Genomic DNA, 72,089 nt, shown 5'->3' with positions numbered 1-72,089 from the left:
ATTATCATAATTGATGATTATGGAGTAGAAAGGTATAACAATGTCTTTAAAAGAAATATGATACTCAGAGCAATGTCATTTGCAATTTTTATTTCAATCAAGAATATTCCTTCAGAAAACCAATTTGGAGCAATTGTAGATAAAGATTTGCATGAATATATTTATTCTGAAAGAGACGCTTTAGATTGTCATCACTATCACAACAAAGATAAACATGATATTAGTACCATTACTATGGCATTATTTGATAAGTACCAACTATTGGACCAGGATGAGAGTATTGTGATTGTAACTTACCGTAGAATTTCTAAGAATATAATTAGAGAGGTGAAAACAAAGGAGTTTCTTATTTTAACTAAAGAAGAAAGAAATAAACAAGTTGATGAAAAAATTAGATTAGAAAACAGAGAGCTTTATGAAGAATTGAAGAGAAATATTTCTAGAAAATATGATGAAATATCTTGGAGCTACCATGAAATTAGAATTAACAAAGCTAACAAGCCAAGACATATTTATTATATCAATATCAATGAATTCTCAGAATTTTATTTCAATGAAGCAATGAATATTATTGTATTTGCTGATGAGAATATAGATCATAAACATGAATTTTCAGCTTGGATAACAAGACTTAATTTAAAATTTTCAGATTATGAGACAAGGATAGATGATTGGAGTAAGAGAAAGAGAAATAGATGTGAAGCACGCAGCAGAGATGCATTCTGGAAAGCACAACCAAAGTTTGCAATAATTGTTCATGATGGGAAAATAGATGCATTTAGTCAACCTAAAGAAGCTCTCAATCTAATTGAGAATGATAACCTACATGAATTCATAACTAAAGAGGTGGAATAATCTTCTAAATCAGTAAGAAATCACAAAAAAGTGTATTATTCTTTAAGATATAATATATTCCAGAAACATTTGTGTATATTTAATTTTTTTAATGATAATCTATTATGTAAATGATTATGAAAGACAGAGAAAAATATGATTTAAAAAAAGTTTTTTTCTCTATGTTGATTATTTATACTACTCTATGATTTATTTTGTTTGCAAGTGGTTGTGATTTATAAAGATTTTATGGATTATATTTCTACTAATTGTTTTCATTTCTTTTGTAAACAGAATGGCTTAAAACATTAATTATAACATTAAATTTATATTTTATGGGTTAGAAGTTGCATGATTTAAATAAAAGGTTGTGTGGTATCGCCCCTTACTTTCCCAGCTATGAAGTAGCTTCGCTTCCAGCTCTAAGCCCCGAAAGTTGAATTCCCCTTGAAAGATGGGCGAAGCCATGTAATATGATTGAGTATAGATTAATTACAAATTGTGTTGGAAATGTTGAAACCGGTTTGTGGCAATTTCCCTCTCCCCCTTTATGGCCTGAAAATGGGGAACACTTTCGCTTTCATGAAAAATCTTAAAAATGGTTTCAATAAGTGGGCTCGTATTAACCCCTTAGCTGACAATAACGTGTACAGTCTTAAATAATTTACTTTAAAAATGTTTTTTTTTTATATTCATTTAGGGTTTATGGTTTTTAGTGTCGTTTTTTTATGATTGTAATAAGTTTTTTTTGTATTCATGTGATATTAATGAAATTTTATACAGAGACTACCAACTACTTTAACTAGCTATGTTTAAAATTTCATGGATCTACGTTGCAAGGCTACAAAGTTAACAACACTCAAAGACAATCAACATTTTTTATTTAATAGTATAAAAAAGACTTTTTTAAACGTAGTACCTATGGACAAAGATTGCATAATTAAAGGGATATAAACGTAAAAATCGATCATGAAGCATGAAAAAACGGCAATTCTCATTTGTCTAAGGAATCTACACAAAAAAATTCAGACTCCTATCTTTATTTTAAGTGTTTTTTTTTGCACGAAAAGTTAACGTCAATTTTGTGAAGAAAAAAAAAATTAATCCGAAATTTAAACGTAAAACTTACGGACAAAGATTACATAATTATAGGGGTTTAATCGTAAAAATCGGACACAAAGCATGATAGAACTGCAATTTTTATTTCTCTAATGAATCTACACAAAAAATTTCAGACTCCTATCTTTATTTTTAGTGGTTTATTTTTGCACGAAAAGTTAATGTTAATTTTGTTACATGAAAAAAATAATTGATCCGAAATTTAAACCTAGTAATTGAAAACTAGCATAAATCCTGCCATGTGGGTCTGCCCCCAACCCCTTACCCCTTACCAATAAATGAGGTCCATATTAGCAACCTAACTATACAACATGTTCTACCTTGTAAATATATCCATGAATGAGGGATCTTTTTTTTCAGTATGGCTTTGCTACTGATAAATATCCGCTAGATTAGAATCAGTTCTCAGCCATACTGAAATGCATCATATTACAGGCAATTTTCTTTCAATTAATAAACCTATAATAAATAAGGCAAATAATATTAATTCAGGACTAATTGGTACCCAAACTTTTATAACCATTAGTAAACATTGGACTGTAAATTATATTTGGTACCCAAAGTTTTATAACTATTTGTAAACATTGGACTGTAAATTACACTTGGTACCCAAAGTTTCATAACCTTTAGTAAACATTGGACTGTAAATTACATTTGTTACCCAAAGTTTTATAAACCTATATGGCTATATCCCCTAGATTAGAATTGGTTCTCAGCCATACTTAAATGCATCATATTACAGACAATTTGGCACAAATATTGTAAGTAATTTAATGGCTTTAGAATAACGTTTTTTTGAATCATTTTTTACGTCACGTTTACGTTACAAACCGTCCAATTTAACGATACTTTTTAACAAATATTGTTAGTAATTTAATGGCTTTAGAATAACGTTTTTCACTCCGTTTTTAATTTTTTAACTCATGTATTTTTATTTTAATATCTGCGGACAGCTGTCTATAATACAATGCGATAAATAAATATTTCAAACCAATTTATATCCGCTGGATAAGAACATGTTCTAAGCCATACTGAAAAAGTCATGTATAGCATTGTATTACAGACATTTTCCCACGATTACTAAAATAAAAATCCTAAAGAATAATGTCAGTTTTTTTTAGCACAGGCCTCCGGCCATTTGGGGCCCACAAAACTGGTTTTGATCTTAAAATTTTCCATTTTAATATCCGTGGACAGTTGTCTATAATACAATGCAATAAATAACTATTCCAGTATGACGTCCAAACCAATTTTTATGAACTGGATAAGAACCGGTTCCAAGCCATACTGAAACAGTCATGTATAGCATTGTATTACAGACATTTTCCCACGATTACTAAAATAAAAATCATAAAGAATAATGTCAATTTTTTTAGCACAGGCCTTTATCCCTTCAGGGCCCACAAAACTGGTTTTAATCTTATAATTTTCCATTTTAATGTACACAGACAGCTGTCTATAATACAATGCAATAAATAACTATTCCAGTATGTCTTCAAACCGATTTATATCTGATGGATTAGAACTGGCTCTAAGCAATACTGAAAAATTATGTTTAGCTTAGTATTACAGTCAAATTTCCACGATTATTAAAATAAAAATCATAAAATTAATGTTATTTTTTTTAGCACGGGCCTTAGGCACCTCAGGGCCCACAAAACTGGTTTTATTTGTATATTTTTATTATTAATAACTGTGGAAAGCTGTCTATAATCGCCCATCTCAGAAAACGCCTATCTCAAAAAACGCCCATCTCAGAAAACGCCTTTTTCATAAAATGCCCACTACATTTTAAAAAAATAAAGCGTAATCATAACTAGTATTCAATAGAATAATAAAATACTTATCATTCATGATCTATTATTTAAAACACAAATAAACAGTTACCAAATCGACCAGTCAATAAACTATGTACAAAGATGGATAAAATGGTAAACTAAAGAAATGCTGCTTTATTAAGAGAATAGGGAAGGTTTAAATAAATGGAAAATGGGGGATGGGAGAAAATTGTTGGATGGAGAACTCATTAGAGGAAAGGATTTAATTATTGAAGCTTATTGAAAGTACATAATTTTTTAATCTGATAAAAATAAGAAGGAATATATGGATAAGACATTAAAATAACCTCACCATATTTTTCCCCCAAAATTCATCTACTATGGAAAGTAAAATCTAAAAAAATGTTAAATTGCTTTATAATTTTTTGTTTTGAGAAACAGTTATATAATTCTGATAATTTTAAAGCATATTATACTAAATAAATATTTTGAATATTATTTGTGTATGTTAATAATTATACAACATGAATTTAAAATTTATTTTAAGCATAATAAAAACTAGAACAAAATTCCACAACATCTTATGAATATATCTTAACAAATTTACTAGGATTAGTCATATTCACAATATTTCAACCTGATATTCTGTTAATTTAAGATATAAGGTCAAATGATAACGAAAATAAATAAGAAGTATGTTTTATAGAGCTAATAGTTGTTCTATAATACGATGCGATAAATATCTATTCCGGTATGGCTTCCAAACTGATTTATATCCGCTGGATTAGAACCGGCTCTAAGCAATACTGAAAAATCATGTTTAGCTTCGTTTTACAGTCAAATTTCCACATTTATTAAAATAGAAATCATAAAATAATGTTTAATTTTTTAGCATGGATCTTAGGCACCTCAGGGCCCACAAAACTGGTTTTATTTGTATATTTTTTTATTCTAAATAACTGCGGAAAGAGCGAATAATGAGATTTTCCTTTTATTATTGTTATTATCATAAACCGGTTATTTTACTTAAAACACAATTTGTAATTAATCTATACTCAATCGTGTAATATAACCCCCCCCCCTTTCTATCTTTATTATGGTTATACAGTTGTGCGTTTTGCATATTTGACATAATTAATTTACCACTGAAATCTTGTCTATAGATAGATTCTTTATATTGGTCTTTAGCATAGGATACTGAGACCTATGTGAAGCTTTCATAACAAGGGAGATTGATCTATAAGTCTTTACAGAATTTTTATGTTAAACAAGATTTTTTTTAAATTCTTTGAATTTATTCTATTGCCTAGCACTGATCTCAGAGTAAATACAAATAGATATTATTATTATTATAGTAAAGAATAAAATCATGCTTTATAAACTTGTTTTTCTAAAGTATGTTATTTTTTTAGATTAATAGATCAAGACAATTTTACAGGAAATATATTACAAAATAGAATTAAAAATTGGTAAATGGCACTGTGTCTGTTAGCACACCCTTAGTACTGGAATTTGATAGGTTTAATAAAAAACCGTTAAAATAAATTTCTAAAAATACACAGGAATTGAACACGCAAAAATGTACAAAAAAGATGAAATAACTTCTCCAGTATTTAGAGAATCACACAATTATCAAAGGGTAAAGTAGTAAGTTTTTTTTTTGTTTGTAATTTTTTTTGTGATTTCTCTTTGGAGGGTGGTGGTACCGGATCAGTAATATTTGACATAAAATCACCTCACATAAATTCATTTCACATAAAATATTTCACATAAAGTATCATTTGACATAAACTCATTTGACATAAAGGTACATTTGACATAAAAACGTTTCACATAAACTCATTTGACATAAAGGTACATTTGGCATAAAGGTATACTTGACATAAAGGTACATTTCACATAAAGGTACACTTGAAATAAAGGTACACTTGACATAAAGGTACATTTGACATAAAGGTACATTTCATGGCAACCGGTGAACAGAATCTCAGTTCTGCACCACAAGCTTCGCACTACTGAAGTTCCCATGTCTATACAGTCATATTTATATGAAAATATTTTTAGAAGATTTTTAAATTTTTTTTTGAAGATTTTTAAATTTTTTTGGAAGATTTTAGAAACTTTTATTTATTATTAAAAGAAAGCAAAATTACCTTGGGGAATATCTTCAAAAAAAATTCAAAAATCTTCTATAAATATTTTCATATAAATATGACTGTATAGATATGGGACCTTCAGTCGTGCGAGGCTTGTGGTGCAGAACTGAGATTCTATTCACCGGTTGCCATGCTCGGGGAAAAAAATGACAACCTCGGGTACACTTTGAAATGTATCTTTATGTGAAACGTTTTATGCCAAGTGTACCTTAATGTCAAATGTACCTTTATGTCAAGTGTACCTTTATGTCAAACGTACCTTTATGTCAAATGTACCTTTATGTCAAATGTACCTTTATATCATATGTACCTTTATGTGAAACTTTTTTATGTGAAGTGTACCTTTATGGCAAATGTTTTTATGTCAAATGTACCTTCATGTGAAGTGATTTTATGTCAAATGTTTTATGTCAAATGAATTTATGTCAAATGATATTATGTCAAATATTACTGATCCTAATTTTACTACAAATGTCGTTGTCCAGGTTCAATCTTTCAATAATCCTTATAATAAAGTAACAGGATGTGTGTTTGTCTGTACCAAAGGAACTCGCTAACCGCTAAACCGATCGGGTTCTCCTTGACAGGGTAGCTTCTTTATAGGTCCCGGGAAGGTTTATAACTATTTTGGGGGAGGGTACCACCGGTTAGCGGTTAGCGAGTTCCTTTGGTACAGACAAACACACATCCTGTTACTTTATTATAAGGATTATTGAAAGATTGAACCTGGACAACGACATTTGTAGTAAAATTATAATTGAAATTAATATTAGATTAGGTTTTAGAATACTTTTTTTTGTAGCGAAGCTACTTTATAATTTGAACTGTCCTTCTGTATGTTTGAAGGTGGAAGCTTGATTTTTTTAGCTCTTTTTCAAAATAGATGCCTGATGTTTTCAGGGATTATTTAAGTTTATATTCTTCATATTTTCATTAAGATACGTCAATTGCTAGATTGATTCCTTTTCTAATAAGTTCTAATAATTTTCTTGACTCCCATTCAAAATAGACTGCTGAAATTTTCAGGGATTAAATAAGTTCAAGTTTCATTGAGATTTACTTAAGTTTTCAAGGTTTTTTTCTACTCCTAGTCAATTAAGTGGTGGAAATTGTCAGGGATTAAATATTCACATTTTTACATATTTTCACAAAGTTTCATTAATATAATTTAGATTTTTACTTTTTATATTATAAAAGGTTTCGTGATTTATTTTAGTTTGATGTTTATTTTTTATGACACTGCTCTATAGTTCATCTTTTCTGGATGTCCCTCTATAATTTTTTATCTTTACTACTTATGGTTGTTGTCATCCTTGTTAAAAGCGGAGCTCTTCTATAATTAGGGTTGGTCAGTCCGTCAGTGCGTAACGGTGAGCTCTTTTCGTTAATTTAGGCATGTTAGAATTGTCCCACAGATTTCAAACTTTGCATGGGGATTCCTGCAGTGTTAAGGTAGGATTTAGAAAGCTTAGCAACTCAATAATCGTTACCAGAATGTCCGTATGTTCATTTTTACCTTTTTTGACAGAAAATGTTTATGTGATATAATTATTCGATTGATCTGATTTTTGGCATACTGATTTCTAGGATAACAAAGTACATTGTTGTATGCGGAGCATCTCTATAATCAAGTCCTAAATATGTAGGTATGTCCTTAACATTATCCTGTATTTAAGCAGTTTTTCAACAAGTTTACCTAAAATTTTGTTACAACTTTTATACTTTTATATTCTGACTATTCAGTTCTGAAACTCTACAAGTGTTAATGTTCGTTTGTCTTACCATTTCCGAGCTTCGCTTTTATGGATGTTGTCATCCTTGTTTATTCGGAAATTTCATTGGTAAAATCAAGACAATCAAATAATAACATACAAGGGATATAGTCCCATTCGTGGCAACGCTCTTTAAGGGGCGATTCGTCGTATTTTTAAAGTACCTTTTCTCATATTCTATTTCTAGCCCCTGCGGGGGGCTCTAACCCTGCAGGGCCAATTGCCTATCCCTCCAGGGCAATCACCTAACACAATATAACCTAACCTATCAAAAGATATAATAAAAATATGAAGAATCGCTCCTTAAGGGGAGTTGCCACGTAAGGGACTATACCCCATATATGTTATTGTACAGGGATGATAACATTAATAAAATCAAATTATTAGTACAAACAATGGTCTTTTTATAATGAGGCTTTGCTCATAATATTATACCTAGTTGTTGTAGAAATTATTATTTAAAGATCAGGTATATGGGATGATTAGATTAAGCAAACTATCTAATCTATTAAACATTAATTTTGTTTTTAAATTGTGAAAAAAGCTGTAAATAATTTCTGCAATACTTATATTTAAAACTGAAGTTTTTCTATAATTAGTGTTGGTCCGACCGTTTTTTTACTAATTGAGATATAAGTACATAAAAAGTAAAATTTTGGTAGACATAGTATGAATATATGATTAAAAGCTGTATTTACTTTTTACGTTTTTGAGACGTCCTTTCATGCATAAATACTTAGATAGTTCTTTAGAAGGATTCTTGTATTAATATGGCATAATCTTGAAGAAAAAACGCGTAAAATATGTCATTTTCTCGCATTTCTCTTCACTGCGAGATAATTATGCACTATTGATATATGGCTATTCCAAATTATGTGTAGGCCTTCTTATGCCGCTTAAAACAGTGTGTAGGCATGATCTGTACGTTCAGCCGTTTGGCAGCTAGCAGCCTTAAAAATTCATAAATTTATGCAAATATTTGTTACCAGGAATATTTTACCGTTAACTGCAGTTGATCCGATTAAAATTATTTGAAAAAATTTAGTTAATCTTTTGTAACATTATATTAATGCTTAAAACTAGACATTTTAAAATGGATTTTAGTCTTTCTTATTCCTAATTGTTCAAGGAATAATCATGCAAGGTTTAAATCAATCGGACATTTCTCAAAAAGGCCTCATTTTAAGATTTTCGTTCTTCCACTAAATTTATATGTTAATTGGGACATTTTAAAAACAGTTGGCCTTATGCCTGGGAAATTTTTTTTCTCTTACTGTCGCTTCGAGTGAACTTTGTGGAATAAAAAAAGCTATTAGTATGTACTCATTACAGGCAGGGAGGGGACATTGGACTATTAATTACACTAGTACCCTATGTTTTACATTGATATTTTCTAATTCATTCGCTTTTACTAAATTTTGATGGATTGGTTGATTTAGTTAAGTGACCAAACTTTTCAACTAATATCTTTTTAATTTAGAGAAAGGATTATTCTAATTGTCATCATTGGGGATGCACATCAATCTATTTTTCATTGTCTTATCCCTGAAGATCCCTGATTATTCACTGATTGCTTTTTTTGTGCACGTATTAGTTATCATTTCTACCACCAATGAAATTGCCACGCTGTTTTTGTGTTAAAATTTTTTATGATTCCATTTGCTAATAATAAAGCCAGTTGTGGCATCTAATCGTTCTTGGGTTGCATCTGTCTTTCCGTTTGTCCGTTAGTCTGTCTGTTCATCTGTCTGTCCGTTCGTCTGTCTGTTCATTTGTTTGTTGTCCGTTAGTGTGCCTGTCTGACTGTTCGTTTGTTTGTCTGTCCGTATGTCAGTCTATCAGTCTATCGGTCTGTCTGTCTGTCCACATGTCATTCTATTTGTGTGTCTGTCCGTCTATCCGTCTGTCTTCCCGTCTGTCAGATATGTGGTGTAATAACAGATGAAGTGAAACAATAAAATGTTATATTTCTTTTCAGTACTTTATTTTTCTTACTATCGGCTTCGCCCATAGCCTCTAGGGGCTTAGACCAAAGAGGTAATTTAAAAAAATTATATACTTCTGGTGCACAAGCACCAGCTGCAACCAAAAGAAATTGAGGTTGATTTATTTTGGGTTTTTTTGAGAGGGGGGAGGTGTCCTACCTCCCAAAAAAACAGCTTAAAACCACCACAGGACCAGTATATATATTCTCTGAAGAGTAGAATCCAATCGGTTCAGTGGTTACCGAGATCTTCAGGGACGGGCGGACGGACAGACAATTGAATAGGTGATGGGTTCGAATCTCTCCCCCAACACAGCGTCATAGCTGAAGACCCTAATAACGTTACTAGTGGCTGATAAGGGGGAATAACTTGGCCCAACCTAAAACTGTGCAACACATTTCATGAACAATTAGAACTTATTTGTAATTTATACTTGTACCCAAAGTTTTATAATCACATTTTCTATGAAGTTTTGGGTACTTTTTATAATCTTGATTGGATGGTTCAAACTAGAAATGTCTAAACTTCTGTACAAAAACTTTTCATCGTTACAAGATGTAATTTTGATAATCATAATTGTTAGTGAACAGAAATTTATCCTCAATTATCCTATCCCTAAAAATGCCTGCCTTTTTTACTGCCTAAATATGTTAAATCAACATGTTTGAAGTGGACGAACGGACATTCCGGTAACGATTACAGAGTTGCTTGCTAAGCTTTCTAAATCGTACCTAACTATTACATTAATCACCATGCAAGTTTGAAATCGATAGGACAATTCTAACATGCCTAAATTATCGAAAAATGTTATCTGTTCTAGACGGTAGACGTAAGTACCGACCCTAATTATAGAAAAGCTTTGGTTTTAAAAATATAGGATATGTATTACAAGGAGAGTAAGCTTTATTGAAAAACACTTCGTGTAATAAAACAAGGATGACAACATCCATACAAGTGAAGCACTGAAACGGTAGGATATACGGACATTAACACTTGTATAGTGTCTGAACCGAATAATCAGAATATAAAAGTATAAGAGTCGAAGCAAAATTGTAAGTAAATTGGTTGAAAAACTGCTTGATATGGGATAATGTTTATGGACATTCTTACATTTTTAGGACTTGATTATAGAGTTGCTTCGCTTATAATATTGTTCTTTGTTGTCCCAGGAATCAATATACCAAAAATCAGAACGAACGGATAATTAGATCACATAAAAATTTGTTGTTAAAAAAGTTTTAAAAAATCAAAATGTTTAAAATGGACGTACGGACATTCTGGTAGTGATTATAGAGTTGCTTCGCTTTCTAAATCGTACCTAACTACTAAAGGAATCACCATGCAAAGTTTGGAATCGATAGGACAATTCTAACATGCCTAAATTAACAAAAAAGCTATCCGTTACGGACGTACGGACGGAACGATCCTAAATATAGAAAAGCTTCGCTTTTAAAAATGAGCTTATACGTAAAGTACCATCTTGAGCACTTATAAATCTTCCCTCCTTAATTTTAAATTCACTAAGAATAGGAGGGAGGGGGAGAGGGGGGCAGATTGTTTCTTACTTCAAATCAATCAGGTTAGAATAGATTAGGTGCTGAGGGTCTGGGGGGTAGGTGGGGGATTAACCGGATGTCCGGCAAATTATATTTTTATTTAATTTTCAAATTAAAGTTTAAATTAGAGGGTCAACCCCGTGTTCCTACCTTACTGTGCCCCTAGAGGCCCTTCGGAGAAAAGGATGAAATTCAGGATTTTTTATCCCTGTATTCTTACAGATTAACGCTAGTTATAGAGGAGATACACTACTATATATGTATACTAGCGGCTTCGCCCCTAGCCTCTAGGGGCTTTTCCCCAAGAGGTGATAAAGGTTTTTTTTTGGCGAAATACGTAAAAGGAACAAGGAAATCTTCTTCAAAAAGAATGGGGGGGGAATTTCTTGTTTTTGTGTTTCTACTGCTAGAAATATTCTAATATCATCAAAGGCTAAACTTCTTTGTTTGTTGTTAGTTTGTTAATAAATTAGTTAATTTTATAATTTTTCTTGAATTCATTGTTTGAAAATAAAAAATAAACTTGTTTTGCAATTTTGTTATTCAATCTTTTTATACTTTGATATTTGATAATTTACTCGCAAGTTAAGTTTTAAGGCAATAACTGGTTATATGTCAGGTTATCTTTTATATAATTTTTAAAAATCTTTTGTTAAATATAGAAGCTGTTATTCTGGTTTTGTTTTGTAAATTTTCAAAGCAAGTTTAAATTATGATTAAGATTTTTATTAAGAATAATTTGATGTTTTTATTATTCATGGAAGTTTTTTATCCTTGTTAAATTGCAGCCCATATTTTTGGAAATATAATGTTAACACATCTGAAAGGTTGTCAAACATTGAAAAGGTTATTAATCGATAAATATTACTTGGATGTTGAACCAGATTTTAATGTACTTTGATAAAGTTTTACTTGCAGCTGGATAAGATAACAATACCCCCTTTCACCCCCTCCTCTCATACTGAAAGAACTTACTGATCAATAAAGCTATCACATTAGTACAAAAAAATTGATTCTTTTTATGCACATTTACAGGTAATAAATATCAAAATGATATACCAACCCTTGTAACAACAATAGTTTGTCATGCCTCCTAGTTTAAACTAAGACTTACTTACAAAATTAATTTTAGAGAAGTTGTAAAAAGTTTTAAAGAAAAAGCATTAATAAGTATAACATATTATATTACTACTGTATTACAATTGTTTACATTATTGTTAAGAAAATACAAAGTGTATATATAATATTTTCTTGAAGATAAAAAAATTGTATCACAAAATACTACAAACATTTCTAATCCATCCAACTGCTTTAGTTGTTTGTTCTTCCTCAGAAATATGGTTGAAATTTTCCACAATTGTGTGATCAACCAGATTTTCATCCTGGGTTGAAGAGTTGATAATTTCTACAGGTATGTGTTCATCTAGATTATCATCCTGGGTAGAGGAGTTGATAATTTCTATAGTTATGTGTTCATGAAGATTATCATCCTCAATTAGTTCTATGGCTCCATCAGGTTGACTGAATGTTTCTAAATTACCATCATGAACAACTATTGCAATCTTTGGTTGATGTAACATTATTAAATTTCTACAATATATATCATACAAAATTCGTCTCCTCTTACCGTACCTTTCATCTATGCTTGTCTTACCACGTGAATATTTTATATCATATCCCCAAGCTGCAAATTCATGTTTATGATCAATATTTTCATCCGCAAATACAATAATATTCTCATAATCACTGAGAGCATTATATTGTGGTAAATCATGAAAATTTAAAACCTGGAATTCACCGAAATCATCATATTGTGGTTCATAATTTATATTTATAAAATTAATATGTCTTGGCTTGTTTTCTAGATCTTTTAACTTTTCCCATGTGTTATAGTAAATCTTATGGTAGCTCCAAGATATATCAGCATATTTTTTAGAAATGTTTCTCTTTACATCTTCATATAGTTTTTTGTTTTCTAATTTAATTTTCTCATTAACTTGTTTCACTCTCTCTTTTTCAGGTAAACTAAGAAACTCCTTTGTATTTGCCTGCATAATAATATTCCTAGAAATATTTAAGTATGTTATGATAACAATACCCTCGTCCTGGTCTAATAGTTTATACTTATCTAATATTGCCATAGTTAAAGCACTAATATCATATTTATATTTATTATGATACTGATGACAATATGAAGCTTTGCCTTCTAGATAAAAAAATTCATGGAGATTTTCATCTTCAATTGCTCCAGAATTTAGTTCATTTAATTCCTCTGATTCATTGAAGTACAAAATCCTAATTGCAAAGGCCATTGTTCTAAGTATTGCATTCCTTGCCAGACCAGGTTTTGTATCACACATGATAATGTTTCTTGCTTGGGCACCCCCAAATTCATCTATAACCGTCACTAATATTCCTTCAGGTCTTTCCATAAATGCTTGAAAGTCTCTGACAACTGGAATAATTGAGGAAAAGTATTTGTTTATTGATTCAAACAAATCAGTACATTCATGCCTTTCTGATAATATAACAACACTTTCTTTTGGACTATGTAAGAAATATTTGTTTACTGCAGCAACAGCTAACAAACTAGGACTAAACTTATAAATATTTCTGTAGTAAAAATTATGGTTACCAATGACATTAGTATCAGGAGACCTAGAAATTTGTTGAGTATAATAATTTAAAGCATTAGCTAGATTCATAATTTGTTGGCTATTCCTCATATTTTTGGTGAGATTAACATGTACCGCATTATGATTCTTTTTCCAATCTCTTATCCAAGCCGTTTTTATACCTTGATTTTGAATTAAGGAAATCTTCATATCTACTTTTAAGTTAACACTAATTGTCTCTATGGAGTCAGGAAGAACTAAATTTCCAAATATCATTTCATCTATGAATAAATGCTCACAATAATTATCTCTTAAAAATGAATTGATTATCTCAGTAGGTTCAAATGTGCTTGTAACTAAATCTTTAACAGTAATAACTCTTATATTAGGATAAGATTCAAAATCCACCACAGATATAGTATTCATAACAGATGATTTGAGAGTGAGACTTTCAAAGAAATATTTTTCTTCTATGTCTATAAGTGCTGATAGATCTATGTAAAATATCTGGCTTTTACTATTAACCATTGCACATTTCTTAGCTCTTTCCTTTAAAACATAAGTTTTGCCTGTACCAAAGTCTCCATCTATGATAAGAAATTTAGCTGGAGAGTGTACTGCTTGCAGTTGTTCATTGTTGAGCATGTATACAGGAATATTGCTCTCTCCTGATATTCCAACAGACTGTCCTGTTAATGCTTTTTCAGTTTCTTTGCTAATTGTCAATGGATCTGATAATAGTTTATCAAATTTACTTGACTCCTTTACTGAAATGTGATATATCAATTCAGCTACAAGATTTTCATATACTGCTTGATCATAATTATCAGATGTAACAAAATTATGTGAAATTAACTGCTTTAACCATGGTGTTATATCATTAACATCTTTATCTTGTAGAATGAATGGTTGACAGTTGATACAGGGAATCGTGGTATCTTCAACAATTGTCAAATAAGGAACACAGGCAGCTCTGACAAAAACCCAATCTTTGGAAAGCATTCCTCCAAACAATTTCTGTATGAAAGAAAAGTGTTGTTTTGTTTGATCTGAAGCATTTTTTAGTAGTTTATGTTTGTCACCTTTATCTTTAGGTCCAAGTTTAACCTCAATATTTATAATAGCGCTGTGTTCTGGGATAATGATTATAGAATCCCATTCTGTTTTTGTTTCTTGGAGGCTGTACTTAAAGTATTGATAGGAATAATACTTCTTTAGATTATTTGTCGGAATCTTGTACAAGGATGTGGTTTCAATTTTATTATTATTACTTTTTCCTTTATCTTTAACCACCTGTAAGATTATATATTTTATATTTCTTATGCATAAATACTTATTTTCAAATCTTATGATGTAGCAAGATTTAACCCGTAATGGTTTGGGAGGGGGGGGGGATGGGGTAATGTTTTTTCTATCTCATTTTCAAGGAACTTTTTAAATATACATAACTAAGAGTTGGATTTTTTTTAATATTTCCATCCTGGCGGGCACAGGATGCCAGCAAACCAGGTAAAAAGAAAAAATATTTTTTTACTTAAACAAAGCATTCTACATTACTAAAATATCCTGTAATAGTACATCCTCACATGAAATATAGGTGTTCAAGTTAATTTCAGGTTCCAGGTATGATCTTGCAGGTCTTCAGAAATCTTTAAAAGCCTCCTTTATATTTTAATCTTATGCACTCCTACACATCCTGTTTTGGGCCAAGGCATTCCCCCCACTCTGACTATTTACATCATGCATCTGACATAGTAGCAGTGGGAACCATTTTAATGTCTTTAGTTATGACGCAGTGTCGGACCAAGATCATTAAAATCTACCTTAAACTGTTTTCCAATATAATTAATGCATAAATCCCTTAAGAAATTGTTATTTTATCAGAATCATTTTTTAAAAGTGGAGAAAAGTGCAAAACAAACGTTTTCCCATTGATTTTCTTTTGATTTGCATAATGAAGTGGATTGGTAAAAAATAAAAAAATATAGATTTTGATTGAAATATAAGCATTTTACTTTAAAAAGAATCTTTTTCTTTTATCGTATTTGTTGCTTTAACAAAAAGAAACAATGTACTGTAAAGCTGTACACTTATGGACTACCATAGACAAAATATTCAGGAAAATGTAGATTGCATAATGAAGTGGTTCTGGGTTTATATATAATCAAAATGCCCCCCCCCCCCCTAAAGCAAAGTGCCCCCAGGGGGCACTTTGATTTAGGGGGGGGGGGCAAAATTTTGCAAAATCTTTAAAATGACAAAGTGCTTCGCACGCCACTGTGCTTTGCTAAGGTCACGGAAATTCAGCCTTAAATAAATCATATATAGAGAGGTCTTGTGAAAGACTTCATAAAAGCAAACTTGTTCAAAATTTTAAATAAATAATCTTTGCTTTTCTCGTCATGATTATGCTGTAACCCCTAGGGGATAAAAATTGAACTTGAAATTTTCAAATCTAATTTTCTCAAAAAACCCACGTTGAAAATTTCAGGATTTAATCTTGATATAAATGTCTAAAACTTTTGTTTTCTTCTTATAGGGCAGACATTTTTTGTTTTCCATTTACACTTCAAGAAAGATGTGCCTAACAAGTATACATGACATATAAAAGTTTCATGAAAATCTACTGTTGTTTTCTCACTGACTGCTAGCTAAATTACAGCTGTTTAAACTTTTCAAGTAAAAAAAGCACATTAAAACAAAGGTTGTTAAGTAAATGTAGCTTTACAAAGTGTCTAAAAAAATCAGCCATGTGATGTCATAAAAATGAAGGTTTAACCATATCTTTGTTAGGGTTTTTCTTTGTCCCTTTTCTTCTCATCCCTAATTTTTATGATGTCACATAGCTGATTTTGTTAGACACTTTATAAAGCTTATAAATAAAGGGTGAAGGAAGTAAAATGACTTTGACTTACTTTTTTGAGCCCTCTAGCTCTAATGTTAAGGGTTAAAACAAATTATTTTAATAAATATTAATGAATTAACCTCTAGAAGCACTTTAAATGTTTTTTTTATTTAATGTCTATGTTCAAGTCTCTTAAATATTAAAAAAATTGTGACTATGTTTTGTTTAAGTCTCTAAAATATTATTTTTTTTTGATGTTTTTGGATTTCTCTTAGGAGGGTGGTGGTACCCTCGCCTAAAATAGTTATGAACCTTCCCAGGACCTATGAGAAGCTACCCAGTTAAGGAAAACCCAATTGGTTCAGCGGTTAGCAAGATCCTTCAGTACATACAAACAGACATCCTGTTTCTTTATTATAAGGATTCATGATCCCCACCCGGAAATGAATTTGCATAATCTATAAAACATTCCTTTTTAAACAGCCAATTCTTTGCATCTTTGTATTCAATCTTTTTTTCTTTCCATTTTAAATGTTCATCTATGCATGAATCTAGTTTATCACTAGGCAATTCTTTAATGTCTAACAATTTTTTCATTCTTTCTTCATGCTCATTAAAATCTGCAGTTTCATCAATTCCTCTAATCTCTTTTCCCTTATGAACTAGTTGTTGAATACAATCTCCAGACTGAAAACCATTCATCACAAAACATGAAATCTTGGATTTTCTGGCAGCATTTACTATTTGATGATGTAATATCTCTTCATAGTATTTATCTAAAATTTGATCATCTTGAATCTTTTTTCCTTCTTTTCCAAACACAGTTGGTTTCTTGGGCGTTACAAAATGATTTGGAATAGCTATAACCTTACACTCTGGATCATAATAATAATCAGCTACTTTCTGTTTTATCTCTTCTATCTTTTCTCTAGCTAAAATTCTTTTATTTTCTCCTTCAGGGCCATGAAAGTTTATACTTAAGTTACTAAATTCTTCGGCCAAATCCAAGGTTTGAGAATCCTGTGAAGATAGGGGATTTACCCCAAATTGAAGGCCACAAGTGCAGAAAGAATTTGTTGATGTTCCAGCTCCTTCCATTTCTCAAACTAAAATACTTATATTCATAAATGAAATAAAGATTATATTATCAAAAAAATCTTGAAAATCTACATTTCCCCCTAAATTATAAGATACTTGTCAATGCAAAAATATAAAGTTAATACTCTGACAATTTGCATTTGTAAGTACATCAAAAAAACCTAACCACCCCGCCCCCCCCCCCTTACTTACAGATTCAAAATCATTAGAGAAGAAAAAACAAAACAAAATTATGTTTTAATTTTTGTAGATTTATATAAAATTACAATATATACCTGCAAATACACCAAGGTATTTTAAAAATTCAAAGTGACAAATTTGAGTGTAATTCAGTCCTCTTTTATTCTCCAACCATCAAGGACATCATAAATTATATTTTTATAATTTAGATTAGACCACTTTGTTACCACTCACTCACATCATACATTGATAACTAAACAAATATTGATATTTTGGGTATAGTCCCTTACATGGCAACTCCCCTTAAGGGGCGATTCGTAGTATTTTCAAAATGGCTTTTGATAGGTTCTTTTAGGTTAGGTTAGGTTATATTGTGTTAGGTGATTGTCCTACAGGGTTAGGCAATTGGCCCTGCAGGGTTAGAGCCCCCCCCCCCCACAGGGGCTAGAAATAGGAGTAAAGCTAATGTGAAAATATGAAGAAACGCTCCTTAAGGGGCGTTGCCACAAAAAGGACTATACCCAATATTTTAATGGTAAATGTTATATTCAATATTACAATTTCTATAGTAAATACTTTAACTTTTGTACTTGATCTGTGAAGTGATCAATTTATAGACATGACTAAACTTTGACTCACAAGTTATACATTATATCTGATATGATAAAAACTATCTATTTACCTTTATGGAAGACATTTTTCTAGCAAAATAGTGCTTCATATAATTTCTACAGGTGAATACTGAAACATAAAACTTAATAGAATATCTTTCTTATATTTTATTTCAGCTATGACTGAAAAGAACTAATAAGAAAAAAATTCAGATTGTGTATTTATGCTCTCTCAAGTTTAAATTGTTGCAACTGTGAGAAGAATTGTTATTAGCAAAAGTTTGACAGAGCTGCAGATCATAATATATCTTTAGAATATATAAGAACAATAGAATATCTCTCTTTAAATTTTGTTTGTTTGACATAAAGATATGAATAATTTGTACATTTGTGCACAAGATTGTATAGAAATACATAACAATATATACATAGCATATAGGTTATTGACTATTACCTTTGTTAAAGACAATTCCATAATTATTTAACTAAGCAACTTAAATGTTTTCTTTAGGGGAACTGTTTTATTATGGTTAAGTATCTGAACCCTAGAAAAACAAGGATGACAACATCCATAAAAGCGAAGCTCTGAAACGGTAGGACAAACGGAAATTAACACTTGTATAATGTCAGAACTGAATAATCAGAATGCGAATGTATAAGAGTCAAAGCAAAATTGTAAGTAAATTTGTTGAAAAACTGCTTGATACAGGATAATGATTATGGACATACTTACATTTTTAGGACTTGATTATAGAGTTGCTTCGCTTATAATATTGTACTTTGTTGTCTCAGGAATCAGTATACCAAAAATCAGACCAATCGGATAATTAGGTCACATACAAATTTGTTGTTAAAAATGTAAAAAAAAATCAACATGTTTAAAATGGACGTACGGACATTCTGGTAATGATTATAGAGTTGCTACGCTTTCTAACTCGTACCTAACTACTAAAGGAATCACCATGCAAAATTTGAAATCGTTAGGACAATTCTAACATGCCTAAATTAACGAAAAAAACTATTTTAAAAAGTAAAAAAATCAACATATTTAAAATGGACGTACGGACATTTTGGTAATGATTATAGAGCTGCTACGCTTTCTAACTCGTACCTAACTACTAAAGGAATCACCATGCAAAATTTGAAATCGATAGGACAATTCTAACATGCCTAAATTAACGAAAAAAACTAATTAAATTTTTTTTTTAAATCAACATGTTTAAAATGGACGTACGGACATTTTGGTAATGATTATAGAGTTGCTACGCTTTCTAACTCGTACCTAACTACTAAAGGAATCACCATGCAAAATTTGAAATCGATAGGACAATTCTAACATGTCTAAATTAACGAAAAAAGCTATCCGTTACGGACGTACGGACGGACCGACCCTAATTATAGAAAAGCTTCGCTTTTAAAAATATTTCATATTTTAAAAATTAGGCCTCCAACAAGAGGTCCAAGGGGGTAGGGGCAAAAATACGCCCCCTCTATGTATTTTATTGTAATGGGCCATAAATGATATAATTCTCTAAACAAGACTAACAATCAATTTATTATCATTCACAATTTGTTGATTGACAAGACAGAAATATAAACATTAACATTGTAGAAGAACAACTCATTTAAACTTTAACTTTTTTTAATAGTATTTAATATAGATGGAAATATTACATTTAAATAAAATAAATATGATGATTATGTGAAATCAAATATTGTTTTTTATATGCCAAAAATGTTTAAAATGATTATAGAGTAGCTATACTTTCTATATTGTTCTATACTGAATCTATTCTACGAATCATCAATAAAAGTTTGAAATATAATTCTAACATGCCTAAATTAACAATTACAGCTAAATAATGTGGACAAACCCTAAATATAGAAAAGCTTTGCTTAAAAGAGTTATTTTGTTAAGTATATTGTATACCTTCAGACTGATATCTTGATTCTTAGACAAAATGTTTAACAAAACTCATGATTTTATCTGAAATAAAAGAAATTTTGTATATTTCACAAATTTCAATATAAACAAGAGTGACAACTTTATTATGAACAAAGCTGGTGCTTTCCCTCAAAGAACCTATTTAGCACTAAACCCCCATATAAAAAATAATAGAAAACGTTACCCCATTGTTTAAAGCTTTTCTCCCCCCCTTACTCAAAATTTCTCAAGGGGGGTAATTACTTGTACCACAGGAGTAAAGATGTGACATTCTTTCTCCCCCCCCCCTCCCTATAAAGTTTTTTTATTCACCTTAAAATAAAAAGCTTGGACGTTCATGAGTTTATTTATAGGATGAAGGGAATGTAAAATGACTCACAAAATGTTCATCAATTAAGTATGTTATTGTTGGGGGAGGGGGGGGGGGGTTGATTTTAAAACAGGTCTAAAGAATCTTTTCCCCTATTAATTTTACCTAAAAAAGGAGTTTTTATGATCACACTAAAAATATAAGGATAACATAATAATTATAGACCAATGTCCTATTACTAACCACAATGCAATATATATTTGCCACAAATCTAATAATCATAGATATGCAGTGAAAGAACTATGGATGATACATTTATATTCTCACCACCTAAATATGCTTTTCTTTACATTTGAAAGACATTGAAATAAGAAGTCATACTAGATCAATCTAATCACTATTGTCCTATCCCCTACTAAAAATCTTTAAGGAAGTTAACATAATCACAACACAAAAAGAACTGAGCTAAGCCAACCAACTCTCTCTTTTGCCCCGGGCCCAGACAGACAAGATTTATTAATCATGGGTCAATAGTCTTATTCTGTTGTAATCACATTAGAATATATATCTAATTTCAACTTAAAAGATATGTTAATATAAATGTTTAGGAACCAGCTAAATAATTTCAGCGTAAAATAGAAGAAAAATTTTTCTATGGTTAAGTTACTCCAGGGAAGGAAAGGACAATGATAAATAAAATAAAATATCTTCCTTTCCCTCTGTTACAAAATAATTAGGAAATATTGTCAAGGATCTCTCTTTTTATTTTGTTAGACATATCCTTGTATCCCTGCATGTACTCTTCAACATATACATATAATATTTCTGCTTATGAAACATAATTGGTTGATATAATCCCATCAATATAAAATGTTCCATTTAAAATTACCACTTTATAAAAATTCCAAATTATATTGAAAAGCATATTATATGTTATAATTTATAATTACTTTCTATCTTTACTACTTATCAATACCCTAGTGGGAACCCCCCCCCCCCCCCCCAACAGTCCTCTATTCCCCCAACCGTTGTTTGGTTAATTAGTATATCTAATATTTTTCCTCGTCTACCAGAAGATTTAAAATATAGCAGCGACAAATGACGTCCAAGTTTTTTTTTATGGGGGGGGGGGGACACAAAACCTACATTGCGGAATGTGGTTTCAAAAATCATTACTATGATAAAATTCACATTGGAGGATAATTACCCCCCCCCCCGCCCACATCATTCTATAAAAAAAAATTTTTGGGAAAAACCCACATTTTGTGTTTTAAATTTACCCTCCCCCATCTTAGATGTCAATGCCATAATAATAATAATACTTTTTAAAAAAAACATCCTTGTTGGGCACAGAACAAGCTACGGAGGAAATTATGAAAATTTACAGTGTATTTTTCTTTCTCACCATCCATCAGGCAAAATTTTACACATAACCAAGTTTGTATGTGTGTGTGTGTGTGTGCGCGCGCGCGTATTAAAAGTGTTGTAGAACTGGATTCAAAGTTTGACGTCAGAGAGAGATGGTTTTATATGTATGTGTGTATCAATCATTTTCTTATAGTTACTTTCTCCAGAAATATCAAACATGAAATGAGAAATTAAAACTCAGTTTATTAAAAAAGACTAGCGGCTACGCCCCTAAAGGCCTCTAGGGGCAATTGAGGAGGGGAGAGTCAAATTTGATAACCCAATTTATTATTTTAGATTTTAAAAGAAAACGTTTTAAAAATTTGGGGGGAGGGGAGGAGGGGAATGTGTTCCCCCCACTTTCATTTTTAATTTTAGTTTAGATTTTTTATTTTTTGGTGGGGGTTAATTTTTCTAGAGGCGATTTCTCTTGGGAGGGTGGTTGTACCCTCCCCCAAAAGAGTTATAAACCTTCCCAGGACCTATGAGAATTTACCGTATAAAGAAGAACCCGATCGGTTCAGCGGTTAGCGAGATCCTTTGGTACAGACAAACAGACAGACATCCTGTTACTTTATTATAAAGATTTGATACTACATTGATCAAAGTTCTTAGATTTTTTCTTTTTAAAAGCATAGCTTTTTCTATAATTAGGGTTAGTCCATCCGTACGGATAGCTCTTATTACCAATTTAGGCATGTTAGAATTGTCCTATTAATTTCAAACCTTGCTTGGTGATTTCTGAAGTAATCATTACCATGCAAAACTTTTTGGTTTTTAAATTTGTTAACAACAAATTTTTATGTGATGTAATTTTTCTAGTAAACTGATTTTGGAATACTGATTACTAGGACAACAAAGTACAATATCATACACCTTTTTAATCAAGTCCTAAAAATGAAAGTATGTCTTTAACAGTATCCTGTATTTAAGTAATCTTGCAAAACATTTTTGTACAATTTTGTTTAGACCTACAAATTAATATTATACTTTTAGGTTCTGGCACTAGTGTTAAAGTCAGGGGACGTTTAGGAAAGACGAAGAAAGTCGCTCAATGTGAAGTCATAAAAATTAGGGATTATCCATCTCTTTTTTAGGGGTTTTCTTCCCCCACTCTTACTCTCCTCGTCCCTCATTTTAATGACGTCAGAATTTTTTTTGAGCGACTTTCTTCGTCTTCACGTTTGGTACATTACTTCTTTGTTTTATATTAGGTATTAAAATTAATTAATTAATGATTTTGTATTCTATGGTTTCCTCAGATAATGCAGATTCCTAGAATGATTTGATATGGCATGATATTAAATCAAGAATGATAAAAAAAACTTGTAGCTGTCTATAGTGCCCAAGCAAAATAGGGATAGATGTCCTTATTCTATTGACGTCATGAAAGGATGGAATAGAATAGGTAAGCCAAAAGCGGTGACATCTATCCCTATTTTTCATTAGGTTACTAAACACAGCTATAAAAACTTTCTTATAATCAATAATATCTTATTTCAAATTAATTATTTATTTTTTGAATTTTATAATAGACAAAAGACATTTTTGATAGCAATGAAATTGAATTATAAATTACTGATACTGTAAGTTTTAAATCCATCATATTTATTCGTTGGCTGGACAATTTTAGATAGTTTTATTGAATTTTGATCGGTTGGTTGTAACCTAATAGTGTCCAAACTTTTTTACCAATAACTCAATCTACAGGTAGAATAATTTTGTTAACATTAGGTAAAGACAGACATGTTTTTTCCCAGCTGGCTAATATAACAATAACCAACTCCCCTTATAACTTTACCCCATCCCCTCCCCTGACCTTGGAGAAACGTATTGACCAATATCTGAGAACTTTATTAACAACCTAAATTGACGAAAAAAATCACCTGTCACAAATTCTATATCTGTTTAATTTGATTTATTTGAAACTAATAATACAGAGGAAAGGGACGGGTCAATGTTTTTTTTTATTTTCTAGTGGTTCCCAAAGCCTTATAAAAATGTTTTCTTATTTGTTGGCACAACAACTTTGTGGACTTTCGTTGAATGTTGATTGGTTGATGTATAAAGTTGAGTGTCTGGACGTTTCAACCACTAATTGTAATTCATAGAAGGGGTTATTTCGTGTATCATCATTGGGGATATACATCAATTTATCGACCACTGTCTTATCTCTTAGATGCTTGGAAATAAAAAAATTAACCGCGACCAATCAGTTAATTGTTAATTTATCAATATCTAATGATACAGTGTGCTTTTTTTTATGAGCACTTTTTTGAAAGCAATTTTACCCCACTTAACTTAGGTGTCAACATATAAAAATGGTTTTAGCGCATTTTTCTTTAAAAAATGGATTTTCTGTAGTCGACTTTGGGGGGCCAGTACTCCCTCCCTGGTTGGGATATGACCTTCAAACTTTGATATGTTCTAGTACATGTCCCTAATAGTATCTGTATACATTTTTAGCTCTATATCTCAATTTTGAAGTGTTTAGCAGCCATTCTTGCAAAAGGTTGATTATTTGAGCATAAGAAAAATGCGCTAAAACAATTTTTAGATGTTGACACCTAAGTTTTTAATTTTCAACTTTACTGTACTTTTTCAACAAAAACTGTAATTTTTTTGTTGTTTCATAATTTCCCTTAAAAAACGAAGAAAATAAGCCATTAATGATTAAATTCTGATAACTATAAGTGGGGTAAAATTGCTTTCAAAAAAGTGCTCATAAAAAAAAACACTGTAGTTACTTATCACATTGTATTATATGCAGCTTTCCGCTGATATTAAAATGAAAGTTATAAGATTAGAACTAGTTTTGTAAGCCGTAAGGAACCTAAGGCCCTGGGTAACAAAACTGGTATTAATTTTATGATGTTTACTTTAATATTTGTGGAAAAATGTTTGCAAGACGATTATATACATGATTTTTCATTATGGTTAACAACCAGTTCTTGTCCATCGTCTATTAATCGGTTTTGAAGCCATGCTGGAATATGCATTAGAAACTGATTATACTTGAATAATTGTTATTGATGAATATTCAGGGATCTAAAGGGATAAGATAATGGTTGATGAACTGATGTAAATCTCAAATAATGAAGAGCAATGGTTGAAAAGTTTGGACACTATCAGATTAGAATCAACCAATTAAAATTGATTAAGAAAACGTCGTTTTAAAACATTCCAATGTCCCCTCCCTCCCTATGAATATTTGGGAGATGAAATGTTGCAATTATATTAGTAGAAATTACAAGTTTTTGGTTCATCAATATTTTATCAAAATATTGGTTAAATCTCTTATTTATAAGTACTTTGGAAAGAGGGAGAGGACTTTGGACTGTTAATTTAACAGGCACTCAAAGTTTTATAACCAAATTTTCTTATAATATACATTGGCTTAACAACCTTGGGGTCTTTTTGCTTAAGTTAAGTGTCCAAACGTTTCAACCAACAGGTTTAATCTACAGAAGTAGAAATGTTGTCATGGGTTATGATTCAAAACCAGTTTTAACTGGCAAATCATACAAATTTTAGGTTAGGTCACTTAGGCACAGCATGGTTAAGACCCTGCAGGGTTAGTGACAACATACATGTTTGTCAACCAAGTGCAATGTCTATAATACTCTGGTTCTACCATTTCCCAGTTTGTCTTTTGATGCTGTCTTTATTGAAATGGAAATCGTATGTCAACTAAATATTTTTTTATTACCTTGTTGTTAAATAAAATTCTATGAATAGGATATTTATTTCACATAAAAAAAAAGTTTGAAATGAACATACGGACAATCTGGTAACGATTATAGAGTTGCTACGCTTTTTAAATCGTACCTAACTACTACAGGAATCATCATGCAAGTTTGAAATCGATAGGACAATTCTAACATGCCTAAATTAACAAAAAAAAGCTATCCGTTACGGACGGACTGACCAACCCTAATTATAGAAAGGCTTCGCTTTTAAAAATGCATTGTAATATCAAGAGTGCAGCTACTCTTTATCTACAATATGTCCGTTAGTCTGGTTAAGTACGTTAAGTAAAATAACAGAGGTGGATTCTAAAAAAAAACAATTAGAGTCGCTTCATCGCTGGTGAGGAAAAATTGTTTTTGTGAAGAATCCCATAAAAATCTATAAAAATTAAATAAAATCATAGAAGGGTTATTAAAATAAGATTTTATATAATTTTTGTAGATTTCTTATGTAATTTTGGAGGATTTTTCACAAAAACAATTTTGCCTTACCAGCAATGCAGGATTTTCCTTATTCTAATGAGCTTAAAAACATAAATTTTTAAAAATTGTCTTGCTCAGTGATTTATTGATAATACCTGTCAAAATTGTAAATTATAATTTTCTTTAATTTTTAACCTTTTTGTTTTTAAGATATATGCCTTTTTATTTGAAAGGTTCAATATTAATTTTATTAGTAGCAATTGCTGCACTGCATATGAACCTGATTGGAGGAATGAGAAACTGTCCCAATTTTGTATAACTTTAGCGGAACAAGTTCCAATTACGTCATATTTTTCTTTCCCGAAAAAGGGAGGGGGGGAAGAAAATCTCTTCAAACAGTTTCTCATTCCTCCCTGATTGTACTAGTTTTAACAAAACTTTAATCCTTATATATTGGTTAGGATGTCTTTGTGTTTGTGTGTCTGTACCAAAGGATCTCGCTAACCGCTGAACCAATCGGGTTCTCCTTAACAGGGTAGATTCTCATGGGTCCCGGGAAGGTTTATAACTTTTTTGGGGGAGGGTACTTCCACCCTTCCAAGAGAAATGACAAAAAATCGAAATTGTTTGAAATATTCGGGAGACTTCAGCGTAACATTAAGAGGTATCGTAACATAAAGAATTATTGTAGTCTTTAACAAACAAAAAATGCCACTAGAGGCCTTTAGGGGCGTAGCAAGTTGAAATGAGGAAACATTTTTGTAGAGTAAAGTTTTTTTTAAGCACAAATTTTATATCATATACATTTTAAAATTTTATTCTCTTCAAGCCAATCTGGTTGTTAACAATGAAGAAATCTGGTTGTTAACAATGAAGAAATCGATTAAATGAATGCTCAATAATTTATTATGGGGTAACAAGGATAATTTTATAAATAACCTGCATGACAAAAATAATATTATAACAAGTTCTATCCAACAAAAACAATTATATAAAAATTATATGTAGTAAGGTATGTTTCATGATCATTATTCAGGCGATGGGTCAGTTTGGGATGGTGGAACATTTGTAGAAATTCTTGAAGCTTTCTAAAGAGAGTACTTAATATCAAGCACCCCTCATTAGAGAACTCCATAGAGAGCAGTTTAGAATGGACGAGCGGCGGCAATACCAGCATCTGCCATCTTGGCTCTCTCCTCTGTTTCTTCCAGCTCCTGCTGGGCCTTGCGGTACTTGGCAAGGTTGAGGGCGGCGATCTCCTCAGCCTCCTCAATCTGGGTCTTGTATACCTTGATCTTCTGTTGAAGCTTGCCGGCCAGCTCGGACATGCGGTCCTGGTTCCTCTTGTCCTCCTCTTGGGCAAAGCCAAGCTCCTTCACCTTGCGCTCAGCACGCAGGAAGGCCTTCATGTTTTCAGAAGTGCGGGCCTGCACTGTTCCAAGCTCATTTTCAAGCTCACGGATTCTGTTCTCCAGCTTAGCCATAGCAGCCTTACCACCCTTAAGGGCAAGTGCCTCGGCATCAGCAACTCTTCCCTCAAGTTCAGCCAGTTGGTTTTCAAGAGACCTCTTGGCTCCAGCCTGGGCAGTACAATGATCCTGTTCAGCTCTTAGTTCATCAGCCAGGCGGGCAGCATCAATCATGGCCTTCTTGGACTTCTCCTCAGCATTCTTGGCGGCAGCAAGAACAGAATCAATTTCAGCCTGCATGGTGTGTACAGATCCTTCAAGACTTCTCTTCAAAGCCATCTCCCTGGAGTTGATGGCTCCCATCTCATTGACAGCATTGCGAGAATCATGAATCTCAACATCCAGCTGACGCTTGGATCTGTCAGCAGAGTCAAGAAGAGCACGGGACTCCTCAACCTCACCAGACAGAGCTGCTCCCTTGCGCTCAGCAATGCCAACAGCTTCACGAATCTGGTTGCAGACTCTTGCCTCGTCTTCATAGGCCTGGATGGTTTCCTTAAGCTGCTGCTGATAGCGCTTGATTGACTTCAGACCCTCAGCATTGGCCTTGTTGGCATGATCAAGGCCAATCTCAAGCTCATTGATCTCACCCTCCAACTTCTTCTTGATTCTAAGAGCTTCACCCTTGGCCTTCTGTTCAGTCTCAAGGGAGGCTCCAAGAGATTCCATAGCACGCTGGTGATTCTTACTGAAATAAACAAAAACATTTATATACATATGAATTATTATTATTTTAAAATAAACCACCTATTTTGTTAGTCCTTTATCTGTAATTCAAAGTAGAATGCTGTATGTCTGTCAGTCTCTTAGTCTAAAGCCTGAGCTCTTGGTAACAGCTGAACTGATTGGATTTACTCTTTGTGGAATCTACCTAATAGAGGCTAGGGTCTAAGACACCAGCACTATAATAATATAACAGTTAAAGACAGACATTAGTTTATTAATAGAAACTTGTGACTTAAGTGGTATAGGTAGCATGCCTTCTTACTACAGGGAGGTTTGAGGTTTAGTCTGGACCATGCTGCATCATAATAGAGACATTAAACAGTAAAACAACTTCTAATTCTATGAAAACTAATATTCAATTGGTCCTTAAAAAGGCATAACTCATTGTTATGCCTGATCCCTCAAAGTCAAATAGGTAGTAAAAGAAATAAGTAATATTAAGAAAAGAAAGATAAACAAGCCAAATTTAAATCAGGGATAAATTTATGATTTTTTGCTTTAATTTGGTTCTCATAAAGATCAATGTTTACTACTAATTATGATTCAATTTTCTTATTGGCTTGGTATGATTATTCATTTTGAGGGGCATAGCTACTATCCTTATTTGCGGTGAAATCTCTCTGCAATCCTAAAGTAATGTTGCAATTTTTTAGCAGTATAAACCTTATTATAATGTTGCCTAACATTGGTATATCATTGTTGGTAATTTGTTTTTTATGGATGTTGTCAGCATAATTTAAACCAAATAAACAAGACTAGTGGATATGCCCCTAAAGTCCTTTAGGGAAACTTGAGGAGGGTGGGGGGGGATGTAGTTAAATTTGCTAACCCAATTTTGTATTTCAGATTTAAATAGAAAAAGTAAAAAAAATTTCTAAGGGCCACTTCTTTTGGTACCATCCCCCAAAATAGTTTAACATTCCCAGGACCTATAAAAAGCTACCCTGTAAAGGAGACAGATAGTCATCCTATTACTTTATTATAAGGATGATGGAAATAACTTACCGAGTGTTGTTGAACTCTTCCTCCTTCTCAGCAACTCTTCTATCAATCTCCTGGCGCACCTGGCTGAGCTCAAGCTGAGACCTCAGCACCTTGTTCTCCTCCTGCTCAAGGGCACCTTCAGCCTCCTCTAAAGCAGCCTGCAGCTCCTCCTTCTCTTGCTCTAAACGTCTGCGCTGTTTGTCAAGATCATGGATAGATCTACCACCATCACCCAATTGATCAAGAAGATCCTTGATTTCATCAGCAAGATTCTTGTTTTCACGCTTGACAATATCCAGTTGTTCGACAGCTTCATCTTGAGCAGACTTAAGACGGTACAGTTCAGAGCTGTAGTTACGTCCCTCACCAACTGAGGCCTCAATCTCTGCTGAAACATCAGCAGCCTTTGCTTGCCATTCTCCAAGAACTTTATCAAAGTTCTTTGATCTTTTTTCAGTGATTAGAGCAGCAGCATGAACTCTCTCATACTCCATGCAAACATCATCTAAGTCAGTAGCCAATCTGTTCTTAGACTTTTCAGCATTAGCAATCTTGGTGTTCAAAGCATCTACATTCTCCTCAGCTTCAACAATTCTTGCTTGAAGTTTGCCTCTGGCACACTCTAGCTCTTCAACCTTACCCAAGCCTTCTGTTTCATACCTTGATCTCCATAGTTGGACTTCAGCCTGGGCCTTTGACAGTGCCTTCAAAGCATCAGATTTTCTGAGATGTTCATTTTCCATCTTTTCTCTCAGATTCTCAAGTTCAGTGGACATATTCTTATACTTAGTGAGCAGGGATGATCTATCCTTAGCCTCAGCATCTGCAAGAGATTTGCAATCCTCAAGTTGAGTAGTCAATGAAATCTTCAACTTGTTATTATTGGCAATAGCAGCTTCAATTTCCTCAATTTGCCTGGTCAAGTCTTGATTTTCTACCTGTAGCCTCTTCTTAGTTGACTCAGCTTCATTCAAAGCTCTGGCCATTTCATCCAGTTTGTTGTTGGAGTCAACAATCTGACCCTGCATAAGTTTACCTTGCTTGTCTAGTTCAGCCTTACCCTTGACAGCTTCCTCCAAGCTACCTCTGGCATCAGCCAAATCACGCTCAAGACCTGCTTTATCCTTTTCTGCCTTGACTTTGTTACCATTCAGATTATCAATTTGCTCTCCAAGATCAGACATAGTGTTGTTGTGCTTCATTCTCAGAGCAGCAAGTGTTCCCTCATGAGCAATGTTAAGCTCTTCAAGCTCACCCTTAAGTCTTGCCAGTTCCTGTTCTCTCTTCTTGTTCAGCTCAACTTGGGTAGCAGTATTAGATCCAGCTTCCTCCAGCCTGGAAGAAATATCTTCAATATCTTTCTTCAACATTGACCTTGACTTTTCAGCCTTAGCACGGTTAGAGCGCTCCAGCAGAAGTTCCTCATCAAGTTCTTCAAGTCTTCCTTGCAGCTCCTTAATTTGCTTGGTATATTTAGATCCAAGTGATGCTTCATCTTCAATCTTAGCACTAAGAGCAGAGTATTCTTTCTCTTTTCTTGCATAAGCTCCATTTAGCTCAGCCTTAAGACGTTCCAAATCAGAAACAGCTTCTTGAGTCAGCTTCAAATCTCCTTCTACCTTTCTCTTGGATTTTTCAACATCACCCTTGACCTTCTTCTCTCTTTCAAGAGCATCCTCTGCCTCATCAAGAGCCTGCTCCAGCTTTCCCTTGACTCTTGATAGATGATTGCACTTGTCTTCAGCAGTCTGAATGTCCTCTTCTACCTTCTGGCGAGTGTCACCAATGCTTCTCTTATCCTTGCCAAGCTTAGTTATCATTTCAGCTTGGTGAGCAATCTCATCCTTTAGAGTTCTAATCTGTTCATCCTTGTCAGCTCTATCCTGCTCAGCAGATCCAAGAGTGCTCTCAAGACCATGAATTTCCTCTTCAAGTTGAGTTACAGTAAAGTTTGTCTTTTCCATTTGTGCCTCAAGTGCCTTCTTTTGATCTTGTTCACCCTTGATTCTGGCAAGTACATCAGCTAATGATTTCTGAACATCTGCAGCCATGGCCTCAACACGGTTGGTTTTATCAATAATGTCTTGGACTGCAGATCCTCCAGACTTCAGGGCTAGCTCAAGATCATTCTTTTGAGCAGCAAGGCCATCAGTGACTGCTTGAACCTTCTCTCTATCAGCAATAGCTTTGCCAATGTTGGCCTCAGCAATTGCAATCTTTTCTTCATATTCAGCTTTGTACTTTCCAAACTGAGTACACTTGAGATTTGGCTTGATAGCTTGCCAGATATCCCACCAGAGCCATGTCTTACCAATCATGTAATTTCTCATGGTTCTCTGGCAGCAGTACAAGGCCAGCTTTTGATCTTGCAACTTCTTAAAGGTCATTCTGGAAATCTTACCTCTAGCCATGGACTGAAGCCAAGAAAGGACAAAACCAATTCTGTCCTCTCTCACCTCCTCCATGTAACCTAGAATACCAGCTCTAAAGAATACCTTGGTGTGTCCAAGACGGAACTTTTCAGGATCAAGTTTGATAGCTCCAAGAACAGCTCCAGCTGCGGACTTGTCGCTTTTAGCTTTAGCAACAAGCTTTGCAGCCAAGATATTGTATCTTGCTTTGAATTCAGGGTACAACATCTTGTTTGGGAAACCTTTTCTACAAATAGCAATACCAGCAAGTACACCATTACACTGGTACTGATGCATAACTAGACCAGGCTCAACACCACCAGGCTGCTTATGAGTGTTGGGTACAACACAACGGATAAAGTGAGGCTCAGTTTTGTACAGAGTGGACATCAAATCATCAAGTTGACCCTTGAAGTAAGAAGAGACAGTTTTGCCACCACCCTTCTTCTTTCTGCCACCATCATCCTTGGGAGCTTCAAGAGGCTGTCCAGGATGATCAGCAAAGCAAGCAATGGCCAAAGAATTACCTCCATTCTTAATCATCTCAACAATTGTGTCATTGAGAGGATCCTTGTTCTTTTCTAGCCATCCAGTAAGATTGTAAGAAACAGTTGCAGCATAATGTACAATAGCAAAGTGAGCATCAGGATCAGGTCTTGGGTTGGGCTTGGCAAAGTTAGGGAATTTACCCAACATGTTGTCCATTAGCTTGTTCTTGAAGGTCTCATCAGTGGCTTTAGGGAAAAGAGACTCTTCCTCAAAGATGGCAAGGAAAGCCATGGGCTTCTCAAACATTTCAATGCAAGGGCCAAGATCCATACCAAAGTCAACATTGGCCCAGTCTAGACCTTCCCTTACATATTCCTCCTGCTCAAGTGTAAACATGTGCTGATTGAAAAACTGCTGTAGCTTTTCATTGACATAATTGATACAAATCTGCTCAAAGCCATTGTAGTCAAAGATCTCAAAACCAGCAATATCCAGGACACCAATGTACTGAACTTTCTTCATGGTCTTGTCTAGCAGAGACTCATTACATCTATCAACCACAAGTCTAAAGGTGCGTTCATAGATAGCACGAGCAATACCTGCAACAGAGTTGGAAGCTTGATTACATGTGGAACCCTTCTGCACCCACTCAGTACCGACCTTCAACTTAGGCTTACAGAAATAGGTGATCATCCATTCACAATCAATACCCAGCAGAGCAGCAACCTTAACAGCATTCTTGTCATCCTTGATTTCAGCCTGCTCCTCCTTACCTACAGGAACAAAGTCTTTAGTCATGTTGCCCATGTGCATCATGCATGCAGTGTTCTTGTAGACATCATACTTCTCTTGTTGAGAGAAGTTTAGAATGTCAAAAGCTTCATCAGCAAACTGCATATCCTCCTTGTCATCAATGGAAGGGACAGTTGTCTTTCCCTGGGACACATACCAGTAGTCATAGATATCATTGGACAGGAGGCACTTCTCCTTCAAGTCCTTAACTTGGTCAGACATGATGTTGTAGAAAGCGTGATAACATCTCTCCAGAGGCTGCTGATAAGTAAGACGAGATTTCTCCAGCAAGTAGACAACCATGTCAGCACCAGAAAGCTTACCAGAGGCATTGAAATGGATACGGATAAACTTACCAAATCTGGAGGAGTTGTCATTTCTCACAGTCTTGGCATTGCCCCAGGCCTCAAGAGGAGGGTTGGTCTGGACAATCTTGTCTTCAAGGGAGGCCTCTCCCTCCTTTCTCTTACCAGAGGAGCAGATTGTGGCAAAATAGGCAATAACCTTCTTGGTGTTCTCAGTCTTGCCAGCACCAGATTCACCAGTAATCAGGATAGACTGGTTAATACCAGAATTCATCATACCCTGGTAGGCACCCTCAGCAATGGCAAAAATATGGGGAGGGCATTCATTTCTCCTCTTGCCTACATAAAGTTCCATGGTTCTCAGGGTGTAGATGGGGAACCTCTTGTAGGGGTTGATGGCAATACAGAAAAGACCAGAGTAGGTATAGATCAACTCATTGATATATCTAACAACAGAGTTCCAGAGAACACAGGCATCACCAAGATAGGTCAGATTGGCCATGTCATCAGAGCAATCAAACTTGGGTGGATTGACCTGGCAAACCTGTTCTTCCTTGAACACCTTCTCCTCACCGCCAACATTGACCTTCACCTTCTTGCCATCTCTCTCAACAAGTAGACCCTCAAGGTAGCCACCATCAGACTTGTTGGGGACCCACAGGGACTTCTTGGCATCATAGGGCTTGTTCTTGTTCTTCTCCTTGAGCTCAGGTGACACAAGGAGCCAGGGGGAGGGATCTGGATCAGGACCAGAGGTCTTCTTAATATGACCAGGCATATTTCTTCGTAACTAAATCAAAGAATAAATTAACTCTTTACAAAATTGGCTGGTTACAACCTTTAAAAGAAATGTAGTGCTATCACCCAAATGAAGTCTGGACCCTATAAACCTTTATCATCCCCAAGTTTTTTTTATAAAATGAGGGTTTGGGACATTTGGTAAGGTAAAGTGAGGGAAAAGGAGTGAGTTCTTTCTACATCATCTACACAGGTATGTTAGACTATTAGGTGTAAAGTTTTCAAAGTGATTGTTTTATTAGGGATTTCTTAGATTGATAAAAAAGGGTATGCTGATGTACAAAACGTAGGCAAAATAACAAATAATTATTTCTTGTATTCATTCGAATCCGGTGGATAGGAACCGGTTCTCATCCATACGAAAAAACTATGTCTAGCATCGAATTATATCCAGCTTTCTACGAATATAAAAATGTACAATCATTAGATTAAAACCAGTTTTTTTAGCCCGTGCCTTCGGCACCTCGGGCTAAAAAACTGGTTTTAATCTTATAATTGTACATTCTATATCCGCGGAAAGCCGTTTATAATACATTGTGAGAAATAACTATTATATTGCTACAATATACCCCCTCACTGTTTTTCAAATATTAGCCATCGGGGAGAGGGGGGGGGATTGTGTGCTTCAATTCCAAACAATCTATGCATTCATAGACAAACAAATTTTACATAGATATTGAACAAATAAAATGACATAGAAATGGAAATAAGAGAATAAAAAACTGGTAGTAGAATTATGAAATAAGATATAAGGGAAGGCAAGTACATATTTACTGAAATAAGGTAAATGAAAGATACTTAATTATTTTTACTTTCAATGAACCCCAATCACCTTATAATTACTTATTAACAAACAAGAGCACTTCAGATAGACATATGGACAGAACTTAATGTGTAGCTGGAGAATTCCAGAGAAGCAAAAAAATCCCCCTCTGTTATAAAAAAATTTAAACAAAGGGCTAGGGGGGGGGGGTGTAGTTTTTTTATGTTTATCGGGTACAGGGTAACGGTATAAAGAATCATAATCCCCCACCCCCACCCCCTTTTTAAAAAAATATATGGAACATAACGGGGGGGGGGGTTAATGTTTTTCGGGTACATATAAATAATTTAGTCCCCACTAAAAAAAATACCCTCCCCCCCCCCCCCCCTATAAACCTAATTGGGGAGAAAGCCAAATCTGTCCCGATTTTGTATCACTTTTGAAAAGTGCGATTCCTGTGAAGTCATATAAAAAGGGAAGGGGGGGAAAAATCTCTTCCCTTTTCTCCCATCTCTTTTGAAGAGATTTTCTTCCTCCCTTCCCTTTTTCTTTCCCGAAACGTATATGACGTAACTGGAATCGCACTTTTAAAAGTGATACAAAATCGGGACAGATTGGGCTTTCTCACCTAATTGGGGTGTGTAGAGGTTTCTCAATTTACAAATTTCATAGATCAAGTAGTATTGGAATTTTTCTTAGTCATTATTATAGAAGATTAAAAAAATAAAAGAAACAAAAATTTATTTAGTGACGAAAAAGACTAATCTCACCTGACCTTTCTGCTTGGAGACTGTGTTGAAGTCTGCGCTATCTGTCAATGCTCGTCATATTTATACCCTCTGTAGCTACGGTGCTTAGCCAATAGCAGGGCAGTATTTCAAAAGCAGCCAATCACAGTGGCGATGTACAATCTGACCGCTGAAAGAATTTTGCAAAAATTCTTTGATTTGAAATGTAGAATTTCTTTTAAAAAATTATTTGCAGAAATGTTATGATTATTTTAAATCAAAGATTTCGACTTTAGAACAATCATTTAAATAAAATAATTTTAAATATTCTTGCAAAAAAAAATTTTATATTGCTTCATGATATGTCTTTAAAACATTTTTTTAACCGCCTGGTTTTAAATTCTATGGGGGAAATTGTTTTTCAGGCCAGGAAATCACGAAACCTCTTAAATTTTTAAAAGTCTAAACTAGGCTTCTTTTTAACTATGGATAAGTCTATGGAAAATAAGTAGTATCAATTTTACGATTTATGGTAAATCTTCTGTAAAACGATGCTATACATGATTTTCCAGTATGGCTTCGAAACCGATTAATATAATTATTAATAAAAGGGGTTACAGAGTTTTTTTTTTTTTTGGGGGGGGGGGGGGATTTTGATGAGAGGGAGGGAAAAATCTAATTTTTTTTAAAAAAGGCACCACCAAATTCAATTAGAAGGGGGAGGTGGGTACACCTGACCCTAATCCTTTGGACGTCCCTTGATAATACTAATGATAAAATAACAGGATGTGTGTTTGTCTGTCTGTTTGTCTGTACCGAAGGATCTCGCTAACCGATGAACCGCTCAGGTTCTCCTTAACAGGGTAGCTTTTAATAGGTTTATAACTATTTTGGGGAAGGATACCATCACCCTTCCAAGAGAATTCTCAAAATCAAAATTTTTAAGAAATATTCTTGCTTTTAAGTTCGAGACTTGAACACAACATAAAGAAAATATTCTTCAAATTAGATATTTGAAATAAAAACAAACAATTAAAGTGCCACTAGAGGCCTCTAGGGGCGTAGCCGCTTGTGTATGATAATGTGGTATCCGCCTAGGGTAAATGGCAGACACCAGAGTTCGAATAAAGACTACGGCAGTGTGAACAGACGTGGACACCTTACTATAGAGAAGCTATGCTTCTCTAGCATTCACTAGACAAGAATCAACATCTATTTCAGTTGTCACTTTATTGAAGGTGTGAAGGATACTAAAGTTATATACAACAAACAATAACTACATGGATAGGAATAAATGATCATAACATAAAAGCATTATAATACATATACAATAGTCAGTTTGGGCAATCATGATTCCCCATCCCTGGAAAGGGTGGGGGGGGATTAAGAATACAGTTAACCATAATATAAATACATATGGATTAGGAATAAAGATGGTTAAAGATAAATCATACAGTAAAACATAGATAATTGCAATGGTTAGGTAGATGGCTATCCCTGTCTGGGGCAGGCAGGATAGCCCATGGAGCAGCACAATAGGTAGATAAGCCTAGAGGGGTTGAGTGGTAGGTCTGGGTACTAAAGAGGGAAGGTTTGATGATTACTTGTGACAACAACAGTCTGTGTGGGGGCAGGTTTAGATCCTTTATCCTCAGGGTTGAGGTGGTGCTGATAACTTGGTGGTTGAAGGGGAAGGTTCCGGTGCTTAAGATGGGAGAGGGAGGGTTAACACCCCTCCCTCCATTTGCAGGACAACTGAGGGATAAAATCAGTACCGTTATCTGACATCTTTTCAGGTGGCTTCATAATTGTAGAATAACAGGATTTAACTAGGTGCGTAGCATCACTATAATGTCTTGGTTTCTGCATGGTCCAGAGCTGCCGCATACCACAACTCTCCCCTCGGAAGGCTGGAGGGGTTGTCTGCACCGCCAGACTTCCGACAGTGGTTGCGGCCTTCAGTTTGTTGTCCTTGTGGAATGGGTCCGCCAGGATACCAGTTGCTGGACGGTGGTGGACTCCAGCCCTCCCCAGGTCTAACGGAATCGGCTATATCTGCTGGAGTAGCTGGTCCTGTTGGATCTTCTGGCCGTTGGATGTGTACCTCTGAGGCCACCCTGGCAACCTCCAGGGGTGGCACAGCACCTGAGGGGGCTTGGACCAACAGCCGCCTGGTAGACACCTCTGCAGGTTTCTCCACTGGGCTGGTGGTCTCCATCGTGTTGGTCACCTTGCTGCTGGCAGGCTGGCTACTGGATGCAGGCGCAGTTTCTTCGCCCTCGGGGCTGGTCAGGTTCATTTGGCTTCCAGGGTCTCTGTCAATGCGGGCAGGTGGTGGTTGCCATACTGTAGGAGCGTTGCCTCCTTCAGGCTCATTCTGGACATTGGCAGGGTGGTGCATGGCAGTCCGACCTGCGGGGTAGGGAAAGGTAACAGTCCACCCTTGATGCCGGAGGCTGTCTTGGATCTGCAAGGGTGGCTCCGCTCTAGTTGGCTGGGAGACAGGCCCATCCACGGACACTACTGCTAGTGGACTGGAGGCACAAGGCTCCGGATTTCCTCCCCTAGCCTGAAGGGGTCCAGGCACATTGTCTCCATCTTGGGTAGACATAATTGTTGGGGATCCTCTACTACTATGGTTAGGCTCGGCACTTGGCGCATCTAGTTGTGTTACTCCCCAGGCAGCGGTCAAAGCTTCTTCAGTTTGGCTGGTAATGGCTGATACCCTGGCTCCTGGTTGAGGGAGGTAGACAGCTGGATGCAGTTGAGGGTGAGGGACAGCTGGACTCTCCCTGCTGGCTGGGGGCTCTGGCTGGCTGGGGGTGACGGGTGTCACCCCTTCCTCTGGGGCTGCGGGTTCATTCCGGGGTCCAGGTATCTCGGTGGCGGCGACGGTTGTCGCCCCAGGCACCAGTGTGGGGGCGCTGGATAGCACCCCCCAGTCTTCACAGGGGTCCAGGTCTCTCGGTGGCGGCGACGGTTGTCGCCCCAGGCACCAGCGTGGGGCGCTGGATAGCACCCCCCAGTCTTCACAGGTGGCGGCGACGGTTGTCGCCCCAGACATCAGCTTGGTGGTGCAGGGAAGCACCTCTCGTTCCTTCCAGGTGGCGACGCTGGTTGGCGTCCCATACATCGACTCAGACTCGCTGGCTAGCGCCTCTTGCCTCTCCCACTCGGCGGCCGCCAGGGCCTCCCCGTACACCGTCCCGGTGGCGCTGGGTAGCGCCCCTCGGCTCTTGCTGGGGGTGACAGGGGTTACGGACACCGGTCCCCTGTGGTTGCGGCTGAGGTCCAGGCCAACCCGGTTGGGTTCAGCCGCTCCTCCCAGTACGTTGATCCTGGCCACCATGGTCCCAATCTGAGACACAGACTCCTGGGTAGCCGCGGCCCCAGCGGCGGCAGCTAGTTGGGGTGACGGCTGGGCATCTCCCTCCAGGTGGACCTGGGTGGCAGACTGGTTGCCTGCAGGTTGTTGGGCGGCCTGGTGTTTCTTCATTGCCCGGTCCCAACCGGTTCTACACTTGGCGGCTGTGTGGCCGTTGAAGCGGCAGCGCCCCTTCGTCCAGCTGGGTCCCATCAGGCCGGCTTCCCCAGGGTGTATCAACCTGCCAGGTCTCTCCTCCTCCAGTTGGGGCACCAGCTGACAAACAGGGTCTCCCCTACTAGGGGTCAGGCGGTGCTGGGCTGCTTGTGGTGGCTCCTTGGTTACATTCAGCCTCCTCCCCATACACACAGGTTCCTTCCATCCAACAGCGGCTCTCCTCCCCTGGGTGGCGAGGCCAGCCTCGGCCTTAGCTTCTGCAGGTGCTTCTCCACATGAGGGATCCTGCCTCTGGGTATGCCAGGTGGTTGGTAGCAAAGGCCGTTGATGGTGCCAGTCGGAAAGGGGGCTATGATCTCTGGGGGGTACCTGTGGCCAGTGTGTGGACAGGTACCCACAGGTGGACCAGCAAGGCCCAGAAGATGCCATACTGATGGTATCCTGAACTGTATTCCGGACTGTCAGCAGACTGTTGGTAGCCACCTGAGTTGGGCCAGAGTTGCCAGCTAGTATTGCGTCCCTGCCAGGCTCCGTCAGCTGCTGGTGGGGAGCCCCTGCGGTGGTTCTGGTCTTGGCAAGGGGTGGCCTTCTTATTGACTTTCCTAGTTGGAGCTCTGCATCCTGGTGGGCCTCCATCTTCAGCAGCATGGGGGAACTTGGCTGGGACATGTGCAGTGGTTCAACAGAGTAGCGGCATCTGGTCTTGGAGTGTGGGGGAACAGCCTCACTGCTGCTGGTCAACCCTGCTCCCTCCGTGCTGGGTAAAGTCTTCCACTGCAGCAGGTCACCAGTCCCCATCCTTAGGCCGGTCCCCAGTCGTTCCATGCCTGGGGGCTCCCAGGGAGGCTTGGGTGGCGGCTCCCCCACCCCCAGGTACGCGTCGGGCATCTGGGTGAAGAGCCTATTCCCCTGGGACAGCTCCCCATCCTTCAGATTGGTGAGGCCAGTGCCAGGGAGGACCTTTCCACCCCAGAAACAGGTGGTACTGGCCCTAGGGCTGGGCCCCTTTGAAATCTCAGTTCTGGGAGTAGTGTCCATCTTGGGGCTGGCCACTAAGTCTCTGAAGCTTGTCACCTTCTCATTAGGCTCAGTTGCATCGTTCAACACCCCCAGGAGGACACCTACAGGTTCAGCAACCCCCAGTCCAGTATTGCTATTTCTCGTACGTTGAGCACCAACTGAACAGGAGCTGTGCAGCGGACATTCAGTCGTCCTTCCAGACAAGGGCATCTCAGGGACCAGGGGTCTGTGACCTGGCATGTGTTTGATGTTCACTGTACTCAACACAGTAGGCCAAAGTAATAACAGAAGCAGTATCTTGTAGATATAGGAGCAGAGTAGAGTAGCCGCACCGCAAGGAGGTTCGAGCCGGCTCACCCCTAGTATAAATATTATAGCTGTGTAATTAGGGTGGTAGTCCATGTAGCCGTAGGCTCGGTCCTCCTGGCTCAAGAGTTTCTGTGGCTGGCGCGCCCCCATGATAAGTAGTAGGGGGTTGGTTTGTTGGTGCCAGCGTCTCGTTTAACTGTTGAGCCTGAGTTGTTCTCCTTTCCAGTATAGCTCTTGATTTCTGTGGTAACCAGCGGATCTTAGCTTAAAGGTAACAGGGAATATGTTAGGTATCACAGATGTCTCTAGGAGCGTATCCGCTAGTGGATATATGGATAGGTAGGTTACCTATATATATACATGGCTACACGCCCATATATATATATATACGTGTATAGGAATATCCCCAGAGCTAGCTAGCTTTTCCTCCTTGCTTCAAAAAAAATCACGCTTCCTCTGTATATAGTTCACAACTATGAAGGTCGATGGTCCAGGTACACACCACCACTGCCCAGTGTGGGGCAGCAAGTCAGGCTATGTCCACAGGGTGGGCGTACTTTTGTTCAGTTACCATATCAGTTTCCAGTGTTGTTTGGTGAGGTTAGTATTCACTTACTTGTACCCATGATACAAAAAAACAACCTCATTTATCACTTGGGTATTTATATATACATATATTTGTTTCACTAACCATTCAGCTTTGAAGTAGGGTTGGCAGGCTAGGAAGATGTTGAGGGTCTGAGCGGGTTTAAGGAACTGGTTTAGTTTTCCTTATCACACTGTAGACAGGGAGGGAGGAGCTTACAAGTTTTTCTCCTAAAAAAATATCTCTGATGTATGCTATAGAATGGCCCCTCTCCTGTGTGGGTGTGTGTGTGTGAAATCTCCTGTCCTTGCAACGCGCGTCCGCACCGTCAAATCCGCGCAAACGGGGAAAACGCGCTCTCACCCCTCAACTCGCTCTCTCATTGGTCTGCTTCGTCCGTTGGATTTATGATATTTTCCGCACTCTGTTGCGCTACCCGTGAATGGCGCTCTGTGTGTCCGATCGCTAGCCCCACACTACAGACGGACTTAGTCTTGTGTGGGTAGGAAGGGGGAAGCGCGTGAGGGGACGGGGGTAACTCCGTCCGTTTCCCCTGTGAGGGAGGGAGGTAACTGGGTGCTGGTATAATAGTGCCTTTTCTTCTTAATCCTAGGTTTATCTATTATATCACCCTGATTGTATTTGCCTTCAATGGAGAGGGGCTTCTCCCCTTCCCTTGGAATAAGGGGTGTATTGTTATTGTGCTGTGGGCTTGAGATGTTTTGATTGTATATCAGGATCTTTATTATATTACATCTAGATTCTATTTTTGTCCTTATCACAATTGCATAACAGACTTGTTTACCAACTCTGTTCTATTTTTAGCTGTTATCACAATACACAATAATCCAAGCCTGTTCTATTCTTAGATTTATCACAACACAACAATTTGTTTGCCAAGCTTTGCTCATAAATCTATTGTTTGGCCATCACATCAGGGTGGTAATCCCTGCAATGTAACATAATATCTGTTTTTCTAGATGGGTGGCTGCGTTGTAGCTTCTCAGGATACTTGGAGTTGACGTAGTTTTTCTCTGTTCTGGTGCACTACACTCGTATGTTGGCTCGCAGCTTGCAGCTATGTGGCGTGTTTCAGCCTATCGGCGGCAGGGAATGTCCCGTCCTGCTAGCGCCGCTTGCAGCTATGTGGCGTGTTTCAGCCTATCGGCGGCAGGGAATGTCCCGTCCTGCTAGCGCCGCTTATCCAAATCCAGCTGATGGCGGCAGGGAATGTCCCGTCCTGCTAGCGCCACTGGTTCGGATCCTGCTATCTCTTGCAGTAAAATTGGCCTATTTCCAGCCGTTTACACTTATTTGGCTTGTTTCAGCCGGTCCGCAGGCCTGTTTCAGCCCTTTTGGCGCTCAATTCTCCGTTAGATATCAGCGCTGCTCGCGGTTATTCGTCAAATTTCGCTGTCTCGCTTCCACAACTGCCGGATGCAGAGTTAAACTTTGCTGTCCAGGGTGGGTAATTCAGGTTGCTTGCGTCAGTTTTGCCAGATTCACTGCTGGGAGTACCTTAGCCTCAGATACGCGTCTGCTCTACACTTGTGGTTCGCCGTAATCTCACACAGCTGTCGCCAAAGTTGTGGTATCCGCCTAGGGTAAATGGCAGACACCAGAGTTCGAATAAAGACTACGGCAGTGTGAACAGACGTGGACACCTTACTATAGAGAAGCTATGCTTCTCTAGCATTCACTAGACAAGAATCAACATCTATTTCAGTTGTCACTTTATTGAAGGTGTGAAGGATACTAAAGTTATATACAACAAACAATAACTACATGGATAGGAATAAATGATCATAACATAAAAGCATTATAATACATATACAATAGTCAGTTTGGGCAATCATGATTCCCCATCCCTGGAAAGGGTGGGGGGGGATTAAGAATACAGTTAACCATAATATAAATACATATGGATTAGGAATAAAGATGGTTAAAGATAAATCATACAGTAAAACATAGATAATTGCAATGGTTAGGTAGATGGCTATCCCTGTCTGGGGCAGGCAGGATAGCCCATGGAGCAGCACAATAGGTAGATAAGCCTAGAGGGGTTGAGTGGTAGGTCTGGGTACTAAAGAGGGAAGGTTTGATGATTACTTGTGACAACAACAGTCTGTGTGGGGGCAGGTTTAGATCCTTTATCCTCAGGGTTGAGGTGGTGCTGATAACTTGGTGGTTGAAGGGGAAGGTTCCGGTGCTTAAGATGGGAGAGGGAGGGTTAACACCCCTCCCTCCATTTGCAGGACAACTGAGGGATAAAATCAGTACCGTTATCTGACATCTTTTCAGGTGGCTTCATAATTGTAGAATAACAGGATTTAACTAGGTGCGTAGCATCACTATAATGTCTTGGTTTCTGCATGGTCCAGAGCTGCCGCATACCACAATAAACCAGAAATCTTCAAAATACAGACAATATCTATATAAATGCTTCGCTGTAATAAATCATAATAAAATATTGACATAATTCATAAGGTATGAAATTAAATTTTTATGAAATCTGTAAATCATTTATCAACAAGGATGACATAACAGCAAAGCTCTAAAAGTTTAAAAGGAAGGACAAACGAACAATAACTTTTGTAGAGTGTCAGAACTTAATAAGCAGAACATTAATTTGTATGTATAAACAAAATTGTATTTAAATTTCTTGCAAAATTTGGATTTACGAAATACATTTCATTTTTAGGAATCAACTATAGAGATGCTTCGCTCATAGTATTGTACATTTTTATCCTAGGAAACATGATTCTAAATATCAGATGATTAGGATAATTATATAATACAAATGTTTTACATGGTCGTACGGATTTTTTGGAAAAAATTATAGAGTTGTAACGCTCTCAAAATCGTATAAAATAATAAATATGTATGCATAAGTATGAAATTGATAGGATAATTATATCATGTCTAAATTAATAAAACTTTATTTGTGCTACAGCACAGTGTGCTTTGGAGAGAAAATCAAAATTTTCAGTATTTGCAAATTCAATTCTTTACATATCTTTATTTCAATTCAATTCTGTTCAAACAAAACAGCGCAATTTTTAACACTAAAATAGTTCAGAGGCTAGTCCCCTAGGTATTACAATTTAGTTTTTTTATTTGTAGGCTGAAAAGCTTTAAAGATATTTATTGACTCCTGATTGGTTTGTTCATTAAGCTGAGTGTCCAAACGTTTCAACCAAATTGTAATCTACAGAAGGGGTAATTTTGTGAATTATCATTGGGAATAGGTCTTTATTCAATTTGTGGAGTGTGTTTCAACCCTCTTATTGTCTACAGGACCAGTAGATATATTCTCTGAAGAGTAGAATCCAATCGGTTCAGCAGTTACCGAGATCTTAAGAGACGGACGGACAGACATCAAACTACTTTATATTATAGGTAAAAAAATATGCTAATTATTAGACTTAGTTGTAATGAGAAAATACTAACATTTACGTCTTTACGTGTTATGCATCAATTCGTCTGTCCTCGATCAAAAAAATTCCAATCCCTTCAAAATTCCCCCCACCCCTACCCCAACCTCTTGTTTTGTGTGCATTTTAGATCGTTTCTAGACAATCTAAGTGGCGTAGCTACTTTATAACTATGGTTGTTCTGGATACTTTTTTGCCGGATATCCGGCATTAGAAACCAGCCGAATGTCCGCTATTTGGCTGTATTTAAAATGGCCCGATGTCTAGCAAATTACCGGATATCCGGCATTATAAATCAGCCGGATAGTTTCAATATCCGGATATTGAAAATGGCCGGATATCCGGCTGGATATAACGTAATTTTTTCAGTGATGCTTATATGTATTGGAGTTTAATAAGCTATTTTTCCAACCTTTACCGAATTCCCCTAGAGGCCAGAGTGCTTTCAAAAGTGCTTCTGTATTATAGTTTACAGGAAAATAGCATAAAACCATACCTACCCAGCCATTTTATAAAAATAAAATAGCCTAAAACCATCCCAAAACCAATATGTAGCTACACGGTAAAGGAGGACTATATCGGTTCAGCGGTTAGCGAGATCCTTCGCTACAGACAAAAAAGCTTAAATTACTTTGTATATTAGGATTTCATTTTAATGTAACATATTGCTGTGCATTCTTCACAGATTTCATCCTTGTTTTCTTTCTCATTTTAATCCGTGATTTTTAGATAGCATTGTCTTAATTGTGTCATTTAATTCATTTTCATAATAGACGCAGAGAAAGGAGGACTAAGGAGGTTTTCCCTAAACGCAAATTTTGCTTCGCCCCTAATCAGAGATGGATTGGGGATAGCCTTAATTTTTATTATGGTTGGGCCGGATTTCCGGTTCGGCCGGATATTGATTTTTAATGACGGATATCCGGAAATCCGGCCAGATATTTCCGTAATTTGCCGGATATCGAACGTTGGTCAGGTGTCCGGCCGGAACCGGATATCCGGCATTAGAAATCAGCCGGATATCCGTCATCCGGCCAAGAAAAGTTTCCGACCCAACCCAATTTCTTATAATTAAATTCTTGGGGGGGGGGAGGCAGGGGGAATTGGGTAATATTGTTTTCTCAAAGGGTGGCCACTCAAAATTTTCCCTGTCAAAACGTTATGTATGTAGTTATAAAATCGAAAGTATATTGACACAACCATCTTTTTACATGATTATATCTTTTTTTACATCTATATGTCTGATATGAAAAATAGCCTAAAATACTTAGCCTTTAAAAAGGTTTATTTCGTGAGCATAATGATTTTTTCTGGGTTTTTTTTTACTCTATTTTACTCCCCCTTAATTTAGTGCCCTAGGAAAAAGGGGATAGATGTCACCGCTTTTGGCCTACCTATTCTATTGACGTCATAATAGAGGGAAAGAGAACGGGAAGGGGAAAAGAAACCGCCTAGAAAAGAGGTAGGGTACAGGGTATTTCCTAATGTCAATAGGATAAGTAGGCCAAAAGCAAAGGCATCTATCCCCATTTTGCTAGGGCACTCTAGACAGCTAGCTACGCTTCTCGTAACCCCCTTCCCCCTCCAAAAAAAAATCAAATATTATTACTCCGGGCTAACACAACTAATCATAATCTTAAATTTTTTTATTTTGATATTCGCGGACAGTTGTCTATAAAACGATGCGATAAAGTTCTATTACCGGTCAAATTTTTTGTGTCTAAAACGCTATCGTAAATGTAAGTATGTCAATGGCATGAACATTTTAAAAATCACATGTCAGAAGCGAACAGGATTTAACAAGTAAAGTAAAATCTTTATATAGAAGTAACAAAATGTGTTTGTCTGTCTATTTGTCTGTCCCTAAAGATATCATAAGCAAACAGCTAGGCCGATATGACTATCATTTACAAGAAGGTTTCTTAGACAGCTAAAAGTATAAGACTTGAAAAGTAATAATATTTTTTGTCTGAAGATTCAGATTTCATTAACTACTGAACCGATTGGGTTCTCTATTTTAAGTAAGCTTCAAATATGTTCTGTGATGGTTTTAGGCTATTTCTCTGCCACTTTGAGAATAAAACCCTAGATGATTGGGGCGCATTTGCTAGATTTGATGAATGCATTACTTTGTAAAAATTGTGTTAATAGATATGTAATCTATTGCTAAGCTGCTCGAATAGATATATAATAATGGATATATTATCACTTGGATTTTACACCAGATTTTCATATTTTATAACAAAATTAACTCTGTAGCGGGCTAAAATAATGATCTACCCTCCACCCCTACTTTAAAACTACCATAGAACCATATTTTATTAAAAGTCGTATTCCACGTTAAAACAAAACAAAAAATCTTTATTTAAGCATTTTATAAGCAATATAAGTGTCTCAAAAACCAGCCATGCGACGTCTTAAAAATAAGGGAGATGTGAGGAAAATTGGGAAAGAAAACTCCTAAAAAGGAGATGGATAATATAATCCCTCATTCTTATGACGTCACATGGCTGATTTTTGAGACATTTTGTCTAAATACCCTAGCATTTAATTAAACTTAGGCATCTATATATAATTCTAATACACATACATACTAAAAATGTAAAATTTTTATTGTAAAAATCACCAAACTTATTTTTCTTGAATGAAAGTTTGATTTCACAAATTCTCGTAGTGAAAAAATTAACAGTTACTTAAAATTTCACTTTAGTTTGCAGTTAGATTTGGAACATAAAAAATATAAAAAATGGATAAAATTGTTTCAATAAATAATAGTTATTCTAGTGTTATTCCTATGAATTATTCTGGTAATAATTTTAGTTTTTATTAAAAAGCGAAGCTTTTCTATAATTAGGGTCGGTCCGTCCGTCCGAGACAGATAGCTTTTTTTCGTTAATTTAGGCATGTTAGAATTGTCCTATCGATTTCAAACTTTGCAAGGTGATTCCTGTAATAGTTAGGTACGATTTGAAAAGGTAGCAACTCTATATTCGTTACCAGAAAGTCCGTTGGTTTGTTTTAAACATGTTGACTTTCAACTTTTTTAACATCAAATTTTTATGTGATTAAATTATCCTATTGGTCTGATTTTTGTAATATTGATTTCTAGGAAAACAAAGTACATTATTTTGAGCGAAGCATCTCTATAATCAAATCTTAAAAATATGTCCTTAAACAATATAATGTATTTAAGCAGTTTTTGAACAGATTTGCTTATATTTTTGTTTCGTTCGACTTTTATACAAATTTATATTCTACCGTTTCAGTGCTTCGCTTTTATGGATGTTGTCATCCTTGTACATACAATTTTTAGTAGTTCTTCTTAACTTTAGTTAAAGAGGAACCCTACCTATATCGTCCAAGGAATCAAAAAGACAATATTCAAGCAAATAGGATAATTATAGTCATTTCTATCATAGAAATTCTATGTTTATAACTTTATATAGAACATAGAGACTTCATTGTAGAGTTGCCATGCTTTCTAAATTATACCTAACTGTCACAGGAATCATCATGTCTAGTTTAAATATATAAGAAAATATTCTAGTTTAAAAAGCGAAGATTTCTATAGTTAGGGTTCGTCAGTATGTCCGTAACAGTTAGCTCTTTTCGTTAATTTAGGCATGTTAGAATTGTCCTAGGTACGAGTTTAAAAGCGAAGCAACTCTATAATCGTTACCAGCAAGTCCGTTGGGCCATTTAAATCAAATTTTTACGTGATAAAATTATCCGATTGGTCTGATTTTTGAAATATTGATTCCTAGGATAACAAAGTACATTATTCTTAGCGAAGCATCTCTATAATCAAATCTTAAAAATATGTCCTTATCATAATATCATGTATTTAAGCAGTTTTAACAGATTTACTTACAATTTTGTTTCATTCGACTTTTATACAAATTTATATTCTGATTATTCAGTTCTGACACTCTACAATAATAATAGGTATCCGTTATACATATGATAAAAAAACCACGACACACAGCGCATCCTCTCGTCGTCGGGTTCCAATCTCGGCCCGATTCTGTGTCATAACTAAAGACGTTAGAAATTGTTCCTACTGCTGCTATGTCAGGTGCGCGGCATAAATAGTTAGAGTAGGGGATATGCCTTGGCCTAAAACAGGTGCAGCTAATTACATTAAAGACCCCTCAGACAAAGGTCGTGCAATTAAAGAGTTGGTTGTCTGATGGGTGTAACTTAACCTAATACCTCGGATGTTTGGACGGAAAAGGAGAGATTTGTGTCCCCTGGGTTGTTAGAGTGACATGGACGGACAGCTACCTCGCACGTACGAGGTAAGTTAAATACAGAAAAGAATCGCTGTAAGAAATTATTTTTAAGAAATTATAATTTTAGACCCTTTAGAGATAACTATAGAAGATTTGAAATCTGTTGGTCTAGCAAGAGACTACTCTGATGGTAGGTTTAACATGTTTAGCAGTGAAGCTACTCTATATCTATTTGAAATCTGTTGGTCTAGCAAGAGACTACTCTGATGGTAGGTTTAACATGTTTAGCAACGAAGCTACTCTACAATTTTATCTTGTTTGTTTAGAGTCTGCGCCCCTAGCATCTAGAGGCTCTATATTTGAAGAAGGGCAGAAAAATAGCTTAAAACCATACCCAAGCTTATTTATAAAAATAAAATAGCATAAAACAATCTCAGGGCCTATACGAAGCTTCTCTCTAATGGAGAACCATATTGGTTCAGTGGTGAGCAAGATCCTTCGCTTAGTATTTTATATTATAGGATTGTGTGTGTATGTGTGTTTGGTGCTTTTATAATACTTTTGTTGACCAAACCCTGCGGGGCCACGCAGTACCTAAAGTATTAAACAATATAACTGACCTAAAGTACTCAACAAACAATTAAAATATTTTTAAATCTATTTTAGAAATAAGGTTGGGGGGGGGGGGTCTTTGCTCAAGATAACACTTTGAGGGAAAATCCATTTTAAACTATTCGTTTCCAACTCTTTTACCTTTTTGTGCGTGATGAGTCATGAAAATGAACTAAAAATTATACTGCAACCCAAAGTTTCAGTTAGAAGAATAGATTTAATTTTGATTGGATTGAACAAAGTATTCAAACTTTACTACAAATAAATCTAATTTACAATACATAAGGGCTATTATTACAATGGGTAGTACATTAATTTTAGGGTTGGGCCGGATATCTGGCCATTTTTAATATCCGACCGGATATCCGGCTGATTTCTAATGACGAATATCCAGTTATCCGGCTGGATATCGAACGTTTGCCAGATTTTTGGACGGATACCGGTTATTTGGCATTAGAAATCAGCTGGATATCCGGTGTCCGGCCAAAAAAGTATCCGGCCAAACCTTAATTAATTTTTCCTTTATTTTTCTATCCCAGGTTACTTCGAAATACAAATCATAAATCAAGGTCAGCTGGATTTTAGTTGCCGATTGTGTACACAGTTTCCTCGGTGTTTCCTCATCCTATCTCAATATTTATCTAAGTTTAAAGTTTTCTTTAGCTAGTACTAAATATTGAGATGAGGAAACACCGAGGAAACTGTGTACACAATCGGTAACCCAAATTCAACAGACCTTAATCAATTATGTTTTTGTAGTGCAGCTACTCTTTTATTAAATTCGTCTGTTCCGTCAGTAATTTATTGACGTATGTTGAAATTTAGGTCGCTTAAGTGCTTTTTAAAATGTTCAATTTATTTATCATTTCGTGAATGTTACACCAGATTATCATGTTTTCTATAAAAGTAAAACTTGTAGCTGGCTAAAAAAAGAATCCTTTACCTGTTTCACCCCATCCCCTCCCCTCCTGCTGGATGAACGAACGACCAATAAGTGGTTTCCATGTTAGCAAAAATTGACGACAATTTTCCCCATGTAATAATATTCACGCATATTTTATTTCCAATAAAATTTCCATTTTTAAAAACAAAGCTTTTCTATAATTAGGATCGGTCATAATCAAATCAGATTTATCTGATTCCTATTACAACAAGGTATAATGTTATAAGCGATGCATCTCTATAATCAAGTCTTAGAAATGTAAGTATACCCTTAAACAGTATGCAACAAGTGTACTTACAATGTTGTTCAGACTTATTCAGTACTGACACTCTACAAGTGTTAACGTTAGTTTGTCCTACCATTTCAGAGCTTTGCTTTTATGGATGTTGCCATCCTTGTTCAATTTTCTTCTCTCTTGTACCACTGATTTATTTTATGGCATTGCTGCTATACTTGAAATGTCCTTGACACTATATGATTGGATTTATTAATACTTGGATGTTCATTACCAGATTTTCATGTACTCTAATAAAGTGAAACGATACTACTGGATGAACGAACTGACCAACTACGTTTCTTGTTAGCAACCTAAATAGACAAAAAAAATATCTCCTGTCATAATATCTACGTAAATATTATATCCATTAATACTATAAGTACTTTAGGTATACCTATTAATTGAATTTGGTCAACTGAATTTGAGTTGACGATTGTGTACATAGCTTCCTCGGTGTTTCCTCATATAAACGATTTATTATACATTCAAAAACTAATTTTTTTTTAAGTTTGAAGCTTTTTTAGCTAGTAGTAAATATTGAGACAGGATGAGGAAACACTGAGGAAACTGAGTACACAATTGGAAACTCAAATTTAGCTGACCTTGAATTTATATAGAAAGAACGTGTCCTAACTTTTGTGATTTTGTTTTAACCCATTCATGACGAGCTCCCACAGTTCAAAGTTTTAATTTAACGAAGTTCAACAAAATAGATTTTGCGTTTTAAAATCAACTTAATTTTAAAAAAATAAATTACTTCAAAAATAAGAGGTCTACAAAAAATCGATTGCATATCTAAATTGTATAGATCATTTTACATCAACTACTTACAAAAAGCACCAACCAGCTATTTTTTTTAATCAAAAAGTTAGGACACGTTCTTTATAATTAATTAATAAGTAATATGAAATATATAGTTAGCTTGAATAAATATTTGCATTCTCATTAATTTAATTATACAATTTTTTCAATATTAACAAGGATGACAACATCCTTAAAAGCTGCTTCGCTTATACTAGCGGTTGCGCCCTAAGCATGTAGAGGTCCTATATTTGAAGCGATATGGAAGGACATAAAAAAGCCTAAAGCCATACCCATACTTAAAAATAAAAATAGCATAAAACCATTTAAAGCTTCACTGTAAAGGAGATCCATATCAGTTCAGCGGTTTACGAGATCCTGCGCTACAGACAAAAAATGCTTACTACTTTAAATGATAGGATGTATAGGGTTGCTTCGCTTTGTAAATTATACCCAACTATAACAGAAATCTTCATGTAAAGTTTGAAATCATCTGAACTATTTTATATGTTCATATGATCTCATTCTTTTAACGCCACTCTAGTATTGAAAATTTTTTAATTGTCTTTTTTTGATTTATTAAATACTAGCGGCTTTGCCCCTAGCCTCTAGGGGCTTTGCCCTAAGAGGTAATCAAAATAGAAATTAAAGCAAAATTCGTAAAAGGACCAAGGAAATCTTTTACAAAAAAAAATATAAAAAAAATTATAAATTAAACAAATTAAAAAAATTAAACAAAAAAAAATTGAAAATTAAAAAAAAATTTAAAATAAAAAAAAATAAAAAATTTAAAAAAAAAATTTTAAAAAAAATTAAGAAAAAAAAATTTAAGAAAAAAAAAAGGAAAAAAAAAGTAAATAAAAAAAAAGGAAAACAAAATGATAAGGGGGGGATTTCTTTTGTTTTTTGGGGGGTTAGGGGTGTCCCACCCCCCAAGAAAATAGCTTAAAACCACCACAGGACCAATAGGTATATACCCTCAAGAGTAGAATCCGATCGGTTCAGTGGTTACCGAGATCTTAAGCTTCAGACGGACGGACGGACAGACAGACAGACATCGTACTACTTTGTATTATTGATGTAAAAATAATTTTAATTCTGATTATACTTGGTCTATGTAATATTTCAATTGTAACTGGATAAAGTGTCTCAATAATAGCCATGTGACGTCATAAAAATGAGTTATTATCTATCTCTTTTTCTAGGTGTTTTCTTTCCCACTTCTCATCTCATCTCCCAAATTTTTATGACGTCACATGACTGATTTTTGATACACTGTCCAGTTACTTTCAATTGAAATATGTATACCACTACAGTGGCTACGCCCCTAGAGTCCTATAGATGCATTTAGGTGAAGGGGGTAAAAATTAAGGAGGGATTTTCTTCAATGGACGATTTCTTTTGGAGGGTGGAGGTACCATCCCACAAAATAGTTAGAAACCTTCTTTGAAAATATAAGAAACTTCACTGTAAAGGAGAATAATGAAGCTCTATATAGTGCCTATATTGATATGATACTTCGGTCAAAAGTTTTTTAATATGTCCCCATTTTTCGAAAACCTTAAGATCTTAAGCAACAGACAGACACACATCCTATTACTATTTTCAGGATGTTTTTCTATATCTTCGTTCACCTCCTTCTCAATGATAACTCTGAACCTGATTGTCAATGTACTCACCAACCTCAACAGCGATCTCAACAGGAACACAAACTTATTCTATTTTCAGTAGCTATTCTGGAGGCCATTAGCACTAGGGTTGGGCCGGATATCCGGTTAGGCCGGATACCGGATATTAAAACTATCCAGATGGCGGATATTCTGCTGATTTATAATGCCGGGTATCCGGTTATCCGTTCGTATATCCGGCCGGATAACCGGATATCCGAAAATATAAATCGGCCAAAAAAGTATCCGGCTCAACCATAATTAGCATCACATAAGAGTAAAACGATAGAGGGGTAAGGGGTTTGATAACTGTATGCCCCCCCTACCCATTGTTCCAGTGCCGACTTTCAATTGGGTCTTTGAATAACAACATAGCAAAGTCTCTACAAAAGTGCAGAAAGCAATTTGCTAGCATACGAAAAAGGTCCCCAACATTGGATTCAGGTAGTTGTCTGGGTTATAAATCTATATGTTTTCTTTTCAATTTATGTTAACATATCTCAAAAAAAATAGAGAGAGATAGAGGGACAAAAATTACACTAATTGGTTTTGATTTTTTACAGTGTACCTGAAAGACGGACGGACGTACAGGCTCGTGCAAATTATAGAAAATGATAGTTTGTGTTATTGATAGTAATGATAACAACAACAATAACAATAATAATAACAATGATAACATGAATATGAACATGAACCTTGGCAGACAACTCACCTCTAGGCGAGTCATGGATATAATAATTTTATCAAAGGGAGCAGTTGCTTGCGCAATATTGCGTAAAATTGTGAGTAATCTTCCGATCAAAAGCGATTATTAAGTCTAACTGAAGACGAAAAAAGTCCTTCAGCATATTACGTCATAAAAACGAGGGATTATCCATCTATTGTTTAGGGGTTTTCTTTCGCACTCCTCCTCTCATCCTCCCATCTCTCATTTTATGACGTCAGAATTTTTTGGGGGGCGACTTTCTTTGTGTTCACAATTTTACGCAATATTGCACAAGCTACTTTGCCCTTAATTTCAAAGAAGTAAAATCTACAATATATGTGGTTATGTTCTTGCTGTCTATAGTGCCCTAGCAAAATGGGGATAGAGGTCACCGCGTTTGGCTTATATGTTCTATTGACGACATAGTAGAGGGAAAGAGAAAGGGAAGGGGGAAAGACACCCCCTAGAAAAGAGTATGGGTTTGGGGTATTTTTATGACGTCAATAGAATAGGCACGTCAAAAGTGGTCACATCCTATCCCTTTTTTGCGTGGGAGCTATAGATACAGCTACGGTTAAGTTAAACTTAAAAGTTTTTAAGATTTTATAAACAAAAACATTAAATAATATGAACTGCTCTGTTTATTTTTCTTTGATCAAATAGAAGTTTTAAAGATATGTATTTTTATTTAGTATTTATCTACATATGATTTATTATAATATCCATCAAATAAAGGGGTTTTGCGGAATTTGTGAATTCAATTTTCAACTTTGAAGAAAAAGGACAGGTAACCAAAATAGGGTTGGGCCGGATATCTGGCCAACGTTCGATATCCGGCAAATTACCGAATATCTGTCCAGATAACCAGATATCCGGCATTATAAATAAGGCGTATATCCGGTATCCGGATAGTTTCAATATCCGTCATCCGGCCGGACATTGGAAATGGCCGGATATCCGGCTAAACCGGATAACCGGCCCAACCCTAAACCAAACTAGGCCGCTACGGCTGTACCGTGTAAAGACGACCTACACAAATATATGAATCGATATGTCATTACTTGGATGTCTTACTAGAATTTCATGTACTCTAATAAAGTACTCCCAGCTGGCTAAAATAACGAGATACCCCTCCTACAGGATAGATTAACTGACTAATTAATGAAGTCCATAATAGTGACCTAAATTGATGATAAATTTTTTGCCTGTGAATAAAGGGTGTTGAAAAAAAAACAATCGCTTCACTTTTTTCAATATTAACCTCATGGTTTTGGTCCAAAACTAATAAAAAATAATACAATTCATGCCTAATGAGAAAACAATATTAAATTTTTTAATCGCCTCAGCTTTCCAGAGTATTAGAGCTCGAAACCTAGTCCCTTGAGGAGAAATTTGCTCTACAAGGAAAGTATGTAAAGACATAAAGGCATGTAAAGTCCTTTCTATAGACACCTTAACCAGGTTTCTCACACAATCTCAGCCAATTTGGCATCAAAAAAAAAAATCTAAAATAGACAGAGCAGTCATGTCTCAAAGTTGGATATGTTTGTATTTTTTATGCCAAATTGGCAAGGATTGAATTAGAAATCTGGTTAAGGTGTCTATAGAAAGGTTTTTTCATGTCCCATCAAAAACTCTAAACATTATAGGGTCTATTTCCAAGATTTGAAGTACTTAAGAGGGTTCAAATTGTGAGCGATTGGTTTTTTTAAACACCCTTTATATCCACGTATTATATATCCATTGAAGAACTAAACCAAGAATAAGAGCCATTTATAACGTATGTACGGATTGGCTCTAAATATAGAAAATAGTTGCCTAAGAAAACTAAAACAAAGATGACAACATCTATAAAAGCAAAGCTCTGAAATGGTAGGACAAACTAATATTACTACTTGTAGAGTGTCAGAACTGAATGATCAGAATATTGTATAAAAGTCTACACAAAATCTTAAGTAAAATTGTTGAAAAACTGCTAAAATACAGGATAATGTTTAAGGGCGTACTTACATTTTATATGATGCTTCTTGATTTGATTATAGAGATGCTTCTCTTATAACACATTGTACTTTGTTGTCCTAGAAATCTAAAAATCGGATAATAATAACACGTAGAAATTTGATTTTAAAAAGGTTGAAAATCAACATGTTTTAAATGGACGTACGGACATTCTGGTAACGATTATAGAATTGCCACGCTTTCTAAATCGTAACTAACTACTACAGGAATCACCATGCAAAGTTTAAAACCGATAGGACAATTTTAACATGTCAGAATTAACGAAAAAAATCTGTCCCTTTGGACGGACGTACGGACAGACCCTAATTATATTTAGAAAAGCTTCGCTTTAAAAAATTCATAATTATATCTTTAATGAGATAAGAAATAATAAATACTACGCAAATAAGTTGATGATATAAACGTTTTTTTATTGTAAAATGATAAAGATTGAAGGTCCTCTAAAAGTGGGTTTGTTCGTAATTAACTAGCATTTTTTTATAAATTAGTAGTAAATATAAATTTAGAAAATATGATTCCTTTCCAACTCTTCTTTATTCTAAAGTAACTTTTAGACCAGGGTAGGTTTTAAGCTATCAAAGCAGTCCCGTTACCCTTATCCCATACTAATAACTTAATAACTATATTAGATCAAACCAGTAATGTCCTGACTTTTCAATAAAAAAATGAAATTAACACTTTATCATCGATCGGGATGTATGTTAATTTATTGTTCATTATCTTATCCCTAAGAGGGATTACTTTCACCCCTGAAGACTTTTGGCAAAGGCACTGGTTAAATTAACAGGAAAAATTATGTTAATCATAATTTCAATTAAACTTTTATTTAAAAGGTTTCGACTGTAAAAATCTTAATCTTTAAGGATTTGCATTAAAGCGAAGTTTTTATACTTAAAGGTACATTTCAGTACCGTCTCTTTAAAACCTTGCACTAGGATTCTTGTAATGATAAGGAATAATTTTTAAATCATTACCTTAATCATTTCCAACAAAAAAATTTAGTTTTTGTCTTGGATTGGTTATTCCACATAAAGTTAGCTACATTTTCAGATATATTAACATATTTTTGTTGAGACTTTTAAATGATATTAATTCTTCATATTATAACTAGCGGCTTCGCCCCTAGCCTCTAGGGGCTTTGCCCCAAGAGGTATAATTACATCTTTTATTACCTGGAGATCCCCCACTCCACCACTATTTTAAATAATTAAAAAAAAATTGCGGGCATCATCTGTATCATAAAAAAATGGCGGGCATCATATGTATCATAAAAAAATGAGGGGGAATTTTTTTATTTTTGGGAGGTTTGGGGTCGTCCCACCCCCCCAAGAAAATAGCCTAAAACCACCACAGGACCAGTAGGCATATTCCCTGAAGAGCAGAATCCAATCGGTTCAGTGGTTACCAAGATCTTAAGCTTCAGACGGACGGACGGACAGACAAACATCAAGCTACTTTGTATTATAGATTAAAGTTAGTTAGCCATGTATGTTGTCATACTCGTTTTATAAGTCAATTCTTCTTGTCTTGTTTTAGGCTTTTTTATTTCCAACACATCCATAGATGTTAGGGGCGCAACCATTAGTAATGTTATAGTAAGCTACCTTATTACCTCATGTTAATTGTTAACGCGATGGATTTCAATTAAATCACAAACTGTCATAAAAAATTCATTGTTTTTAAGAAAGGTATTTTAAAACTCTTAAAACAATAAATTTAACAAGGATGACAACATCCATAAAAAAAGCTCTGAATTCAATCAATAGAACAAGCAAACATGAACACTCGTAGAGTGTCAAAACTTACAGACATTCTGGTAAATGCTTTTAAAATCGTACCTAAGTTTGAAATCTATAGGAAAATTATAATAAGCTTAAATGAGAGACATCCGTTACGGACGTACAGGTCCTAGGTATAGAAAAGCTTGGCTTAAATTTTTTGACACTCAAGACCTTAATTTTCCCCTTCTTGGACTATTAAATTACTCATAAAACACTAAAATGAAGAGAAAATATGATAATTACTCCCCAAATTATGAAATATTTATTAAATTATTTGTGGCATATTATAATTACTATGCACGTACATAATTAGAATATATAGTATTTCAACGAAAAAAATATTTACCATGTGTTATGTGGTAGACGGCATCATACGGACAAGCCTTTCCTAGAGTTTACCACGCTCTGGGATTCCCGGCAAATGCAGATGTTAAAACTCCACCCATCAACTTTAGATATGCTATCAAAAGACGGTCATTTTGATAAGCGGTCACCCAACCCATTGTTAAGGAATACAATGGCCATACATGGGGAGGAGATTACCCCCCTCCCCCTTTCCGCAGCCGGACCTTCCCTTTTTTCTGCCATCACCTGCCTACCCCAAGGAGGCAGCCTTCCCTCCTACCTTTGCGCCTGTGGACACAGCCCCAGCTACCCCTCATAATCTATTATTATACTTCTATTTGCTATATAAACTTGTATATCTATTGTAATGAATCAGTTCAAAATATATCCTTTAACCAGTAACTCCTTGTAGTTATTTATTGGTAGAATCTTTAAGGCTAGGGGCTCGTTTGAATCGAACTCGCTCAGTAGGGTTGAACTGCTTCACCCCTACCACAATTTGGTGTCAGCGTGTTTCAATCGAGCCCTGCTAAAACTAGCCGATTCTACCTCTGGCCGAGGGATTGGACCCTTTTGCAAGTAAGGGGACAGTCAACTGACAACCTTAGAAGCACTCCTGGCCGAGAGATTGGACCCTTTTGCAAGTAAGGGGACAGTCAACCGACATCCAACAAGAATTCAAGAAGCCAACTGAACCGAGAAACGGCCTTTTTAGGCCACTTTTTTATCATTTTGAACGCACCACGTAGGTATTTTTACTTACTGCGGGTAAATTTTTGCCTGCTGATCACACCACACGGCACCCTTAGTGACCGTCCAAGCCGCTTTGCGGATTCATCCTACGCTTGCTGAACGCCTTATCGTCTAGGCCAGCAAAGGTAGGACCCACTAATGGGGCACTTCCGCAAATTTTGCGGGTTTGATAAGTGTCTGACAACCTGATTCTAGGGCTCAAAGGACCAAAGGTCTAGACACAACTGTAGCTGAAAGCCTCGTCCCCGAGCAGTTACACTAGCTGACACTCCTAAAAGCTTGGAGAATGCTAGCATAGTTGTAGTCGCCTCCTGCGAGTATCAACGGACTAAAGGTCCAGACGCAGCTGTAGCTGAAAGCCTCGTTCCCGAGCAGTTACACTAGCCGATACTCCTAAAAGCAGGGAGAATGCTAGCATAGTTGCAGTCGCCTCCTGCGAGAAACAACCTAGAGGGGAGTCTTGAATAGAAACGACCACATTTGCCGCAATGTTTTGCAATTACGCTTAGGAAGGAGCATATGAACGCATTGTTGGAAGTGTGGGGCACCCTCTGCGGGGTGTAACAACTGTGCTTAGGAAGGAGCATAAGTATTGCATCACAGAGGTGTCCATCATTTGCCACACTGTTGGGTAGTCACGATTGGGGTGATACCGCAGTGTTGGGAGTGTTGTCCACGTACTTTTCCGCAATTACTTGGGAATTGTACACCACTTAGTACAACATTTGCCACACCGCTGGGTAGCTGCGATAGGGGCACTGCCACAGTGATTGGAAGTGTTAGCCCATACGATTAGAGCGGGTTCTAACTTGGCCCGTGCAGCTGGGAACAAGCCCCAGGGCACGAGTTGGCCAGACCCATGAGACAAAGTGCTGCATAACTGGTCTTCCCCCCCCCCCGAGAATCTACAAGACCAGGCGAGCCTCCAGAGCTGCGGAGAGCAGCAAAATCTAACGGAAAACCGCGGAGAGCGGTGAAATCAGAGCTGCGGAGAGCGGCGAAATCTAACGGAGAATCATGTGTTAGACGGCTGAAACATGCCCACTGACTGGCTGAAACATGCCCACTGACTGGCTGAAGCCGGCCAAATAGCTGTGAACTGGCAACGTGTCGGCTGGGACAAGCCCCAGGACACCCAGGCCAAACCTACAAGATGGACAGCTGCGTAGCTGGTCTCCCTGAGAAGGCAATGTGTGAATGCGAAGCTCCAGCACACAAGTAAGGCCTACCACTGCGACGGATAGCAAAATTTGAACCCAAGGCGCTGCAGGACGGGACATTCCCTGCCGCCACCCCTCTGGATTTGAACCCACGGCGCTGCAGGACGGGACATTCCCTGCCGCCACCCCTCTGGATTCGAACCCACGGCGCTGCAGGACGGGACATTCCCTGCCGCCACCCCTCTGGATTCGAACCCAAGGCGCTGCAGGACGGGACATTCCCTGCCGCCACCACCCTGGATTCGAACCCGCGGCGCTGCAGGACGGGCCACCACTTCAAGAATCAGCTTCTAGAGCCCTGTGCCCCCACCATGGTAAGAGAGGGCATCATAGCCGCGGCCCGGCCGCCAAAGAAATTCCGCCCGACGCCAGCGGAATGCAAGAACCCCCTGTCTAGTGGCCAGGATTTACCCTTCCACATCAGGGTGCGGTTCCCCACTCACAACCCTGCCCAGCACGTGCAGGTCAACGCAATGATAGATCCCGGCAACCGTATGCCCGGGTCTGCAGTAATTTCCGAGTCCCTCATGCATGCAATGGGCGTGCAGAAGCTACTGATTCCAACACGTACGCGTATCATAACTGCCAATGAAAGGGGGCAGCCCCTACAGGTAATTGGCAAACTAAGCGAGCTCTATATGGCGGTGAGCCATTCGCTCATCCTCCATTTGTACCGCGTGACTGTGGTCAGGAATCTCTCGCGCCCACTGAGCTTAGGGGGGTTCTTTCTGTGTGAGTTTGGAACTAGGCTTTGTTTCGACATTCAGACCCCCTGCCTGTGGGTGCGTGGGGAGTTTATCCCCCTCCACGGTGCCCCAGTGGACCGTGAGACCGCCAAGAGAGAGTTAAGCTACGAGGGGCCCCCAGAGGCCGAACCGTCGAGTCGCGGCTAGCTAAATCCGGGACCAGGCCCGTCAAGTCGCGGCCTGATGCCCCTGGTGCCGCGCTCGGCCAGCGGAGTACAGCCACCCCTGGAACCAAACCTGTCGAGTCGCGGTCAGCCAAGTCCGGGACCAGGCCCGTCAAGTCGCGGCCTGAGGCCCCCTGTAACGCGCTCGGCCAGCAAAGTCTGGCTAACCCCAGGACCAAGCCTACCAAGCCGCGGCCGGTCTCTGCCCAGTCCGAGCCCGTCAAGTCGCGGCCGGACGCCCCTGGTGCCAGGCCCGTCAAGTCGCGGCCAGATGTTCCCGGTGCCAAGCCCGTCCAATTACGGTCGGCCACCCATGATGACACGGAACATGAACCGAGCCACAAGGAGCCGCTGCCGGGCCTGAACCCAGACTCATCCCATGCCGCGGAACCCACCGGGTGGACACGGCCCTCACCGCCAGCAAGAGAACCAACCTGTCGGCTGTGACCCTTCTACCTGTACCAGACACGGCCGCAGTAGAATCACCAACAGCCTTCCCGGAGACTGATTGCCTCCCAGAAGCCTCCCTGACCGTCAAGTCGCGGCCGGCTACGCACACCTTGAACGCCGTGTTCCCCTTGAACAGGCACGCGGCGCCGCCGTCCAAGCAAGTCAACCTACCGGCCTGCAGCCTCACGATGGTCTCCGTCCAGCTACTTGGCCGACACCTTCAGGCCGCAATCCGCTTGGCTGTCCCAGCACAGCAGTTTGGGGAGCACTACCTCCCACTGGATGCTGGCCTCCCTGTGGCTAAGAAGCTAGTCAAGCCTGATGTTCTGGGGGTTTCCACCAATCTACCCCAACGTCTACATGCCAGGGGAGAACCTGTAGGACTCCAGGCGGACCTGGAGCTGGACAAGACTGAAGTCTGGGAGACAGACCCCATGCTCAAGATGGGGGGACCAAGCGCACCAGAACAATGCCAGGACATCAATTACCCTTTTAACCCAGGAGGATGGAAGCTTCAGCCCGATACAGCCCAGGGCCGTAGGAAGAGGCCATCACCCGGAACTAGGAGTAAGGGGGAGCCAACCCCCCTGAGGAGAGTCCAGGCCCCCACAGGATCAAGGCCTGGGGAGGACCCCTACCACAAGCCTCAGGACTGCCTGCCGGGGAAGCTACCTGTAACATCAACCCCGTACGGTAGGGTTGCCCCTGGAGGCCCCGTTGCAACCATGTCCTTTCACTCGGACCTGCCACTACCTGGTCACCTGGCCCAGCTTATCGTCTGCCTTGGGCAAACGAGACGTCCCACCGTGCAGCAAGAAGTCAGGGATGGCCAGCTTGGGACCCTCAACCACCTGGCATCAATGACCACCGCCTGGCTGCCGGTCATCGTATTGTTAATGTTGAGTGGTTGTACCTGGCTCTTACCCCTACATCTCTCAATATTCTTACAAATGTTCACCCAGATTGGAAAGTCAGCGATTGAGTACAGCAGCGGGGGTATATGGCAGCGTAGGAGAGTCCAGGCATCCAGCCTGTTGCCATATCCGGCGCCAGCACAGAAACCCAGAAGATCCCCTGACCAAGGCTCAGGAGGTTCGAACCCATGCCAGAGAATTGGTTGCCTACAAGAGAGGTACCAGACCCCCAGGACGGGCCAGAGGCCACCAGAGGTTGAGCACCAGGCCAGCCCCAAGCAGCTGCCGGCCATTGCAGCATCTCAACCTGCCCTGACCCATGTCACCACCAAGGAGAGGAGAAGGGCAACAAACTTTGACGCCTCGGAGAGACCAGACCTACCGTACGAGCCAAGAGAAGAAGTGACCACCATTGCCCCCAGGAAACCAGCCAATGGGGCTCTGCCGGAAGTTGGAGACCCTGCTGGGACGCTGGGGCCCCAGCCAGATGAACCGAAGGAGACTTTAGCTGAAGCCACCACCCCCAGCTGTGGACTGGGTCAGAGGTGTAAGGGGATAGCAGAACACCACTCCCCAAGAGGCCTAGAGGCCCCTGTGAGACGACTGGCCACCTGCCTCTGCACAGACCCAGTAGCGACCAACCTGCCTGTTCCTGGGAAGGATTCACCAATTCTACCCTCAACTGCCAACGAGTGGTCACCTCTAGCCCGACACCCCTGTCCAAGGCCAGCCAAGAAGAACTTGCCAGCCAGGGGAGACCTTCCAAAACCTACACCTCCAGCTGAGGATGTGTGGGAACCAGGAATACCGACATCAGCCACCTCCAGCAAACTTGAAGAAGCCGCCTGGAGAGAGAGAGAAGATGCACACAGTAACGAGCTTTTGTCCTAGCCCAGAGGGAGACAGAGTGCCAGATCACCTCCTGGCTAGGGGAGAGAGCTCAGGATGCGATACCTTTAGTCCCCTCACAGCAGGGACTGGGGAGCTGTCTGCCCAGATATCGGCCAGACCCCCGCCGGACCTCCAGACCGGCGCTGATCCCCGACACAGAGAACTGGCCTACCCCTCCACTGAAGATCTAACTGCCAGTCTCCTACCTGCCCCTGTCAAAGACAACCCTAGGGGAGACAAGGTGGCCGCCGCCAAACTGCCACCACCACCTGCCAACGTTGTCCGAGACCCTGGAAGTTGGATACTCCTGGACCAGTCCAATGGTGGAACGGTTGCGGCAACCTTACCAGCTAGCAGTCAACCTGGAACCATGGACCAACTGCCCCTGTACCAACCAGCCGAAGTCACTGTCCTGTCACCGCCAGCTGTGGACAGGAGTCTGACCAGCAACCCTACAGAAGGAGGAGAGCAGTCGGGACCTGCGCCTGCGCCGCCAGCTGGCGCCATATGTAATCCCACGGACGAACTCGAGTTTGAGATACCTGAGGACCGGACCAACCACCCTGGAGGAGAAGAAGAGAACCTGACCAGCCAACCTGCAGAACTGGGAACAGTCCCTCTGGCGCTACCCACCGACGTGATATGGAACCCAGATGCAGACATGGAGCCTCTGCCAGCCAACAGCGAGTCCCCAGGACGAGAAGCAGCCACTGAGATGGAAGTTGCGGCTCCTGAGGACGACGCCAAAGCAATGTGCCACCTCCAGATGACAGCTATACCCACCGGGGTTTGAGCCAAGGCCCCCAGTAACCTGGACAAGGCGGGCGCACCCCTGGAGCTCTATGCGCCAACTTCCATCACGGTCCCCCCTCTAGGGGCCTCCAGAGTAAGCTTGGGCCTCTATATCAAACTGCCAGCTGAGACAGAAATAGTTCGCCATACGAGGCCTAACGTCCAGCGCCGAGGCTTGACTGTCACCAACCCTCAGCTACGAGCCAACCGGGAATTGACCCTGCGGATTACCAACCACAGCCAAACCGAGCAACAAGTTTCCCAAGGGGCTTGTGTGGCCCGAGCTGTCCTACACTGTGCTGTGCCCCAGGGAGAGTCTGCTGCCCACCATGGTTCAAGGCCTGATGTCCGGATGGTCCCACAGCCCTTGAAGGGGAGGTTGTGGTAGACGACATCATACGGACAAGCCTTTCCTAGAGTATACCACGCTCTGGGATTCCCGGCAAATGCAGATGTTAAAACTCCACCCATCAACTTTAGATATGCAATCAAAAGACGGTCATTTTGATAAGCGGTCACCCAACCCATTGTTAAGGAATACAATGGCCACCTGGGCATGGGGAGGAGATTACCCCCCTCCCCCTTTCCGCAGCCGGACCTTCCCTTTTCTCTGCCATCACCTGCCTACCCCAAGGAGGCAGCCTTCCCTCCTACCTTTGCGCCTGTGGACACAGCCCCAGCTCAAAGGAACCCCTCACCAGCTACCCCTCATAATCTATTATTATACTTCTATTTGCTATATAAACTTGTATATCTATTGTAATGAATCAGTTCAAAATATATCCTTTAATCAGTAACTCCTTGTAGTTATTTATTGGTAGAATCTTTAAGGCTAGGGGCTCGTTTGAATCGAACTCGCTCAGTAGGGTTGAACTGCTTCACCCCTACCACATATACAGTAAAAGATCGTATTACAGACAACTTTCCGCGGAAATTAGAATTAAAATTAAAAGTTTTTTAACCAAAGTAGTCGAAAGCCAGTGATAATAAAACTGGTTCTACTTTTAAGATTTTTATTTAATCTTCATGGAAAATTGTTTGCAATTTGATGTTATACATCATATTTCAGATTGGCGAATGGCCAGTTCAAATCCAGCGGATATTAGTCGGTTTTGAAGCCAAACCGGAAAAGCTTTACTAATGAATAAAGAAATCTAAACGTATCTAACCTAATACAATTATGTATATTTCTATTGGCTTCAAAGTCGATCAATATCCCGTGGATTAGAACCGGTTCTGAACCATACTGAAAAATCATGTATTGTATACTAGACAGTTATAAAACCTAATTTCCACAATAAACAAATACAAATACTATTTTTAAAATTTATTGTTAAAATTCTATAAAATTTTTGATAAAATAAAATAGTATAATAATTACTACCCATAAAACAAGAAGTTAGGTTTAATATCCCTTGCTTATAGGGCTGGGGCTAGATCCATGTACAGCTGGTCCATAACCAATATTCTGGTAGACATAACTAGGATAATAATTTCCACTCATCAGATATCCTCCATAGGGAGAATTAGGAGCATTCCATTGTCCTCCATAACCTCCATACACAGAGGAGCTGTAACCTCCATAGGCTGGAGCAGTGTATTCATTACCTCCATAAGCGGAAGAGGTATAGCCACCATAAGAGGCAGGAGCAGTGTATCCATATCCTCCATTTGCGGGTGCTCCATAGACACCACCATAGCCTCCATCAACAGGAGATCCGTATACAGATGTTCCATAGGAGGAGGTGATCAGAGGGTTGTGAGCATAAGAGTAGACAGGGCCAGAGGCAGCAGTGTAGGTTGGAGCAGCTGTGTAGGCGGGGGCAGCAGTGTAGGTTGGGGCAGCTGTGTAGGCGGAGGCAGTAGTGTAGGTTGGGGCAGCTGTGTAGGCGGAGGCAGTAGTGTAGGTTGGGGCAGATGTGTAGGTGGGGGCCGCAGTATAGGTTGGGGCAGCTGTGTAGGCGGGGGCCGCAGTGTAGGCGGAGGCAGCTGTGTAGCCGGGGACAGCTGTGTAGCCGGGGGCCGCAGTGTAGGCGGGGGCTGCAGTGTAGGTTGGGGCAGCAGTGTAGGCGGGGACAGCTTGGTAGGCGGAAGCAGCATGGCTGTACACGGGGGTAGGAGTAGGGGCAGAGTAATCATCAGTACTACGTCTGTAACGCCTAAGAATATCATAAAATTAAAAAATACCACCCAGGGAAGATTTCAAGTTCATTAATGTACATTTAGATACATTAAAGGAAGCCTGCAAGAAATACCACGCTTTAACTGCTGAAAGACTGCCACAAGTAGACCCAATACCCCAAATTTGAAGCCTTCAGCTTCTATAACAAAAAAGTTCTAGGCATTTAAAATGACATTTTACGTACAATGAAAATTTTGAAAGAATTGCAGTGCTAATGTTAGAAATTTTGAAATTAAACTACATGGCCTAGAAACAAAATTATAAGCTTATTTTTGTCATAAATTTAGGCAACCAGTAACCAATTATATTTTTACAATAAAAATAACCATTTTTATAGGCAAAATCATTAAAAAAAATAAGTTTTACTTGCGTTGTACCAAGTGTACTGTAGCCAATCAGAAGGCTGAATCAGCTAAACAACCAATCACAGCTGAGCTTGTCTTAGTTTCCCCCTTTGTTTCCGTTTGATTTTCGTTTAAAAATGCAATTTAAATCGAATTTTTTTCATGGATTTTGACTATGAGATGTGGTGTTTTTATTGTAAAAATGTAATCAGTTACCGGCAATCTAAGTTTCTGACAAAGATAAAGTCATAATTTTGTGTCTAGGCGACGTAATTTAATATTGTTTTTTCTTTTATAAGCATTGTAAATCTTTCAAAATTTTCATTGCACATAAAATGCTATTTTGAAATGCCTAGAACTTTTTTGTTATTGAAGCTTAAGGCTTTAAATTTGGGGTATTGGGTCTACTTGTGGCAGTCTTTTAGCAGTTAAAGCGTGGTATTTCTTGCAGGCGTCCTTTAATTTATTGTCCATTGTCCCATCCCATAAAAAACAACAAATATTACTCTCAAAAAAGCAAGATTAGTTATTTTTGAGAACCGGTTCCTATCCATCGGATTCGAATGAATACGAAAAAAATAATTACTTGAGAGTAATGCCAAAGTAGATTAAATTTGCTGCAGGGTAACTAGTTCTACAAGATTTTAAAAAACCAGGAAAAAAAGATTTAATAATGCTCAGAGAAATACAATTTACAAATAGGAAACAAGGATCTGAAGTCTGAAGTCTTATATATAATCCTTATACTAAAGTAACAGGATGTCTGTGTGTTTGTTTGTCTGTGTGTTTGTGTGTTTGTACCGAAGGATCTCGCTTACCTTTGAACCGATCGGGTTCTCCTTAACAGGGTAGCTTCTCATAAGTCCCAGGAAGGTTTATAACTATTTTGGGGGAGGGTACCACCACCCTATCAGGAGAAATCGCCCCTAGAAAAAAATTACCCCTCCCGAAAAAGTAACTCCAACGAAACATAAACCAATTATTTCTGTAATTAGATATTTTAAATAAAAAAAAAACATTCAAAGTGCCACTAGAGGCCTCTAGGGGCGTAGCCGCTAGTTATTAAATAAAATATTACCTACTGCTGTATCCCTTTCCATAACCATCCCCATGTCCATAGCCGCTATAGCGGTTTCCATAGCTGTTACCATAGCCGCCATAGCTGCTATCTCCATTACCATAGTCTCCATAAGAGGAGGTGCTCAGAGGGATGCCATAGCCTCCGTAACCTCCATTGCCGCCATATCCACCATAACCGCCATATCCACCATAACCGCCATAGCTAGGGGAATAGCTGCTATAACCACCGCCATATCCATCTCCATAACCACCATAGCTGTAGTAATTTGCCTAAAAAGATGAACATATTTAATGTATCAAATATCTTTACAAACTATGACACAATTTAATTGCACCAATTTTTGATATAAATGTTAATAAAGTAAAACTAGATCGAAGAACAATATGATTTATAAAGTAGATGAGCATTGGTCAGCAAAATTACCACCAAAAATAAGCCTTATATATGAAATAGTAAAGAGAAAAGTGATTTCCTACAGATAGAGGTCATTGGACAGACTTGAGGACCAATTTTAATGTAGAATAGATCCTCATCGATCAGAGAGATCTTTACCTTAAAAAATATGCCGTCTATATATGTAGAATAGCAGTAGAGTAATCAAATTTTTCAAATATAAATCAAAAGACCGTTAGTGTATTAACATACTTACGGGCAAAGTTAGATATAGAGCAGCTGCTTAACAATTAGGATAATATTTTGCCGAAAAAAAACAACAGTCTATTCAAAACAGCAGCAGAGTAGATCAAAGTTTTTTTCAGTATAAATAAAATAAAACCCAGAGATGGGTTTTTGAAAGATGAATGCCGCGTTTCTTGATTGATTGATTGACTAGACAGAGTATACAACTATTTATTTAATTATTTCGCTTTTGTTGGTACAGCCTTCATAAAAGAAAAAACAAATAATCTTCAATCCATTTTTGCTGTATATTAATTAATGCATCTTTTTAGAGCTGTATTAGACATTATACAAATGGCTGAAATAATAATTTTAAAATTTTGAATTCTTAAGTTGTATTCTCTGTATAACGATATCGTCTTCGTTCAATCAATCAATGTCTAAAAAATGTCGAAAAAACGCGGCATTCTTTTTTAAGAACCCATCTCAGAGCATTTCTGATATACTGACGGGTCATGGAAATTATATACTAGATGCTCTTAGGTATAGGGAATATTTTAAAAAATAAACGGAAAATTCGTTTTCCTCATATTGCACCGTGTTCCAGAAAAGCCAAAAAATGACAAAAAATCATAGAGAGTGTATATTTAAAAATTTAGATGAAATTTTATCTAAATAGCAATAAGTATCCATATATCTTTCAATATAATAGCGAAATTTTAAATATCCCCGTCCTGGCTGGCACAGGATGCCAGCAAACCTGGCAGGGTCATACAGGTAAAGAGCAAAAATATTTTGTTTGCCTTAAATTAAGCATTTTAAGTTACCAGATACTAAAATATCCTATACTAGTACATACGAATATGAAATTTAAGTGTTTAAGTCTATTTCAGGGTCCAGGTATGATCCTGCAGGTCCTGTTCCCTCAGAAATCTTTAAACAAATCTTGAGACGGCAATTTTTGACATATAGACTTCAAATTTTAAACATAAGCTTTTGTAACAAGTATGTATGACCTACTGAAATTATATGAAAATCTGCCGCCGTTTTCCCGCCGATCGCCGCCGCCGAAATTTATATTTTGAGATTTCTAATCTAAAGTCCTATTTCTTATTTATTTTCTGTGTGTATAAGTAGGGAGGGAGGGGACAATGGGCTGTTTATTATAATAGTCCCCAAATTCACAAAATAGCGTTTTCTTATTTGTAGGCATAACAATTTGTGGGACTTTTATTGAATTTTGAGTTGGTTTATTAGTTGAGTGTTCAAACGTTTCAATCACTAATTGTAATTTATAGAAGGGGCAATTTTGTGTATTAGCATTGGGAATGTACATTAATTTCTCGGCCATTGTCTAATCCCTATAAATCTCTGATATGTAAGACTTTCATTTTATTTTTAATTTACTTGAAAGAAGCATTTTCTATCTTAAACAATACAAATTCTACTTGTCTTTTTTTAATAAGTATGAAAGCACCTTTGGAAAAAGGTTGCTTAATATAAGTGTGAAGGGAGTAAATAATGCTAACGAATTAAATAAGAATATATATTTGAACTAGGAAACCACATAAAATTTTTTAAACTTCTAGCTTTAATGGGTTCAGATGTGGATATAAGTGGGGCGTTCCCCCCCCCCCTCCCCCCCCCCCCCTCCAATAAAAAGGTAAAATGGTTCAGGTAAAAGCCTAGACATTTAGAAATAATCTTTTTAAAAAACTTTTCTTTACTTTTAGTTTAATTGAATATGTGTTGGAAATAAGTAGAAAAATAAATTACTTTTATATCTTAAAAAATTGTTATTTTTTGATAGACCCAGTATCTTTGGGGCCTATAAAAACAAACTTCGCATACATTCGCATACACAGGGTAAAGTTCTCTGATATTATACATACATCTAATATTACCATGTAAGAGGATTTGCTTGCGCTCTTTTGCGCTTAAGAGATCTGGAACCAAACGTAAAATTTTCATTAAAAGAAAATTGTCTATTTTACAGAAATCGAGTATGCTAAGAAAACCATCTACAATTACAACAAAAAATGGAGATTTGACTTCTTTTAAAGGCTAAACGTATAAATTATTACATACTGATTCCAAAAATATATAATACTTAAAAATAGCTTCAAAATAAAGGGTCCACGCTGATTTGAAATGTAGTTTAGTTGACCTTAAAAATAGTTGTTTACAATGATGAAAAGGAACTTAATTCATACCTCTGGTATAATTACACATAAAATTCTTATTTTTCATAGTAAAGAGCTAATTCTTTCGGCTTTATTTCCAAAAACTTGTGTATATTACTAAACAATTGTTTAAAAGTGTATTTTCCAAAATGTTAAATACGATTTTTTGTCACTCGCTGGAACATAGTGTATTGTTTCAAACAGACGGCACAGGCAGTAATGCAGATAATTTGAATTATTGAGTAGCCTCGCTTCTAAAAATTTATATAGACTTTATAAAACAGAATAATCATTACTAAAACAATTAGATCATTAAACCTGAAGAATAAATATTAATTTTAATGCACAATAAGATCACCTGAACAGCAACAGCTAAAAGAAGAACAGAAAGCCCAAGCTTCAACATGCTGATGATAAGGATAGTAAAATAAGACTATACCCTTTCATCTCAGTCATCTCTTTTTAAAGGAAAATCTTACTGAATATACATAATGTACATAATTACTGTACATAACAAGTGGCGGCCACAGAGATTTGCTAGGAGGTTGCACGTAGCACACTACAATTTTTTGAAATATATCATGCGATTTTTTACACTCCCTTAAACCAAGATCGAGAGAAATGTAGGGGGGGGGGGAGGGGGTGTATTACAGACAAAACGAGGGGTGTTATATAATCGTCAAGGGGTGTAAGTGTTAGAGGTCAGGCATAAAAACAGATTTAAACAAGGATGACAACATCCATAAAAGCGAAGCTCTGAAATGGAAGGACAAACGAACATTAACACTTGTAGATTGTCAGAACTGAATTAGCAGAATATTAATGCATCAGTACAAACAATATTTTAAGAAAATTTGTTGCAAAACTGCATAAATAGATGATACTGTTTAAGGACATACTTACATTTTTGGGACTTGTTTATAGAGATGCTTTGCTTAAAACATTGTACCTTGTTGTAATAGGAATCAGTTTTCAAAAAAATCAGAAGAATCGGATAATTTTAACATACAAAAAATTGTTGTCAAAAAAGTTAAAAATCGACATGTTTAAAATGGACGTACGGACATTCTGGTATTGTTTATAGAGTTGCTACGCTTTCTTAATTGTACCTAACTACTATAGGAATCATCATGCAAAGTGATGGAATTGATAGGATAATTCTAACCTGTTTAAATTAACGAAAAGAGCTAACTTTCTTTCTTTAGCCCAGATCCTTCTAAACTCGATCATCAACATCTGTTGCCAATTCCAAGAATCTGGCAACTTTCACCGGGTTTTTCCATAGATCCTTCGTGTTGAGGTTAGTGGGTTTTTGTCGACAGTTGAAGAGATGTTGGGTTGTGTGTGAACTGTCACAGTTGGGACATTTATCCACTAAGGAACCAGTCTTATCTATACGGGCCTTGTAGCTGTTCAGATAAGAACTGTATCCAGACCTCAATTGTGCCAGGGTTGATCTGGTGACTCTGGGAAGACTTTGTTCAGTCTTGCTAATCTCTGGCGGGCGGGTGTTTAATACCTTGTTGCGGGTATTGTTGATAACATCTTTCACAGTATTTGTGTGGATTGTTTTCAACTTTGCCTTGTAGTCATCATCAGACAGGTTAGGACGAGAAATGTTCTTGATTTC

General features: G+C 37.4%; 3 protein-coding genes and 1 long non-coding RNA gene across 5 annotated transcripts; 1 reads left to right on the top strand and 3 right to left on the bottom strand.

Moving 5' to 3' along the window:
• Nucleotides 1-16,746: 16,746 nt before the first annotated feature.
• LOC145325938 (uncharacterized) lies at nucleotides 16,747-20,538 on the bottom strand. The gene is made up of 4 exons (XR_013881682.1): nucleotides 20,480-20,538; nucleotides 18,621-18,679; nucleotides 18,034-18,191; nucleotides 16,747-17,766 (listed from the first exon to the last, which is right to left on the bottom strand). It is a non-coding gene; the product is annotated as an uncharacterized LOC145325938 (long non-coding RNA).
• Nucleotides 20,539-27,271: 6,733 nt separating this feature from the next.
• Nucleotides 27,272-36,017, bottom strand: LOC145325936 (myosin-4-like). 2 transcript variants are annotated; one of them, XM_080168957.1, is made up of 3 exons: nucleotides 35,891-36,017; nucleotides 29,584-34,349; nucleotides 27,272-28,540 (listed from the first exon to the last, which is right to left on the bottom strand). In XM_080168957.1, exons 2-3 carry the CDS (start codon nucleotides 34,335-34,337, stop codon nucleotides 27,529-27,531), a joined length of 5,766 nt encoding a protein of 1,921 aa, XP_080025083.1. In that variant the 5' UTR covers nucleotides 34,338-34,349; nucleotides 35,891-36,017; the 3' UTR covers nucleotides 27,272-27,528. The 2 variants fall into 2 exon arrangements, with proteins under 2 accessions (XP_080025083.1, XP_080025084.1); XM_080168958.1 differs by having other exon boundaries at nucleotides 35,896-35,920.
• An 11,439-nt stretch (nucleotides 36,018-47,456) lies between these two features.
• LOC145325662 (uncharacterized) lies at nucleotides 47,457-54,085 on the top strand. Its single transcript, XM_080168617.1, has 4 exons — nucleotides 47,457-47,545; nucleotides 49,098-49,160; nucleotides 53,213-53,306; nucleotides 53,905-54,085. The coding sequence occupies exons 1-4, from the start codon at nucleotides 47,485-47,487 to the stop codon at nucleotides 54,083-54,085; spliced, it is 399 nt and encodes a 132-aa protein (XP_080024743.1). The 5' UTR covers nucleotides 47,457-47,484.
• Nucleotides 54,086-65,363: 11,278 nt separating this feature from the next.
• LOC145325934 (uncharacterized) lies at nucleotides 65,364-70,975 on the bottom strand. Its single transcript, XM_080168955.1, has 3 exons — nucleotides 70,818-70,975; nucleotides 67,656-67,927; nucleotides 65,364-66,210 (listed from the first exon to the last, which is right to left on the bottom strand). Exons 1-3 carry the CDS (start codon nucleotides 70,863-70,865, stop codon nucleotides 65,457-65,459), a joined length of 1,074 nt encoding a protein of 357 aa, XP_080025081.1. The 5' UTR covers nucleotides 70,866-70,975; the 3' UTR covers nucleotides 65,364-65,456.
• Nucleotides 70,976-72,089: the final 1,114 nt, after the last annotated feature.

Source organism: Acartia tonsa, chromosome 8 (assembly GCF_053477335.1).
Source record: "Acartia tonsa isolate MP-2025a chromosome 8, ASM5347733v1, whole genome shotgun sequence".
Classification (NCBI taxonomy): Eukaryota; Metazoa; Arthropoda; class Copepoda; order Calanoida; family Acartiidae; genus Acartia; species Acartia tonsa.
This window is presented reverse-complemented; position numbering and strand designations above follow the sequence as displayed.

Coding starts and splice junctions, on each gene's coding strand:
- LOC145325662 (XM_080168617.1), top strand. CDS start 47,485: ATGGATAAAATTGTTTCAATAAATAATAGTTATTCTAGTGTTATTCCT. Junction 47,546..49,097: donor TATTCCTATGAATTATTCTG/GTAATAATTTTA, acceptor TTATAATTTTAG/ACCCTTTAGAGATAACTATA. Junction 49,161..53,212: donor AGCAAGAGACTACTCTGATG/GTAGGTTTAACA, acceptor TACTATTTTCAG/GATGTTTTTCTATATCTTCG.
- LOC145325936 (XM_080168957.1), bottom strand. CDS start 34,337: ATGCCTGGTCATATTAAGAAGACCTCTGGTCCTGATCCAGATCCCTCC. Junction 28,541..29,583: donor GAAGAGTTCAACAACACTCG/GTAAGTTATTTC, acceptor TGTTTATTTCAG/TAAGAATCACCAGCGTGCTA.
- LOC145325934 (XM_080168955.1), bottom strand. CDS start 70,865: ATGTTGAAGCTTGGGCTTTCTGTTCTTCTTTTAGCTGTTGCTGTTCAG. Junction 67,928..70,817: donor TTTTAGCTGTTGCTGTTCAG/GTGATCTTATTG, acceptor TCATCTTTTTAG/GCAAATTACTACAGCTATGG. Junction 66,211..67,655: donor GGAAAGGGATACAGCAGTAG/GTAATATTTTAT, acceptor TGATATTCTTAG/GCGTTACAGACGTAGTACTG.